This window comes from Zootoca vivipara, chromosome 17 (assembly GCF_963506605.1).
Source record: "Zootoca vivipara chromosome 17, rZooViv1.1, whole genome shotgun sequence".
Taxonomy (NCBI): domain Eukaryota; kingdom Metazoa; phylum Chordata; class Lepidosauria; order Squamata; family Lacertidae; genus Zootoca; species Zootoca vivipara.
In genome coordinates, this window is record NC_083292.1 from 24,686,386 (window position 1) to 24,740,759 (window position 54,374).

General features: G+C 47.6%; 3 protein-coding genes across 6 annotated transcripts; all 3 read right to left on the bottom strand.

The window, feature by feature from the left end:
- Nucleotides 1–2,875: 2,875 nt before the first annotated feature.
- Nucleotides 2,876–13,915, bottom strand: LOC118075887 (arylacetamide deacetylase-like 3). The gene is made up of 5 exons (XM_035098256.2): nt 13,620–13,915; nt 10,243–11,638; nt 8,118–8,334; nt 7,360–7,423; nt 2,876–4,401 (listed from the first exon to the last, which is right to left on the bottom strand). The coding sequence occupies exons 2-5, from the start codon at nt 10,417–10,419 to the stop codon at nt 3,627–3,629; spliced, it is 1,233 nt and encodes a 410-aa protein (XP_034954147.2). The 5' UTR covers nt 10,420–11,638; nt 13,620–13,915; the 3' UTR covers nt 2,876–3,626.
- An 814-nt stretch (nt 13,916–14,729) lies between these two features.
- On the bottom strand, nt 14,730–44,926 carry LOC132591396 (arylacetamide deacetylase-like 4). Of its 4 annotated transcripts, none has more exons than XM_060269970.1 (5): nt 44,905–44,926; nt 22,063–22,350; nt 20,867–21,083; nt 19,653–19,716; nt 14,730–15,854 (listed from the first exon to the last, which is right to left on the bottom strand). In XM_060269970.1, the coding sequence occupies exons 2-5, from the start codon at nt 22,237–22,239 to the stop codon at nt 15,074–15,076; spliced, it is 1,239 nt and encodes a 412-aa protein (XP_060125953.1). In that variant the 5' UTR covers nt 22,240–22,350; nt 44,905–44,926; the 3' UTR covers nt 14,730–15,073. The 4 variants fall into 4 exon arrangements, with proteins under 4 accessions (XP_060125953.1, XP_060125952.1, XP_060125951.1 ...); XM_060269969.1 differs by lacking the exon at nt 44,905–44,926 and adding an exon at nt 23,243–23,310; XM_060269968.1 differs by lacking the exon at nt 44,905–44,926 and adding an exon at nt 23,243–23,310 and having other exon boundaries at nt 22,063–22,771.
- On the bottom strand, nt 32,248–47,371 carry LOC118075886 (arylacetamide deacetylase-like 4). The gene is made up of 4 exons (XM_060269971.1): nt 47,125–47,371; nt 46,200–46,416; nt 44,905–44,968; nt 32,248–34,296 (listed from the first exon to the last, which is right to left on the bottom strand). Exons 1-4 carry the CDS (start codon nt 47,299–47,301, stop codon nt 33,516–33,518), a joined length of 1,239 nt encoding a protein of 412 aa, XP_060125954.1. The 5' UTR covers nt 47,302–47,371; the 3' UTR covers nt 32,248–33,515.
- Between the last annotated feature and the right edge of the window lie 7,003 nt (nt 47,372–54,374).

Here is a 54,374-nt window from a genome sequence, read left to right on the forward strand (position 1 = left end):
TTTTTAAATGTACATTAAGTTATGGACGTGATACTAGGGAGAGGGGCCTTACAGACAAGGGTTGATGATTCTCACGTGAGAAGCCAGATCAATAAATAACCATGTATAAAATACACTTCCGTGTTGAAGAGAAATATTTCAGGTAATGTCTGAATGTAAGATAAAGAAGGGTAGTGATTAATGGATATCCATGAGGTTATACATATATGCACAATATATAATAAACGTTCTAGAATCAAATAAATAGGATAAAGTACTTAAATAATGTACGCCCAGTTTTTCGGGGGGTGGGGGTGGCTCCCGCTACTTTTGTTGTCCTCCGCTGCTGTTTTTCAGTCGCCTGCTGCGTCCGGGAGGGAGCTTTGCCGTCCGGGGGGCTTGCGCCCGCCCCGGCACTTTCTGAGGGTCCCGCGGTTGGTGCTGAGCATTCGGTGGCCTCCCCGCGCCTTTCCTGGCCGTTCCGGCCCAGCGGAGGTCTCCCAGTTGCTTGCACTGTTTGGGCCTCAATTTTGGGCCTGTTAGTGAGGAGAAGCCGGGGCCTCGATTTTTTGGTCGTCCCGGCTTCCTCCTCAGGCCCTTGGGCACGTTGAGAGAGGGCCCGCCCTGCTTAGGAGCCTTGCTGCCTGCTCCTGCCTTCCACCTGGTGGCCTCTGTTTTAACTGCTTATTGAGCCAGTGCAGGGCAGAGGGGTGGGGTGTGGGGTGGGGAGTGTGTGTGTGTGTGTGTGTGTGTGTGTGTGTGTGTGCGTGTAGTCTCTGCGTCCAATCCCTGTGTCCCTGGGGCACATGCTCAGTAGCGCGGAAAAGGGACACACGGAATCTGGACGCAGAGACACAGGGACTTTATTATATAGGACTAGTGTATTTCAGCCCGTTCAATAACGGGCACTAGAATCCTGGGGTTCGGAGAAGCGCTTGCGCAGCGCTTCTCCGAACCCTGGGACCTGTCCTTGCTGTCGGCGGCAGGGGGACAGGAACGGAGGAGAAGAAAGCGCTGCTTTCTCCTTCCTTCCTCTCCTCCAGCCACCGACAGGAAGGACGCGGGACACAAATGCCTACCTCGCCGCCGCTGTTTCGCGGCCTCCCGCCGCTCCTCTTACGGGCCAGGGAGGGTTGTCAGGAGGAGGCCTCTGCCGGCCTCCACCCTCGCTTCCCTGACGTGCCCTGCAGTGAGGCGGTGTCCGGCCGGGAGCAGCGGTTGGAGGAGGCAGAGGTGGGGGAGAGTGCGCACGTGCAGTCTCTCCGTCCAATCCCTGTGTCCCTGGGGCACATGCGCAGTAACCCAGGGACACACAGAAAACTTGGACGCAGAGACACTTGCATATTATTATATAGGATTAGCCATGATGACAGCCAAAATAAGAAATACAAAGAGATAAACAGTATTAAGCGAGTGGGAACAACTAGAGGAGTATTTAAATAGAAGCGGTATAAATATACAAGTAGAGCTAAACATAGGTAAAGGGACCCCTGACCATTAGGTCCAGTCGTGACCAACTCTGGGGTTGCGGTGCTCATCTCATGTTATTGGTCGAGGGAACTTCCAGGTCATGTGGCCAGCATGACAAAGCTGCTTCTGGCGAACCAGAGCAGCACACGGAAACGCCATTTACCCGCTGTAGCGGTACCTATTTATCTACTTGCACTTTTGATGTGCTTTCGAACTGCTAGGTTGGCAGGAGCTGGGACCGAGCAACGGGAGCTCACCCCGTCACGGGGATTCGAACCACTGACCTTCTGATCGGCAAGCCCTAGGCTCTGGTTTAACCCACAGCGCCACCAGTAAACACCAGTAAACAAAGAGTGAAAGACTGGAAAGCTTTAGGAGTTGCAGCAAACCAAAGTGACTGAGTTAGGATGTCAAGGAAAGATAGGTTGGGAAGTCCAGGTAAGAAGGGTTGGGTGATGATGTATGTAACTGGAATAATGATAACTGATTGTAATTGAAGAATGCACAAACAAATTAAAATAGTAATAATTAATAAATCAGTTCATATCACACACAAGGGCTTAGCTCCATTTAGCTTGTTGTACAGGAGTGCCTCCCTTACTGCTAAATATATTCAAATATTATGGAGCCACAGTTAATCAATGGAATGAGCTAACTTGGTGACCCAGTTGGATGGCCTTAAAAGAGGATTAGGCCAATTCTTTTTCTTTTTTTAAAATTTTCTTTATTGCTCAGAATTATAACTTTACAGCATAACTTTACATCTTAACATTAAACATGTTCTTTGTTTTCAAAATGTATTTGTGATTATTATTGTCATCATTCTTAAGTCAACATTTTGACTTTACACTTTACACAAATAGAAAAAGAAAAGATGTAATTTAAAAATCATAATATTCTTCATAAACGACTTCCCGTCTCTTCCATTTTGTACTAATAATCTTATTGCCTATATTTGTCTATTGTCTTTTTATTAAAAGTATTGTCTTTTGTATCAATTTTCCCTTTATATTCAATGTCTACAGAAATTACTCAAAGGCTGTTACCGTTTTCAGATTGCAACAATTGCTTTTTAAATATCCCTTAAAATAATTCCAATGTGAGATAAACTCCTGTTTGGATTTATCTTTAATTCTTTCTGATAAATAGTCTAGCTCCGTATATTCTGTCAGTTTTAGTATCCAGTCCAATCGAGTGGGTATATACGGTATTCACTTTTCCAATGTATAGCTATTACTAGTGCCATTCAGGCCGTTTAATAAACGGGTGCTAGAACATTCGGCCTTTTTCGGTGGCAGCGGCGCGTGGGGGGCTTTTATTCCTTGTCTAATTGATTGTTCCTCCCCCCTCCCTTTGATCCTTAATTTATCCCTAATTCCCCCCCCCCCCCCGTTCCCAAACCCCAAGCCACAGTCCCCCCCCCTTTTTTTACCTTTACAGTCCGGGCTCGGCTGGGGGGTGCGGGGGGTATTTCTTCCTTTACCCCCTCTGAAGCTTGTGTTTGGAGTGTGGATCCCTCCCCACCCTGTTTTCGCGCCTGCCGTTTGGTTCCTAATTTTTCCCCGTCAATAGCGCTGCTGCTGCCAGGGCCCAGTGGCCGAATTCTGGCTCCTGGACGGCCCAGGCGGCTGCTTTATTGATTGTAAAGCTTTACTTTTTTAAAAAAAAGTAAGTTCGAGATAGATGTCATTCCCAAATGGTTTAATCCCTTTGCATGCCCACCGCCATATGTAACGTAGTCCTGCCAGGTTCTCCGCATCTCCAACAATTGTTAGAGCAGTTTTGTTTGTTTTTTTACCTCTTAGCAAGTTTACAGGGTGTCAAGTGGCAGTGATAGAAAACTTTTTGGAGGTTTTCCCTTATAGTGTAACAGGACGTAAACTTCCAATTAACCCTCCAAAGGTTTTCCCATTGGGACATCTCTATATTATGGCCAAGATCTTGAGCCCATCTAATCACAGATTGGGTCAATTCATGGAGGAGGCTATAGGTACGGCATGTTTGCACTATTGTGGGTTGTATGCCACTGAATACTGCTTGCTAGGAATCAGAAGTAGGAAGTAGGTACTGCTTGCAGGCATCTCAAGAAGCCTCTGCTTGGTCACTGTGAGAACAGGATGCTGGATAAAGTGAGCCAGTGATCTGATTCAGCAAATGACAAAGACGGTCATTCATTTCTATAAAACTTTTAAGAACTGTACTACATGCTGCATACATTCCTTTGAGCTTGGAAATTCAACTGGCCCCCAACCAAAAATGCTAAGTCCAGAATGGCCTGCATCTGGAAGATGACGATGTATCACAGGCACACCATTGTCCTCTAGCCGCTTCTTGTACAACAGCCCGTCATCCCGGAGAACATCATACTCACAGGTTAGAATGAAAGTCTCTGGGAGCTGGCGGATTATGTCGTCCTCTGCTAGAAGGGGGGAAAACATTGCCTCAAGAGCTCTTTTATTTTTTTCATAAAGTTCTTCTGAAAATGGGGCAGGAGCTTTAAGGGCATAACCCCTAGCCTTAAATTCTTCTGGAATGTAATCAGCACTGATCCATTTTTTGTATTTCTCCCGCAAATCAGGAGGGAGATGAGCTCCTTTTATCACCCTGTCCACGTTCACGTCCTTCCCAGTGATATATGTCATACCAAATTTAACAACTCGTTTCCTGAACAAGGGAGGAACTGATTGGTTTTGCTGATAAGATGGCAAATCGAAGTCCACTGCTTGCAGGAATGGGTAGATCAGGACCTGAGCTCGCAGTCTTGGGAGGTCCTCTCTGGTCACCAGTTCTTGGCAAACGGCTGCAGCAAATGTGCCTCCACTACTGTCCCCTACAATGGCAATGCGGCTGGGGTCCACTCCAAATTCCTTGGCATTCTTCAGAAAGTGTATTGCAGCAGTTAAACAGTCCAGCACAGGGACCGGATAGGGATGCTCAGGAGCTAAGCGAAATCTAAAGAGAAAACAACATATCGCCCACATTCAACATCATGCACTTCACAGAAAAGGACCATTTTCCTGCATCACATATTGCAAGTGCTAATAATCTTTTTCACCCCTAGGGCCACATTCCTTTCTGTGCAACCTTGTGGGGACCACATGCCAGCTGCGGGTGGTACCTGAGACAAAAATGGAAAGCAAATGCAACCTTTCCCTTTGGAAATTTACACTTGTTCCTATCACATAGCCACGCACCATTCTCTCCCCTCCAGCTGCTTCCTTCTTGTTTCCCCCCTGTCCATAGCTGGATCCACGCTTACTTTTTAAGTGTTCTTAGAATGATAATTTGTAATATCGTTCTAAAAGGCATTTTGTTTCTCCTTCGCTTCCTTTTCTACAACGTAGACCCAATTATTTGACAGGGATGACTCTGCACTGCCCTCTGGTGTCACGTTTCAATGGCACATTATTTAAGTTCTTTGACTGGTTATCCTAACCCTTTTAAAACTCATCTTGAGTGTTAAAAACCTCAACTGTAAATGAGTCCCATTAGCATCTTCCTGTAGCACCGCTCAGCATCCTGTGCATCAATGAAGTTATAATCTCACTACTTGTAATCTACCTGTCTTCCCTCCACAGCTCTCCTGATCAGGTTGGCAAGACTCCTAGCAATTGCCAATACCAATGGATACTATAGTCACAAGGATGATGTGCTACCGCCACTATGAGAGGCAGTAATGCTTCTGAATACCAGTTGCTGGAAACTGGACCTGGGGAGAGAGCTCTTCTGCTCAGGTCCTGCTTGTGCCTTTCCCATTCGGGCATCTGGTTTGCCACTGTGAGAACATGATGCTAGACTAGATGAGTCCCCTTTGGCCTGATCCAGCTGAGTTCTTACTATGTTCAATGTCAAAGGGGTTTGAACTAGAAATCTAAATACAAAAATGAACACCCATTCATTCTACATAAATGTTGGCAAAATCACTGTTTACAACTTTATAAGGCTGGATGGCATTTCACCGATTGAAGTTGAATCCCAACAAGATAGAAGTAGTGTTTCTGGGGGACAGGGGCTGGGTGTGTGTGGGGGACTCCCTGGTCCTGAATGGGGCAACTGCTGTGCCCCTAAAGGACCAGGTGCGCAGCCTGGGAGTCATTCTGGACTCACAGGTGTCCATGGGGGCACAGGTCAGGTCTGTGTCTACCAACTCCATCTGGTACGCTGGCAGAGACCCTGCCTGCACATTGTCTCACCAGGGTGGTACACGCTCTGGTCATCTCTGGCTTTGGCTACTGCAATGCGCTCAATGTGGGGCTACTTTTGAAGGTGACTCGGAAAGTACAACTAATCCAGAATGTACAGTAGCAGCTAGACTGGTAAATGGGAGAAGCAGCCAGGACCACATAACACTAGTCCTAAGAGAACTACATTGGCTCCAACGCCATAGTGAGCTCCATGGGGCATGCAGGTCGCCCTTTTTCGGGCAGTGCTGGGCCTGCAGGGTGCCCAAGGTGGCACATCCCTCCCGGGCACCCACCAGCTGAGGGAGACATGGTGGGAGTGTGCTGCCCCCGTGCTGCTTTTTTGGGCAGCACGGGGTCTGCAGGGCGCCTGAGACATTTGCCTTCCAGGGGCCCTCCTTGTGTGGCCAACACGTGCCCATTGTTTCTTTCTCAGCCACCAGAGGGTGACTGGGGGGCATGGGCATAGGCAGGGGGCAGGAGGGGGCAGTTGCCCCCCTAGAAGCAGGGCCGCTGGTGGCCAGCCTGCCCCGCTGCCCCCCGCCGCCCGGTGCCGCCTCCCTTCTCCCTGGCTGGCTGTGGGGTGGGTGGAGGGAAAGCCCCAGAGCTGTGCAAAGCGTTTGGCTGGCTTTCCCTCCGCAAGCCCCACAGCCAGCCAAGGAGAAGGGAGACGTGGAGGGAAAGCCAACCAAACGCTTTGCGCGGCTCTGGGGCTTTCCCTCCACCCGCCCCACAGCCAGCCGCCTAGATGGGACGTCTCCCTTCTCCCTTGCTGGCTGTGGGGCGGGTGGAAGGAAAGCCAGCTTTCCCTCCACCCGCCCCGGCGATCGCGGAGGGGGAGGAGGGGATCGGAACAGCCCGATTTCGGGCTGATCCTGGCACCCCCTCGCCCCTGCCAATTGCGGAGGGGGAGGGGGGGTCGGAGCAGCCCATTTTCGGGCTGATCCTGGTGCCCCCTTGCCCCTGCCGATCATGGCTTTCCTTGCCCCACTGTGGCCCCGCCCCCATGCCTTGGCCGTGCCCCTTTCCCCTCCCCCCCTCTAATTTTGATCCTGGCTACGTCCCTGGGGGGGTGCAGCAGCTCTGGTGTGCTGTGGGCCCAGCCCCTGGCCGCACTGACTTTTCTGGAGGTGCATTGGGCTCTTGGGGTGCTGGTGTACCACCCCCAAAGGTAAGTGCTTCCCATGGCAAGTCACCCTGTACGCTTCTGCCTTAGCTACCTCACTGATTGGCTCCCAATATGTTTCTGTGCACAATTCAAAATGTTGCTTCTGACCTTTAAATCCCTAAACGACTATGGCCCCAAATACCTGAAGGAGTGTCTCCACCCCCATTGTCCAACCCAGACACTGAGATTCAGCTCCATAGGACATCTGGTGGTTCCCTCATTGCCAGAGGTGAGGTTACAGGGAACCCGGCAGAGGACTTTTTCCGTAGTTGCACCCACCCTGTAGAATGTCCTCCCAGCAGATCTCAAGGAGATGAGCACCTATGTTTTTTTTTTAAATACATATGAAGAAACCCCAGATCAGGGAAGTTTTTAGTCTTTGATGATTTATTGTGTTTTTACTATTTCTTTTTGTCAGGAGCCGCCCTGAGTTGCTGGGGCTTGCTAGCCAGATGAGTACCATATACATTATATACTGTATATATAAAATTCCCTAGGAAAGGTTAGAAACTTTGGGGCATTCCACATTCTTTCTGATACGACGAGAGTGAAGCCACTTACCCAACACTCATAACCACTGAATCACTTTGGTGGGCAATGGAACAGCAAACCATTTCATAGACTCCTGGAAGAAAGCACAAGCCCCACAAAGCCCTACATTACAATTTTTCCTGGTCAAGAACACTGATATCATTGTGAGTTGAATCCAATGTTAGTCCTATTGAAAGTAAAACTGTTGAAATGAAGAGATAGATAGACAAACAGAGATAAATGGATATATCTGCTTATTTATTTATTTCTATGTATGTCATAAATTGGATGTGCCTCTTGGTTGTAGAAAACAACAACTATTCATAGATGTCCTCTGGGGAAAAGTTGGACTGGACTCCTTGTAAATGGGGCATCGCTACCTAAAAACCATTATCTGGATTTTACTCTCTTCTGATCAGTAACAGAGCAGTATCAATGGGCAAAAATCAGACCAGAAGCAAACTTCCAGCCACATTTCTGGGCTTCTTTCCAGTTATTTCTGATCACTTCTGGAAGCACTTACATAGAAGTCCTTTGGGGCATGAGGCAGAAACACCTTCTTTGACATTTTAAGGATTTTTCATTGACTGTGATACAGAGCTGGTCACCTTTGTAACAAGAGGCCTCCACCTGTTTTCTGACCACACAATCCAATCCTACACAAAACTTAAGCTGCCTACAGGAGCAGTACAAACCACTCCCATGCTTCACATAGCAAGCATTTCAAGACCTTTGCATTAAAGTACAACCTCAAATTCTCCTTTTCAAAAACATTTCAAAGAACTTACGGATGCTTCCAATGAGTCCAGCGCCTCCATGAAGATAGATGATTCCTCTCCTGTTCCCAGCAGGTGATGTCTTGGGCCAGTACACCCTCACGGGCACCCCATCAAAAACCAGGTCCTTTCTGATCAACTTTGAGTCCTTCCTTGTTGGTAAGGCATCGTATAGAGCCCTGAGGACGATATACTTATGGCAAATGCCCAGTTTATCCAAAAACGCTCCCTGTTGAAACCAAAACATTCAGCATTTATGATCAGTCTTAGATAATTTTGCACTTTTAAAAAGTGCATACATGCACTGTCTGTGGAACAAACCCCTCACTTCTGAGACACCTACACTGTATATCAATCAATACTTTATTGCGGTCCAAAGACCCATAAAACATAAACCATTAAACAATTTCAAAACTAGATAAAGTTAAAACGACCAGACAGACAGGTGGTAGAACCAAGGCAGTCATTTTGTTTTATCTAGGGCATAATGATCTTTGTTTCTTATAACCTCCAAAAGAAACTTTGCCACGGCCAGTGTAATATCATTTGACCTGTCTTCCAAAAAATATTTAATATAGGAGGCTTCGAATTTTCCCAGCAAATTTTCCAGTAAGGGTTTGATCAGTTGATCCCTTGCTTGCTCATATTTTCCACAATACAGTAGGATATGCTTCATACAATCGATGTCCTGGGAAACATAGACCAAGCCTATTCTGATACGGGATGCCTCTCAGTCTACCATTTAGAACTTCCGAGGGAAATACATTTAGTCTGGCTTTGGTAAATAAACGCCGATAGGTAGGTAAAGACAAATTCCTAAGGTATGAGGATATCCGAATGTCATACCCGTATTGGATTTACATTTATTTATTATTATGGCCGAGGACCAGCTCTTAGAAGTAAAATAAAATAAAACGGATCCCTTTGAAAAACAGTTTCCGGGAGCATAACGTATAAAAGTTGCTTCGAACAAGATTTAAAAGAAAATTATTAATTATATAACAGTGCTAAAAGTTTAACCCTTAAAATAGTGGTTGCAGAAAGCTGAGCCTAGCTCGCTCGGGGTGCCGTTGAGGAAAAAAATCAGACGGGCTGGGAAGAAAGTCTGTGTCTGCATATTTGGGCACAGAATCTGGCGACCGCCCTGGTTGTTTTCAGGTCTTTGCCTAGCAAGAGCAGGTTGTATCATTGCTTTTCTGGGAGGCTTGCTAAGCTCACCAGTATGGGGTCCAGGATCTCCCTTCGAGCTTCTTCATATAGGGGTCATCTGAAGAACAGATGCTCAGGGCTTCCTATTTCCCCTAATGGGCATACCCAGAGTTTGGGCGTATGGGATTTTTTTTTTGATTGGATTCCAGCTGCGGCCGGGCTACAAATTACATATGATCGGGATCACAGGTCACTATATCAGATATCTCAAAGCCTTTGCCTCGGGGATTCAAGGGCAGTGTCGTAACCCAGATGATATAAAAGGGATGATGGCACTGTATGTCCTTTCATTCACCACTCCCCACTTAGAGATTGGGATGCTGTGAAGCTATCTACAGTATCTATAGATATAGATATATATGTACGTGTATATAAGCATATATACACATAAGAACATAAAAAGAGCCTGTTGGACCTGGCCAATGGCCCATCTAGCCCAGCAGCCTGTTCTCACAGTGCCTGTGGGAAACCTTCAAGCAGGATCTGAGCCCAGGAGCCCTCTCCCCTTCCTGTTATCTGGTGTTCAGAAGCATTGCTGCTTCCAGCTCTAAAGGCAGAGCATAGGCAAGGAGGCTAGCAGCAATCCATAGCCTTCTCCTTTGTGAATTTACCTTTGGATAGGTATTCAATTTGGCAGCCGTCACTGCCCCTTGTGAGAGTGACTTCCATTATTTGAATATGTTCGGTGTGAAGAAGTACTTTCTTCCAACTGTCCTCAATCTTCCAACATTCAGCTTCATTCAATTGTCCACAAGTTCTAGTTTCATATGAGAGGGAGAAAAACTTTCTCCATGTTATGCTAAATTTTATAAACTTCTATCATGTCGCCTATTACTCGCCTTTTCTCTAAACTAAAATATTTGAAAGGTTACAGCCCTTCTTGTAGAGGGGCTACCTCATTGCTGTGACATACGTAAAATAAACTTACCAGCGCAAATCCATATCCCACTACGAAATCGACAAGTATTAATTTTGCACGACCGCTTATTCCTTGAGGCAGGTGGGGCCTGGTAAGACGATAACAAACTCCCCATGCAATCAGCAAGGAGTGAATGAAAATGGTCATATATAATATCAGCATCCACAGGGTTCCACAAAATGTCATTTCCCTTCAACTCAGAAGCACAGAGGTAGAGACTTCGTCTTAGCAATTGCTAAGTAGCTTTTGTACAAGAACAGTCTACCGCATGCAAGAGAACATCCTTGGCCAACCCACACAGCTTTCAGTTGAGAAGAAAATAAGGCTACCCGTAGCCTCTGAATTTTCAGATTAGCAAGCATCATTCTCTTACGTCAGGTGTTGCCTACGCAACACGTTTCAATTTTGTGGTGCTTGCCATCCCACACAAAACACTTTGGCCTCTTTCATCCCTCATGATTCAGAGAGCCCAGATTATCAGGGATGGAACATCAATGTCACTGATAACATCCTGCCAACAGCAGTATCACTGCCCCTGTCAGGACAGCGTGGTGAGCAAAGAGGTTGGCACTGTGCAGACACACAATGGGAGCCAATCCTGCCCAGGTAGTTGCGATTGCACAAATCTGATTGCTGCTCATGCAACTCCACTTTTCATTGATTTAGTTCATTTATTTATAAAAAGAAGCAGCACCCAAGTTTTCAGTTTCCTCTGTGGGCAGCTGGTCAAGCGTGGCACAGCTGAGGACTGTGTAACTCTCCTCACTCTTTTTCTTGATGATGAGCGGGGCATCGTTGAATGGGAAGGATTAGGTGTTCTCACACTGAAAGCCATTTCCAAAGAAATCTCCCTCTTCTGCCAGGGGCCCCAGCTGTGCAAGAGCAACTACCTGGGCAGGAAAGCCACCTGCATCAGAATGGGCACATTTATTTTGTCTTTTAAAAAGTGATGAAGTTTTGATACAAGCTCTTCTCTTTCCTAGCAAACAAGAGGCATTTATTGAAGTTCAAGGACACATTCTAGCCTGAAAACAAAGGAGCCAACTCCTAGGGGCCAAGGAGTATTCCCCCACTTGGAAAATATTTGAGGGGGCCTCCCTCCCCCAAAGTTGACTGGCATTGCCATTCAAATGGTGTATACCTTTCAACATTTCTCTGAGGAAAATTGGGATGTCGTACAGTATTCAACAACAACAACAATTTTATGACAGACACTGCTCCTGCAACACACCTTCGTTTTTGTGATGCTTGCCCTCCCACACAAAATACTTTGACGTCTTTAATCCCTCGTGATTCAGACAGCCCGAGTTATCAGCCCAAGCACATCAATGCCAGTGTTGACATCCTGCCAACAGCGGTGTCACGATCCTTGTCAGGACAGTCCTTTGAGCAAATTCAGGATGTCCTATTCAACAACAACAACAACAATAATTTCATTTATACACCAACCTCAGCCACTCTAGGTAGCTTTCAACATATATAAAAACATAACAAAACATAAAACATTATAAAACTTCCCAATACAGTGCTGCCTTCAGATGTCTTCTAAAGGCCATATAGTTACTTATCTCCTTGGCTCAGGGGTTGCATAACTCTATACCCTCTAACATTTCTCTGGTGAAAATAGGAACATCCTAAGGGGGACATTCCGGAATCAAACCGGGACGGCTTTTATAAATGCAGGGCTGTCCCTGGAAAATAAGTATGCTTGGGGGGTCTGATGGTGTCCATCCACTGCAGCATGTGCCCAATTATATGGGTTGGAGCTTACTTGCCCCCCCCAATATTTTATTCAAGCTGGTACCCCTGCCAGGAAGAAGTATTCAACAAGGATTTGAAGTATGGCCCTTGTGGCCTGGTGAAAGGGTGCGCGGACCGGAGGGAGATGCAAGGGGCAGATCTGATTTCACATTGATCTGAGTATTCTTCAGGATGAAAGAATAAACCCCTATAGAACTGCATCCAATGTTTGTTCTACTCAAAGTAGACCCATTTAAGTGACTAGAGATGACTAGTTGTCAAGAACTACTGGCCAGGCAGGACCTCCCGAGACTGAGCCTCATCTACCCATTCCTACAAGTACCTGTCAGCAAAACCGTTCAGTTCCTCCCTTGTTGAAGAAAGAAGCTGTCAAACCTGGCGTAAGATGCCTCACTGAACAGGTGGTCAATCTGGATGGAATTATGAAAAGCACCCTTTTCCCAGGCAAGGGAGATACCAGAAAATGGATCAACCAGTAACATTCCTGTCACAGGTGGCTACTTTAGAGTAACGACGCCTCACAGGTCTGCATTTTATCCTTTTATTGGTGCAATCTATTTACAGTGCTGAAACAGTGCTATATACAAGTTGTCAGTACATGTTCTCAGTCTAGCGCAGAACCTCCGAATGGCGATTCCCGCGTTTTCCTCCAGCAAAGTAATCTGGGCATACTAAATCTCCTCCCCCTGCGCTTTTTACGCAATTCCGGGGTGGCTGGGATCGGTCTTTTTCCCACGGTCTCTTTGCTTCCCCTTTCCGTTCCCTGCGCCACCCAGCCTTGCCGTAGGGCCGGCCCTGCTTAGGTTGCCTACCCCTGCTCCACACAGCCCTTCAAACTAAGCTCAGAGGCTCCTTTCTCTAGCTTTAGATTATTTCCCTCAGAGTGGATGTTTCTACGCAGAAAGGAATGAAAAAATATTTCCTTTCATGCTGAAATCATTCTCTCTAGTTAGTTATAAAGTAGATCTCCTTTCTCCCACACTATTGGGATAACTGGGCCAATAATTTGTTAAAATAGGGATTGCTCTCATTGACTCCATTTACCTTTTGAAGCTCTTGGGTCAGTAAACAGCATAGATCAGGCATCCCCAAACTGTGGCCCTCCAGATGTTTTGGCCTACAACTCCCATGATCCCTAGCTAACAGGACTAGTGGTCGGGGAAGATGGGAATTGTAGTCCAAAACATCTGGAGGGCCGAAGTTTGGGGATGCCTGGCATAGATCTTGTGAATAGACTATAGAGAGCAGACTTTACCTGTTGCAATCACACGGGACAGATCCTTGTAGGTAAGAAAACCGTAAAGCTGGTTGTAGGAAATACTTGGAAGGAAAGGGTATCAAGTTCTGATTTTACGAACTAGACTTGAGAAGAAAAAGGCAGCCATGCCTGCTCTTTTGTTGTCTCGGGATAGTTTGAAGGTGCTCCCTCATCTTGGTGCTCCAAGAGAGAAAAAGGAGGACGAAAAGGAAAACAGGATGCAACCTCAGATGTAGCAGACCAATCAATAAAGAGAAGAAGTCAGCTGAGAGGTTAAAGACACAGGGATAGTCTGGTGGGCCATCACCCTGCCTTAACCCAATGCCTCTTCTGCAAGCTAAGTTGCACTCCACCTCCTGGCACCCACCTCATCCTGGTGTCCTCCTTTTGCATATAGGCATAGTTCTCCTTCCCCCAAACACTGAAATTGGAGAGAGGATAAGATAATTCCCTCTGATTCAAGTGAGGTCTGTCAGTTATGATGGAGCTCTTATTCTGTGTCCTTTTCCTCTTTACCCCCATCATCCCCCCCCCATGCTGACCTGTTGCATTATCTTCCTGTCAAGATCAGCACTAGCAACCAGGGCAGTTTCGAGCTGGTCGGGCGCCCTGGCGCTGAGGCGCGGAGATCGCTCCGGCGCCCCCGCCCTCGCAGCGGCAGTATGGCTTCTGCGCGACTTTGCCGCGCAGCGCACTGGCGCCCCGCACCACCGGGACTATACCTAGAGCCGGCCCTGCTAGCAACCTCCCATTGGGATTATTTACTGCAATGCATTCTACATTAAGGTGACCTTCAAAATGTTCTGGAAACTTGGATAGTGCTGACAATAGCTGTGGGGACAATAGCTTGGGGCTGTGCAGTAGAACCGTATCTCATCGGTCCCTCACCCTCTTTCGTAGATCCCAGTCTGCTTTCAGGTGTACACATCTGGTCAGAATAGGTACATATGGAAAGATACTTCAGGTACCATGGCCCTAATTCTGAAGGGTAAATATATTCCCACCCTTCAGTTTTGCTATAATCCTGTCTAATGCTGGTGTAAGTAAATGAGTTCATATTAGATCAGTTTAGTTTATTGCACAGGAGCTCCTCTGTTATTGCTAAATGATTCAAATATTATGAAGCAACAGTTAGTCAATAGAATGAGCTAACTTTTAAAACCCGTTGGATGGTTTTAAAAGAGGATTAGGCCAATTCAAGGAGGAGGCTATAGGTATGTTTGCACAATGCAGGCTGTAGGCCGATGCGTGTGCTTGCTTGTAATGACAAGTAGGTAGAATTTTTTACACCCAGGTACTGCTTGCAGGTATCTCAAGAGGCCTCTTCTTGGTCACATTGAGAACAGGATGCTGGATGAAGTGGGCCAATCGAGCAGGGCTTTGCTTAGGTAATGTCAGGGAGTTGTTGCGGCTATTCCCAAGTAAAGACTCTCCAGTCCATACTGTCTTCAAAGGTTTTATTGTGCATACTATTTACAGTGCAGAAAGCATGACCTCCTAGTCACTCTCAGAACCCGGCAATGGCGCCCGTGGACTTCAGGGCCAGCATAATAACCTGGGCACCCTTCGCCCTGCGTTTGGGCGCGCACCTCAATTTGGGCGCCGGAAGGAGCGGTGCCCCTTCTTCCCCTGGCCGGCTGGGGCAGTGCCTGGGCTCCGACGTCTCCCTGAGCCATCCCTCCTCCACTTGTTGGCCAGAGCGTTGCCAGAGCTCTGATGCCTCGCTAAGCCTTCCCTCCTCCATTCCGCTTCCCCCTGACCCGCTGCTTGTGCTGTCGCTGGGTGAAGTGCTGGTCAGGATGATGGAGAGAGGCTGGTCATTCATTTATATAAACCTTTTAAGAACTGTACCACATCCTGCAAAGATTTCTTTGAGCTCGGAAATTCAAGTGGCCCCCAACCCAAATAGGCGATCGTTGCATGGCATGCATCTGAAAGATGATGATATGTCACTGGCACACCGTTGTCCTCTAACCGCTTCTTGTACAACAGTCCGTCATCCCGGAGAACATCATACTCACTGGTTTGAATGAAAGTCTCTGGGAGCTGGCGGATTATGTCGTCCTCTGCTACAAGGGGAGCAAACATTGTCTCACCACCTCTTTTAACTTGTTCATAGAGTTCTTCTGAAAATAGGGCAGGAGCGTGAGGGACATAGCCCCTAGCCTTAAATTCTTCTGCAATGTTATCAGCACTGATCCATTTTCGGTATTTCTCCCGCAAATCAGGAGGGACATGGGCACCTTTTATCACCGTGTCCACGTTCATGTCCTTCCCAGTGAGATGTCTCACACCAAATTTGATAGTTCGTTTTCTGAACAATGGAGGAACTGATTGGTTTTGCTGATAGGATGGCAAATCAAAGTCCCCTGTTTGTAGGAATGGGTTGATGAGGACCTGAGCTTGCAGCCTTGGGAGGTCCCTCCTGGTCACCAGTTCTTGGCAAACAGCTGCAGCAAAAGTGCCTCCGCTACTCTCCCCTACAATGGCAATGCAGTTGGGGTCCACTCCATATTCCTTGGCATTCTTCAGAAAGTGTATTGTAGCAGTTAAACAGTCCAGTACAGGGACTGGATAGGGATGTTCAGGTGCTAAACGAAATCTAAAGAGAAAACAAGATATCACCCACATTCAATATCAGACATTTCACAGAAAAGGACCATTTTCCTGCAATACATATTGCAAGTGCTGGGAATCTTTTTCACCCCTAGGCCCACATTCCTTTCTGTGCAACCTTGTGGGGGCCATATGGAGCTGTGGGTGGGACCTGAGACAAAAAAAGGAAAGCAAATGCAAACCTTCCCTTTGGACGAATAGGCTGTTTCATTACAACACACCTTTCTCTACCCTCCGGTAGCTTCCTTCTCGCTTTCTCTTGTCCATTAGCTGGTTCCTCTGCCTCTCTCGTGAACAGGTTGGCAAGACTCCTAGCAATCACTCGTACCAATGGATACTATAGTCACAAGCATGATGTGCTACCGCCCTCAGAGGCTGTAATGCTTCTGAATACCAGCTGCTGGAAATTGCAGCTGGGGAGAGCGCTCTTCTGCTTAGGTCCTGTTTATAACACCAGTCTTAAAATAACTACATTGGATCTGATATAAGAATTAGAGATCCAAGTTGTATATACAAGGTGTGACCGGAAAGTTTGGTGAATGGTCAAAAAATCGGACAGTGAGAAATAGTCAAGCAAACAATCAGCCTTGGAAACCTACAAAATGCTCATAATTGTGTACGGAGATGAAGCTGTAACTCGAAAGTCAGTGTATGAGTGATTTAAGTGTTTCCATGAAGGGCGGCAAACCATTGGAGATGATGAGCAGAATGGCGGCAAAATATTATTATTTAATGTTTAATAGATTATTGCATTTTAATGTTCTGTTCTGTTGGAAGCCGCCCAGAGTGGCTGGGGAAACTCAGCCAGATGAGCGGGGTATAAATACTATATTATTATTATTATTATTATTATTATTATTATTATTATTATTATTATTATTATTTATACATACCCCGCCCATCTGGCTGGGTTTCCCCAGCCACTCTGGGCAGCTTCCAACAGAAGAATAAAATAATCGATTAAAGATTAAAAGCCTCTCTAAACAGGGCTGCCTTCAGATGTCTTCTAAAAATCTCGTAGCTGTTTTTCTCTTTGACATCTGATGGGAGGGCGTTCCACAGGGCAGGCGCCACTACCGAGAAGGCCCTCTGCCTGGTTCCCTGCAACTTGGCTTCTCGCAATGAGCGAACCGCCAGAAGGCCTTCGGCACTGGACCTCAGTTTCCGGGGAGAACGATGGGGGTGGAGACGCTCCTTTAGGTATACTGGACCGAGGCCATTTAGGGCTTTAAAGGTCAGCGCCAACGCTTTGAATTGTGCTCGGAAATGTACTGGGAGCCAATGTAGATCTTTCAAGACCAGTGTTATGTGGTCTCGGCGGCCGCTCCCAGTCACCAGTCTACCTACCACACTCTGGCGAGACAGTCTGCAGGCAGGTAGGTCTCAGCCTGCGTCCCAGATGGAGCTGATAGACAACTGCCGTGGACACAGAATTGACCTGCACCTTCATGGACAGCTGTGAGTCCCAGGCTGCACACCTGGTCCTTCAGGGGCACAGTTACCCCATTCAGGACCAGGGAGTCCTCCACACCTGCCCGCCTCCTGTCCTCCACAAACAGTACTTCTGTCTTGTCAGGATTCAACCTCAATCTGTTAGCTGCCATCCATCCTCCAACTGCCTCCAGGCACTCACACAGGACCTTCACCGCCTTCACTGGTTCTGATTTGAAGGAGAGGTAGAGCTGGGTATCATCCACATACTGATGAACACCCAGCCCAAACCCCCTAAATGTTGACAGAGTTTGTGAATTATTGATGCGGGATCGGTGTTTGTCCACCTGAATGATGGCGGAAGAATTGCATATTCCGCATGAAATCGTTACTGAGGTTACTGGGTCGTCCCACCCTCCGTATTCTCCCATCTGGCCCCAGTTGATTTCTTTCTTTTTCCAAAACTGAAATCTGCTCTGAAAGGGCACAGATTTTCCAACATTTCACACGTCCAAGCTGCTGTGACAGGGGAAGCTGTTGTCAATGGTGCATTGTATCAGAGGGGCCTACTTTGAAGGCCGGTAAGATATGTATGTTCAAATATTTCTCGCTGTCCAATTTCTGTGACCATTCACCAAACTTTTTGGTCACACCTTGTATTTTTATTTGAATAATGTTTAGTGTTTCACTTTTAATTCCATTTAACCTTTCAAAGTGAGCAAGACTTTGTGTGTTCTGCGGTTATGAGTCTCTGCATCCTGCACTGCATTCCATCTTTCCTTATCTAACTCTGAAAGTGGCACAAATGGCAAGATGTTTTCCTACGTCTGTTATAAGTTAACACCCAGGTGTTGATCAGGAATCCTTGGAAGTTTCCGGAAAGATAGATGGAAGAATGTCAATAAAGAGGGATCATGGGCTATCTTACCAGGGCAACATGGGACATCCGATACCTAGAATGGTCAAACGACCCAGTCACTTGCAGGCATCCCAAGGTACTAGTGTGGGGGGGGGGAGAGATCGACAGAAGGAAGGCTGTGACCTTTCTTGACGCATGTGAAGGGGATCTTTTATGTCTCTTTGTGTGCTGTGTTACTATATAAGCCAGGGGTCAGCAAGGCTTACTACCCATGGGCCGGATCACTCCCACGGAACGGCCAGAATGGCGCAGTGCGACACCGGAAATTGTTTCTTCGCATGTCCGTGGTGCCGGGAATCGCTTCTGCGCATGCCCAGATGCTGAAAACAGGCGGCTCAGTTCGGGGGCAGCTCCTTGGCTGGTAAAACGGTCTTCGTGGGCAGCATCCGGCCCATGGGCTGCGCGTTGCCGACCCCTGGTATAAACGTTTGATCTGATGTGCCTCGGACAGACCTTCTTAAGTGGCACATTGAATTGAGCTCTGTCCTATTGCAATAGATAAATAAAAACACCAGGTCCCTAACCAGGACGCTGGACTTGAAAACAGTTTTCTGTGGTTTATTTAAAAGGTGGTTTCTCACCTGGGTAACGAACAAGGTAGTGTTGAAGTTAATTCTTACCACAGATCCCAGTAGGTTTCCGAGCACACTTCAAAATGTTGGTGCTAACCTTTAAAGCAGTCACCCCCAAACTGTGGCCCTACAGATGTTTTGGACTACAACTCCCATGATCCCTAGCTAACAGGACCATTGGTCGGGGAAGATGGGAATTGTAGTCCAAAACATCTGGAGGGCCGAAGTTTGGGGATGCCTGCAATAGACAAATAAAAACACCAGGTACCTAACCAGGATGCGGGACTTGAAAACAGTTTTATGTGGTTTATTTAAAAGGTGGTTTCTCACCTGTGTAACGAACAAGCTGGTGTTGAAGTGAATTCTTACCAAAGATCCCAGTAGGTTTCCGAGGACACTTCAAAATGTTGGTGCTAACTAAACAGCTGTGGCCCAGTATACCTGAAGAAGCATTTCCATCCCCATCGTCCAACCCAGCTCCGAGGGTCCTCTGGCGGTTCCCTCATTGTGAGAGGTGAGGTAACAAGGAACCAGGCAGAGGGCCTTCTTGGTAGTTGCACCCGCCCTGTGGAATGCCCCCCTCCCAGCAGATGTCAAGGAGTTAAACATCTCTGCGATTTTTAAAAGACATCTGAAGGCAGCCCTGTCCAGGGAAGTTTTTAGTATTTGATGTATTGTGGTTTTACTGTTTTTTCATAGGGTACCACGCAGAGTGGCTGGGGCAACCCAGTCAGCTGGGCATAATAAAAAGAATTATCATTATCATCATGATCATGATCTGTATTCCTTTGGGCTCAGGAAAGGTTGGAAGCTTAGGGGCATTACGGATTGTTTTCGATACCAAGAAAGTGAAACCACTTACCCGACACTCACAACCACTGAATCACTTTCGTGGACAAAGGAACAGCAGACCTTTTCAGAGGCTTCTGGAAGAAAGCACAAGCCCCACAACCCCTCCATTACAATTTTCCCTTGTCATTCACACTGAAATCAGTGTGAGTTGAATCCAATGTTAGTCCTATTGAAAGTAAATCTGCTGAAATCAAGAGATATACCGGGTAGCTAATTTAGATCAGCTTGCTTATCTATCATCCATCTATCTACCGGTATCTATGCTGATGACACAACCTTGATGGCAGAAAGTGAGGAGGAATTAAAGAAGCTTTTAATGAGGGTGAAAGAAAAGATCTATCTATCTATCCATCCATCTATCTATCATAAAATGTATATTCTACTTGATTGTAGAAAATAACAACTTTTAATGGATTTCCTCTGGGAATAACTCAGTTGGATTAAACTCATAGAAGTCCCTTGGTAAAAAAGGTGAAGGACCCCTGACAGTTAAGTCCCGTTGCAAACAACTCTGGGCTTGCAGTGCTCATCTCACTTTACTGGCCGAGGGAGCCGGTGTTTGTCCGCAGACAATTTTTCCAGGTCATGTGACCAGCATGACTAAGCCGCTTCTGGCGAAACAAGAGCAGAGCACAGAAACACTGTTTACCTTCCTGCCGGAGCGGTACCTGTTTATCTACTTGCACTTTTTGGCGTGCTTTCAAACTGCTAGGTTGGCAGGAGCTGGGACTGAGCAATGGGAGCTCACCCTGTTGCGGGGATTCGAATTGCCAACCTTCCGATTGGCAAGCCCCGGAGGCTCAGTGGTTTAGACCACAGCGCCACCTGCGTCCAGTCCCTTGATACATGAAGCAGAAACACCTTCTTTGACATTTTTAGGATTTTTCATTGACTGCAACACTAGGAATTTTAATTTCTATATTTCTACTCATTTATTGAATTTATATACCGCCCTATACCCGGAGATCTCAGGGCGGTTCACAGAATTTCAGAGCTGTTCACAGAATTACTACAGAACTGGATGCCTTTGTAACAGGGGGCCTCAGCCCCGTTTTCTTGCCTCATAATCCCATCTTGCATTATTCTTAAACTGCCTACAGGGGCAGTACAAGCCACCCAAAGCCCTCCATAGCAAACATTTCAGGACTTTTATACTAACATAGCTCCCCAAATTCTCCTCAAACAATATAGCGAACCATTTCAAGACTCTTTCAAATAACTTACGGATGCTTCCAATGAGTCCAGCGCCTCCATGAAGAAAGATGATTCCTCTCCTGTTCCCAGCAGGTGATGTCTTGGGCCAGTACACCCTCACGGGCACCCCATCAAAAACCAGGTCCTTTCTAATCAACTTTGAGTCCTTCCTTGTTGGTATGGCATCGTACACAGTCCTCAAGATGAAATATCTATGGCAAATGCCCAGTTTTTCCAGAAACACTCCCTGTTTAAACCAAAACATTCAGCATTTATGATCAGCCTTAGATGGTTTTGCATTTAAAAAACATATTTTGCATATATGCACTGCCTGTGGAACGAACCTCTCAGATGTGAGGCAACTATACTGTATAGCCTTTCATTCACCACTCACCTCTTGGAGTTTGGGCTGGCATGAAGCGCGCCCCCCCTCTCCATAAGAATGTAAAAAGAGCCTGTTGGTCCTGGCCAATGGCCCACCTGGTCCAGCAGATTCTTCTCACAGTGCCTGTGGGAAACCTTCAAGCAGGATCTGAGCACAGGAGCCCTCTCCCCTTCCCATAACTGGTGTTCAGAAGCATTGCTGCCTTGAGCTGTAGATCTAGTTACAGGTAGGTAGCCATGTTGGTCTGCCATAGTCAAAACAAAATAAAAAAATTCCTTCCAGTAGCACCTTAGAGACAAGTTTGTTTCCTTCATTTACCTCTGGATAGCTATTCTCAGTGCTTTTTTCTGGGGGGACCCAGGGGTATACACACCCCTAAACATTTTGTGAATCTTTGTACTTTTGTCCATTTATGGATTCATTTTTCCTAATTTGAACTATTAAATGGTGATTTTCTTGAGTCAAAATGAGAGGGGTTTTTTAAAAGAAAAAAGCACTGGCTATTCAACTTGGCAGCCATCACTGTCCCCTGTGAAAGAGACTTCCATAGTTTGAATAGGTCTGTTGTGAATTTCTTATATCTGTCCTGAACGGAATATGTTCGTTGTGATTTCTCATATCTGTCCTGAATCTTCCAACATTTAATTATTGTGTCATGAGACAGGGAGAAACATTTTTCTCTATCCACTTTCTCCATGACGTGCACAAATGTTATAGATTGCTATCATGTCACCTGCAGCTTGCCTTTTCTCTAAACTAAAAAATTCCAACATTGCAGCTTTTTTCATGGAAGGAGTATCACCTCAACCCCTTGATTGTGATATATATAAAACAAACTTACCAGTTCAAGGAAATATCCCATTGCAAAACTGTAAAATAGTAATTTTCGGCCATGGGTGATTCCTGGAGGAATGTGGGTCCTTGTAAAATGATAATAAACTCCCCGTGCAAACAGCAAGAAGTGAATGAAAATGATCATATATAATATCAGCATCCACAGAGTTCCACCAAATGCCATTTCCCTCCAACCCAGAAGTACAGAGGTAGGGACCTCACCTTAGCCGATGCCAAGTGGCTTTAGTGCAGTCTACAGCATGTGCAAGAGAACATCCTCAGCCAACCCACATTGCTTTCAATTGAGAAGAAAAAAAGTAATTTAGTAATCTGTTCAGAGATTGCAGGCTTTCTTGCATTACTGATTGCTGCGGTTGTTTGTTCACACAGGGTGGAGTGTATGTGGAGGTGTGTGGATTTCCCCAACCCCTCCTCCAGAGGGAAGAGGTGCATGTGATTTCCATAGCCTCTGAAGGCCAAGCGCCCTTCCTTACGACAGACACTGACTGCTCTTGCAACACATCTTCATTTTTGTGAAGCTTGTCCTCCCACACAAAATACTTTGGTGTGTTTAATCCCTCGTGATTCAGAGAGCCCAAGTTATCAGGGATGGCAAATCAATGCCAGCGTTGATCTCCTGCCAACAGCAGTGTCACTGTCCTTACCGGAACAGTCCTTTGAGCAAAGAGGACAGTCTTGATTTTTCTGAAATCCACCTGCATCAGAAATGGGCACATTTATTCTGTCTTTCAAATAGTTTGGGGTTTTTGATACAAGTCCTTCTCTTTCCTGGCAGGCAAGAGGCGTTATGAAGTTCAAGGAAACATTCTAGCCAGAAAACAAAGGAGCCAACTCCTAGGGGCCAAGGGGTGTTCCCTCACCGGAAAAATATTTGAGGGGGGCTCCCTCCCCCCAAAGTCGACAGACATTGCCATTCAAATGGTGTATAGTACCTTCAAACATTTCTCTGATGAAAACTGGGGTGTCCTAAAGAAGGACTGCGATAGAATCATCAATAAGACAAGGAAGATTTTAAAAGGGAATGACCGCGTTAGATTGAACGCTAAGGAACAGCATTTAAAAAGGCAAAAGAGAGACACTGAACAGTCGCGACTGCCGATTCTGAAAGGCAGAGAGAGGGGAGTTAAAAGCCAGCAAAAAAGACAGTGAATAAAGCTGGTAAATACCTTATCATGGTGGCAATGAATAACATCAGGAAAATGGAGTAGCGTGCACAAAAGAAGGGCTGGGCCAAATAAGGAACAGGAAGGAAGAAAAGGCGACAAAGCAAGAGGGGAGGAGCTAGAGACAAAGAGCTAAGAGTAAAAAGAGACTCGACGCCAGGAGAAGAAACAGCGGCACCAGGTGGTGAAGGACAGAATAGCACATAAAGAATACCAGCTCAAGGGAGAGCGACAGGAATAAAAGAGAGGAGCAAAAAGACTGAAGCCTGGAACTGGAAATACAAACAAGGACAATTATAAATAAAGGGGGATTTGGGGCTGGGAGGGGGAGAGAATTCTGAAGGGGCTTTTTCCTCTCTCTTTGTTTTTCTATTTCTTCTTCTTCTTTTTTATGGAACGCCTGGTGGGAGGTTCTATGATTGATTCTCTTGTATTATATGTATACTAGGGGCTATACTACACTATCCCTTAAAAGGAACTGGTAATCTGTTTGATAACCACTGCTGGAAATTGTTAAAGGGTAATATTTAGAGTGATATTTAGAGTGATATTTTGCTTTGTGCCTCATAGTAAAGGAGAAGGAGCGTTATATGGGGGGTGGGATTGTTGGACAATTTGAAAAAAAATGGAAAGGTCGGCAACCTTTTTCTTTTTTCTTTCTCTTGGGTTATATTATTCTTTTTTTGATAATTTGAAGAAATTGATATATCTATAAAGGGGAGTAAAAATACTGAATTAAATTCATATAAGGTGGTTGTGGTGCAATGACACACAATAAAAAGCAGACCTTAGCCCATTATAATAATCAGGGAAGAAGAGCTTCGGGACAAGGGCAGGAACCATACCTGCCAAGTTTCGGCCTGAGAAATAAGGGACTGGACCGGAAGTAGCAGACCGGAAGTAGCGCTGCCGCCATTTTGGAACTGGGCGGAGCATGCTCAGAAGCGACTTTTGATGCTGCTCTGCCCTGTTCCAAAATGGCTGCCGCACCAGAAGTTGCGCTGCAGCCATTTTGGAACTGGGCAAAGCAGCATCAAAAGTCGCTTCTGAGCATGCTCCGCCCAGTTCCAAAATGGCCGCCGCGCCAGAATAAACTGGGGAAAAACAAAAAAAATCCGTTTTTCGGCTGGGGACAGCTGGAAAAATGGGGGTTTCCGGGGAATACGGGAGACTTGGCAGCTATGGCAGGAACCAGAAATGGAGCTAAAGGAGCTCATATTAAGCTTGAAGGGCGACATAGGAGAAATGAGGAAAGAATTTACAGAGATGAAAAGTGAGTTGAATGATAAAGTTAAAAGCTTAGAGGAAAAATTTGACAAAATGGGAACCAAGACAGAAGATAATGCAAAAGCAATATCACAATTAGAATCCCAGATGAAATAAGTCTTAGAAGAGAATAGAGAGATAAAGAATGAGGTAAAGGACCTAAAACAAAAAGTACAGCAGTTGGAGGAAGCTTAAAAAAAAATCAGTAAAAGACCATAGAGATTACAAAAAAGAAAATGAAAAGATTAAGAAGGATAGTGAGGAGTTTAAAATAAGACAAGAAGCGACATGGGATGCCTTATCTATCCTGCAGATGCAGGCAAGGAAAAAAATTCTAAGATTAAGAGGCATACCAGAAAACCAAGATGAGGACTTACAGAAAAGAATCATAATAGAACTAGCAAACTGGCTAGGATTAGCTGAAAAGGAAATAGAGGAAAATGTAGAAAGTATATTCAGGGTGAACTCTAGAAAAGCAAAAGCCAGTAAATGGCCGGGGGATTGCTTAATCACAGTGACATCAAACAAATTAAGAAATATTATCTTGCAAAACAGAAGGAAGAACCCCCTTAAGATTGGAAATGAGGAAATTATAATATTAAAATAAATCCCACAACTAACGCCACAAGAGGAAAGCGAGGAGAGCGACTAAAGACAACATTGCTTAAAAATAAAAACAAAACTGCGCCCTAACGGGGGAAATAACCCCCAAGGTTTTAATAATCTGAAATAAATAAAGATGATTTTAAAAATTTTGACGTGGAATGTGAATGGGTTAAACGATAAAAGAAAAAGAAACAAAGTAGAACATATACTGTACTACATAAACAAAGAAATGACATTGTATGTTTACAGGAGACGCACGTAAGCAAAGAGCATAAGCGAGTGCTAATTAATCCCAAGCTAGGAAGTGAGTTTATCGCTGCAGACCAAGTAAAAAAAAGAGGGGTGGTGGTGTATGCAAGATCAAGATTAGAGCCAAAACTGATTTACTCAGACCCAACAGGGATAATAGTAATAATTATTTAAAAAAAAAAAAACAATTTATTAAATTTTCCAAATAAACACATTAAACACATTGAACAAAACAAAACATTCAAAAACAAATACAACACACACAAATTTTCTCTTTTTAACAATTGTTCCCATATCTCTAATTCCCAATGCTCTGCCGAGCTTTGACTTCCCTCCCTCCCCTCATTTGGTTTTCTTTCCAACTCTTATCTTGCAGTTCCTTGCTCCTTATTTAAAGTCATTTCTTAGGATTTATTTCAGTCCTGTAAGTGTCTTTAAACTTCTACAGTTCTTTTCCATATAGTCCACAAATTTACTCCATTCTTTTTGGAACTTTGTCTCTCCCTGGTTTCGGATCCTGCTAGTCAGTCTTGCTAATTCCGCATAGTCTATTTTTGTCTGCCACTCTTCAATCGTCGGTAAATCCTGAGTTTTCCATTTTTGGGCTAACAAATTCCTGGCCGCGGTTGTCGCATACAAAAATAGTATTTGATCCTCCTTTACAATCTCCTGTCCAATAAGTCCTAATAGAAAAGCTTCAGGCTTTTTAGGGAAAGTGTATTTAAAAATCTTTTTTCAGTTCATTATATATCATTTCCCAAAATCTTTTAACTTTTTCGCACTTCCACCACATATGATAAAATTCTCCCAAATTGATGTTTTTGTTTCAGACAATTCCAATATTAGGTGGGTCCAAGTGCTTTAAAGAGTGGAGGAGGGAAATTGCCAGGTTTCGGGGGGGGGGGCAAGAAACCCAGAATAAAACATCTATCATTAATTGATAAAAGGTCAAGAGGAGGGTTTGCGCTGCCCGATCTCGAAATATATCACGCAGCAGTGGGACTAGTATGGCTGGGAGAGTGGCTAAAATTAGAAAGAACCGATATATTAGATCTAGAAGGCCACGACACGAGATTCGGGTGGCATGCATGCCTGATATATGGAAAGATAAAAGCGCACAAAGGGTTCCTAAACCATGTAATAAGGAAATCTCTATTCAAACTGTGGACCAAATATAAAGGGATTGTTGTTGTTGTTTAGTTGTTTAGTCGTGTCCGACTCTTCGTGACCCCATGGACCATAGCACGCCAGGCACTCCTGTATTGCACTGCCTCCCGCAGTTTGGTCAAACTCATGTTCGTAGCTTCGAGAACACTGTCCAACCATCTCATCCTCTGTCGTCCCCTTCTCCTAGTGCCCTCAATCTTTCCCAACATCAGGGTCTTTTCCAAGGATTCTTCTCATGAGGTGGCCAAAGTATTGGAGCCTCAGCTTCACGATCTGTCCTTCCAGGGAGCACTCAGGGCTGATTTCCTTAAGAATGGATAGGTTTGATCTTCTAGCAGTCCATGGGACTCTCAAGAGTCTCCTCCAGCACCATAATTCAAAAGCATCAATTCTTCGGCGATCAGCCTTCTTTATGGTCCAGCTCTCACTTCCATACATCACTACTGGGAAAACCATAGCTTTAACTATACGGACCTTTGTCGGCAAGGTGATGTCTCTGCTTTTTAAGATGCTGCCTAGGTTTGTCATTGCTTTTCTCCCAAGAAGCAGGCGTCTTTTAATTTCGTGACTGCTGTCACCATCTGCAGTGATCAAGGAGCCCAAGAAAGTCAAATCTCTCACTGCCTCCATTTCTTCCCCTTCTATTTGCCAGGAGGTGATGGGACCAGTGGCCATGATCTTGGTTTTTTTGATGTTGAGCTTCAGACCATATTTTGCGCTCTCCTCTTTCACCCTCATTAATAGGTTCTTTAATTCCTCCTCACTTTCTGCCATCAAGGTTGTGTCATCTGCATATCTGAGGTTGTTGATATTTCTTCCGGCAATCTTAATTCCTGCTTGGGATTCATCTAGTCCAGCCTTTCGCATGATGAATTCTGCATATAAGTTAAATAAGCAGGGAGACAATATACAACCTTGTCGTACTCCTTTCCCAATTTTGAACCACTCAGTTGTTCCATATCCAGTTCTAACTGTAGCTTCTTGTCCCACATAGAGATTTCTCAGGAGACAGATGAGGTGATCAGGCACTCCCATTTCTTTAAGAACTTGCCATAGTTTGCTGTGGTCGACACAGTCAAAGGCTTTTGCATAGTCAATGAAGCAGAAGTAGACGTTTTTCTGGAACTCTCTAGCTTTCTCCATAATCCAGCGCATGTTTGCTATTTGGTCTCTGGTTCCTCTGCCCTTTCGAAATCCAGCTTGCACTTCTGGGAGTTCTCGGTCCACATACTGCCTAAGCCTGCCTTGTAGAATTTTAAGCATAACCTTGCTAGCGTGTGAAATGAGTGCAATTGTGCGGTAGTTGGAGCATTCTTTGGCACTGCCCTTCTTTGGAATTGGGATGTAGACTGATCTTCTCCAATCCTCTGGCCATTGCTGAGTTTTCCAAACTTGCTGGCATATTGGGTGTAGCACCTTAACAGCATCATCTTTTAAAATTTTAAATAGTTCAGCTGGAATATCATCACTTCCACTGGCTTTGTTATTAGCAGTGCTTTCTAAGGCCCATTTGACTTCACTCTCCAAGATGTCTGGCTCAAGGTCAGCACCCACACTACCTGGGGTGTACGAGACCTCCATATCTTTCTGGTATAAAGGGATACTGGAGCCCAAAATACCACTCTGGACATCTCCAACATAAGCCATAGCGAAATAAAAAAATTCCTTCAGTAGCACCTTAAAGACCAACTAAGTTTATATTTTGGTATGAGCTTTCGTGTGCATGCACACTTCTTCAGATACACTAGAAACAGAAGTGTCAGACCCTATATATATACAGAGGGTGGTGGGGGTGGGTGGGAATGGGAGATGGGCTGATGGGAGTGGTAAACCTGTAGATGGGTGTTAATGGCTGCTGATGGCTGCAATTAGTCCTGGGCTGAGGTGCTAAAGAAAGCTTGATCATGCATAATGAGATAAGAATCCGATATCTCTATTCATCCCAGGTCTATTCATCCATAGCGGTCAAGAGAAGAAATATGAGAGACAGGTGGCCCACATATAGAATGGTACTAGAAGCAACAGAGGGAAAACCAGTATTGAAAAAATATGATGAAATCAAAGAACACCTGACCAACTGGCTGCAATACTTTCAATTGAATCAAAAACTAAGCATAGATAGAGAGGTGGAGCTTGCAACAGAAACATCGAGATTTGAAAAAAACAATAATTTCAGTAAGAAAGAAAAAAAAATTTAATGTATGATTATTTACTAGAGTGGGAGAGATTGTGGATGCCACGGCGACCATCCCCAGCTGACCCACATCATGAAAATTGGACAGATGGGCATTGTTATCGAAGGTTTGTCCGACCAGTCGTTAGACAGGGCATAATTCTGCGAGCGGGAGGATTAAGGTGTGGCCATTATAGGTTCATCTTAGCACAACACCCCAGCCTTCCACTGTGGCTAATCTATAGGGCTACCGAGGCACAGGCAGGAGCGGTGCTAGGGCTTTTTGCGCCCTAGACAAAAACTCTTTCTGGCGCCCCCCCCCCGGGCGCATGCGTCATGACGCACGCACGCCGCTGATGCCCCTGCGTCCCCTCCATTGGCGGGAGGAGCGCGGGCCAAGGGGGGAGCTCGGCACCCTCCCGCCTGTGGAGGGGACGCTTTGAGCTCCTTGGCGGCGGCTGCAGCGCCCATAGCTGAAGGCTTCAGCTGCGGGCACTGCCGCCGCTTGCTCGCTGCAGCCGCTGGGCAGCTCACAGCATCCCCTCCGTGGGCGGGAGGGTGCTGAGCTCTCCTTTTGGTTCGTGCTCCTCCCGCCTGTGGAGGGGATGCTGGGGGCTCCTTGGCGAGCGAGCGAGCGGGTGGCGGCGGCAGTGCCCATAGCTGAAGGCTTCGGCTGCGGGCGCTTGCCACCACTACCGTCGCCGCTCGCTCACTGCGACCGCCGCCGCTGGGGAGCTCTCAGCGTCCCCTCCATAGGCGGGAGGGCGCTGAGCTCTCCTTTTGGCTCGCGCTCCTCCCGCCTGTGGAGGGGACGCTGTGAGCTCCTCGGGGAGCGGGCGGGCGGGCGGGCGACGGCGGCGCGGGGGTATTGCGGGGCAGGCTCGGCAGTGCAACCCTCCATTTTGGCGCCCTAGGCAATGGCCTAGTCCGCCTAAATGGACGCACCGGCCCTGGGCACAGGAACGGGCTCATAGGCCATTCCTCCTCATCAGGAGGGTGGGTGCTATTTTTGAAGTCTACAAGGTTTATAATAGTCCCTATAGTTGCCAAGGCCTAGCTGTGTACCAAGCCCAACAGAGCAAAGGAGCAGAACAATGGTGCCCCAAAGTAGTCACTTATCCCTATATAGAGTGGGAGCGCTACACTTTCAGATGTTGTCTGGCCCGGCATCCCGTGGGGAAGAGGTTTATTTTGTGACTCAGGTATAATGTACACTGCCTTTCCGATATTGACTCTCTTCACAGACAGAGATACAAACTATATCTCAGTGGCAGAACAGCTGTTTTGAGTGCAGAAGGTTCAATCCCTAGCGTCTCTAGGAAGGGCTAAAAGACTTTCCATCTGAAACCTTAAGGGAGCCACTGCCAGTCAGTGTTGCCATATTGGACTAGACCTAGTACAGACATTGCTAGGCTCCTCCAGGGAGATTCAAAGCACAAATTCTCTAACAGAGAGGTGCAAGGCCGATTATGTACCTGTTTGTTGGGGAGAAATCCCAGAAAGTCTTCAAGATATCAATTTTTGCAGCGTTTAGTAAAGCTTTTGTGGATAATCCCACCAATCTAAAGGACAATATCCATCTTGAGAGAGAGTTGACTACCGTGTTTCTCATATTATAAGACACGTCTTATATTTATTTTTTCCTCAAAAAAACACACTATGGCTTATTTTCAAGGGATGTCTTATTTTTTTCCTCCTCCTCCTGCCGCGGCCGGCATTGCTGCTGCGCCTATCACTATGTCTTATTTTCGGGGTATGGCTTATATTCCTTGAATGCTTAAAAATCCTGCTATGGCTTATTTTATGGGTATGTCTTAAAATATGAGAAACAGGGTATGTAAAGAGTTCAATCAGAAAGCAATATTCCTTTATGTCTTTCACTGTTTTGCTGAGAACAGTTTCTTGAAACCAAAGAGTCTGCTGTGTTTGAACTGGACACCTGCTAATGTTCTGACCAGATGCCCAGAAAATCTGATAAAAGGTGAACTGACAGTCAACAAACATTTGCAGAAAATGTCCTTTAATATTTGAACCTAGTATATTGGTTTGCTTATTGATAATGTTGAAACCTGTTTAAAAGCCTTAATGATTATTTTGTCTAATAACAATCAGTATAATGGTTAGAGGTGCTTCTTGGAATTATACTGTCAATGCAAATGACAAGGGAGGGTGGAAAACACCCAGGTTTTGAACAACCCAGTGTTGGTCACAGACTACAATCCTGGTCTGCCATAACCAGAGCCCCAGATTGTAGGATATAAGTCAGACATGTGTGCAAAATGGGACCTGAGAAGTCCTGGCCCCCAAAGCCTATGGGTCTGGTTCACAAAGAAGTTTTGCTGATAGAAACGCTAACATGTTTATTTGACTTGTCTTCTCCAAATGGTCCGACAAATGTTAATTTGCTCAACAGATACAGCAATGCAGACCCATGTCCTACCCCTGCACGATGCCTCTGTTCATGGCAGTGACAGAGAGAGGTCAAACTGATGAGGATGCAGGACAGCTGCTCTCTTGTTTGAAAGGGGGAAATGAGGCATCTGGCCAACTCTGACCAAATCTGACCACCCCTGGTCAGAAACTGGCCATTCTAGTGCAAACCTCCATTTCACCTATACAGCTTAGATGTCAGAGAAATGACAGTCTACATCTCTCAGCTTAGTTAAAAATAGTATGTCCCTCGTGCAAATTTCTCGTTGCACACAAGCCGAAACTCCTGTTGTTATGATGGCCGATGGAAGTCCCCTAAGAACAATCGAAACTGGCTAAACCGCAAAGATGCCTAAGTTTAGGAGATATGCAAAGCGATGTGCAGCTGCACTCGAGTAGCTATTTAGATGCAATAATAGTTATTCAGCACCCCCTGGGGGGAGCAAAATAGCAATGCAGCTTGAAACTAAGAAATGCTGCAAAGGGTTAAAGAAATACTGCAAAGGGGTGGGAAGGGGCTGAGTTTTGCTGTTTGGAAAATGTATTTAACCCACTGCACAACCACATGGGGGTGTGAAGTCTGCCATCTGCTGCACCTATTGATTTTGTCTGACAGAACCAATAAACCTGTTTTCATAACTTTGAAACTGTGCTGCCTGAACTTTTGTTTCATCTGGTATATGTCTGGAGTCCTAAAACAGAGTATAACATTACTTTACAGACTAGGCCTCGGCTCCACTTTACAGCCTACAGACTAGGCCTTGGCTCTACTTTACAGACTAGGCCTCGACTCTACTTTACAGACTATCCTGAGTGGAGCCCTGGGTGGGGGGTGGGGGGAGGAGGGGCCCGAATAGGTTATGGGCTGACCCAGCATGGGGGAAGTCACAGGGATGACCCAGGGTGGGGGGAGGGGGATACCTCATGGGTCACTACAGGATGGGAGTAATCACAGGGGTGAGACACAACAACGGGGGGGGGGAGGTGTTATAAAATCAACATATCCTCCCCCTTTCCTGGGAAAAAAGGACCCTGAGTCAGGCACAGCAACGCGTGCCCGGGCCAGCTAGTAATAATAATACGGTAATAACAACAAATTTATTATTTATACCTCAGCCATCTGATTGGGAGGCCTCAGCCACTCTAGGTGGCTTCCAACTTATATAAAAACATAACAAAACAAAAACATTACAAAACTTCCCAATACATTGCTGGCTTTAGATGTCTTCTAAAGGCTTGGCTTGGGGTTTGCATAACTCTATACCCTCCAACATTTCCCTGGTGAAAATTCTGGTGGAATTCCCTGGTGGAACTCTGAGTAACTGCATCACCAGATTGGGGTCTGGCTCTGATGTCCGTCAGATAGGGCTTTTCAGCTTGGAACCTTTAAAGTCGTCCTTTTTGAGGGGGAAGGGAATGAAAAAGTATTTGCTTTCTTGCTGAAATCATTCACTCTCGTGATAAGGTAGATCTCCTTTCTCCCATGCTGTTGGGATAACTGGGCCAATAATTTGTTGAAATAGGGGTTGCTCTTATTGACTCCATTTACCTTTTGAAGCTCTTGGGTCAGTAAACCGTATAGATCAGCTGAGAGGTTAAAGGCACAGGGATAGTCTGGGGGGCCCTCACCCTGCCTTAACCCCATGCCTCTTCTGCAAGCTGAGTTGCACTCCACCTTCTAGCACCCATCTCTTCCTGGTGTCCCCCCTCTGCATATAGGCATAGTTCTCCTTCCCCCAAACTCTGAAATTGGAGAGAGAGGGTAAGATAATTCCCTCTGATTCAAGTGCGGTCTGTCAGTTATGATGGAGCTCTTATTCTGTGTCCTTTTCCTCCTTACCCCCATTATCCCCCCCCATGCTGGCCTGTGGCATTATATTCTTGTCAAGATCAGCACTAGCAACCTCCCATTTAGATTATTTACTGCAATGCATTCAACATGAAGGTGACCTTCAAAATGTTCTGGAAACTTTGGTTAGTGCTGACAATAGCTGGGGGACAATAGCTTGGGGCTGTGCAGTAGAACCGTATCTCATCGGTCCCTCACCCTCTTTCGTAGATCCCGGTCTGCTTTCAGGTGTATACATCTGGTCAGAATAGGTACATATGGAAAGATACTTCTGGTACCATGGCCCTAATTCTGAAGGGTAAATATATTCCCAAACTTCAGTTTCGCTATAATCCTGTCTAATGCTGGTGTAAGTAAATGAGTTCATATCATTCACTAGGGGTTAGATCGGTTTAGTTTATTGCACAGGAGCTCCTTTCTTATTGCTAAATATCTTCCAAATACCTTTTCTTCTTACTTTAGGATTGGTCAATAGGAAAGGGGGATTGTCCCCCTACAGAAAGGGAAGGCTGCCATTGGAAGACAAAGAAGGTCATTCATTTATATAAACCTTTTAAGAACTGGGCCACATGCTGCAAAGATTTCTTTGAGCTCGGAAATTCAAGTGGCCCCCAACCCAAATAGGAGATTGTTGCATGACATGCATCTGGAAGATGATGATATGTCACTGGCACACCGTTGTCCTCTAACCGCTTCTTGTACAATAGCCCATCATCCCGGATAATATCATACTCGCAAGTTAGAATGAAAGTCTCTGGGAGCTGGCGGATTATGTCGTCCTCTGCTAGAAGGGGGGCAAACATTGTCTCAGCAGATCTTTTAACTTGCTCATAGAGTTCTTCTGAAAATGGGGCAGGAGCGTGAGGGACATAGCCCCTGGCCTTAAATTCTTCTGGTATGTAATCAGCACTGATCCATTTTTGGTATTTCTCTCTCAAATCATAAGGGACATGGGCACCTTTTATCACCCCATCCACGTTTATGTCCTTCCCAGTGAGATGTCTCCCACCAAATTTGATAGCTCGTTCCCTGAACAATGGAGGAACTAATTGGTTTTGCTGATAGGATGGCAAATCAAAGTCCACTGTTTGGAGCATTGGGTAAATGAGGACCTGAGCTCGCAGTCTTGGGAGGTCCTCTCTGGTCACCAGTTCTTGACAAATGGCAGTAGCAAAAGTGCCTCCGCTACTCTCCCCAACAATGGCAATGCAGTTGGGGTCCACTCCATATTCCTTGGCATTCTTCAGAAAGTGTATTGCAGCAGTTAAACAGTCCAGTACAGGGACTGGATAGGGATGCTCAGGAGCTAAACGATATCTAAAGAGAAAACAAGATATCACCCACATTCAACACCATACACTTCATGGAAAAAGACCATTTTCCTGCATTACATATTGCAAGTGCTGGGAATCTTTTTCACCCCTAGGGCCACCTTCCTTTCTGTGCAACCTTGTGGGGGCCACATAGCACCTGTGGGTGGGACCTGAGACAAAAATGGAAAGCAAATGCAAATATTCCCTTTGGACAAGTAGGCTGCTTCATTACAAACACACCTTTCTCTACCTTCCAGCGGCTTCCTTCTTGCTGTCCCTTGTCCATTAGCGGGTTCCACTGCAGCTCTCCTGATCTGGTTGGCAAGACTCCTAGCAATCACTCGTACCAATACGTACTAGTCACAAGCATGATGTGCTACCGCCACTGAGAACACAATGGGCTGATCCAGTTCTTACTATGTTCAAAGTCAAAGGGATTTACGCCCCAAACTTAAAAATCTAAATTTAAAAAATGAACACCTATTCTAATTGCTGGCAAAATCATCTATATACAGTAATACCTCGGGTTACGAACGCGATCCGTTCAGGATCGCAGTTCGTAACCCGAATAGTTCGTAACCCGAATGCGATGGGCGCCGCCATTTTGCGCATGGTGAAAGTGTGGGCTCCACTTTTCTCCGTAACCACTTGACCAATCGTCCTGAAATTCGGACACAACGATCCATGCCACTCCCCGAGTGTTTGCAGAAAACAAATCCCTCAAATCTCACACCTGTGCAGGTAGAAACCTGCTTTTCCACCAAGTAAAACAGTGCCCTCAAGTGGAATTCCTCCCACAGTACACCCCCTCCCTTCCTGTCAAATCTACACCACACCCACAAACCAAATAATGACATCATCAAATAAGCAACTGAAACCACCAAGGCGGCCGGGGGGGAGGGCGAGCGCCCGGATCGCAGGTCGGAGCACGGCCTTTGTTTTATGTAGGCCCCTGTCAGGCTGCCAGGCCCCCACTAGGCATGGGGGGAGAGGAGGAGTGCCTGGATCGCAGGCCGCAGCACAGCCTTTGTTTTATGTAGCCCCCTGCCAGGCTGCCAGGCCCCTGTGGGCCCAGGGGGGGGAAGGGTGAGCACGGCCTTTGTTTTATGTAGGCCCCTGCCAGGCCGCCAGGCCCCCACTAGGTCCAGGAGGGGGGAGAGGGCAAGCGCATGGATCGCAGATCGCAGCACGGCGTTTGTTTTATGTAGGCCCCACTAGGCCCGGGGGGGATAACCCACAGCAACGCACTTGGGGGCACGGCAAGGGGGTTTTACTTTAAAATTTAGCGGGTGTTGTGTCACATGCGAGGCTCCGATGGCCATTTTAAGGAAGGGCACTCATGCCCCTTTTAACCTACGCTTTATACTATGACTGATTGCTAGCCTCTGTGTCTTTAAAAAAACCAACCATGCACTTTCTCTCCCCAGTTTAAGTCCTCGGATATTTGCAGTGGCCAAACCCCCCCCCCCAATTTACAATCTCCTACCTTCCCCTTGCCACTTCCTGGGTTTTTTATGGAACCAAACAGCTCGGGTGCTTTGGAACTCGGCTTCTGTTGCTACGGGGCTGTGGGTCTTCGCTATTTAATTGCCCCCCACCCCGGGAGGAGGCGGTTGGAGGATGGATGGCGACTAACAGATTGAGGTTGAATCCTGACAAGACAGAAGTACTGTTTGTGGGGGACAGGAGGCGGGCAGGTGTGGAGGATTCCCTGGTTCTGAATGGGGTAACTGTGCCCCTGAAGGACCAGGTGCGCAGCCTGGGAGTCATTTTGGACTCACAGCTGTCTATGGAGGTGCAGGTCAATTCTGTGTCCAGGGCAGCTGTCTATCAGCTCCATCTGGTAGGCAGGCTGAGACCCTACCTGCCTGCAGACTGTCTAGCCAGAGTGGTGCATGCTCTAGTTATCTCACGCTTGGACTACTGCAATGCGCTCTACGTGGGGCTACCTTTGAAGGTGACTCGGAAACTACAACTAATCCAGAATGCAGCAGCTAGCCTGGTGACTGGGAGCGGCTGCCGAGACCACATAACACCGGTCTTGAAAGATCTACATTGGCTCTCAGTACGTTTCCGAGCACAATTGGTGCTGACCTTTAAAGCCCTAAATGGCCTCGGTCCAGTATACCTGAAGGAGCGTCTCCACCTCCATCATTCTACCCGGACACTGAGGTCCAGCACCGAGGGCCTTCTGGCAGTTCCCTCGTTGCGAGAAGCCAAGTTGCAGGGAACTAGGCAGAGGGCCTTCTCAGTGGTGGTGCCTGCCCTGTGGAACGCTCTCCCAACAGATGTCAAAGAGGAAAACAACTACCAGACTTTTAGAAGACATCTGAAGGCAGCCCTGTTCAGGAAGGCTTTAAATGTTTAATAGATTATTGTGTTTTATTTTTCTGTTGGAATCCGCCCAGAGTGGCTGGGGAAACCCAGCCAGATGGGCGGGGTATAAATAATAAATTATATTATTATTATTATTGTTATTGTTATTATTGTTATTAAAGTACTTCTCTAGGTTCTCTGGGTCACCTACTCCAAAATTAGAAAATCCAAATAACAAAAACACACACACACACACAACAGCAAAACACACAACAATGCCCAAATCATACAATACCCACCAAAATAAATGACAACCCCAAAAATAAAATTAAACAATAATAACGTCTGCTTCTCATGTTCTTATTTCAAATTTTTTAAATCTGAATATATAAAAATGTTCACAATGTGTGCGCAGGGGCAAATGTATGGTGATACAGGGGGGAGGGGACAACAGAGGGAAGGGTGTCCTACTGAAACACAGGGATGAGCCAGGGTGTTGGAGGGAGGAGGGGTGGGATACGTCATGGATCGGGACAGGGTGGGGGGAATCACAGGGATTACCCACAGCAATGCGTGGCCGGGCCAGCTAGTTATATTTAAAACTTTATCTGGCTGTATGGCAGTTAATGGATTGAAGCTGAATCCCAACAAGACTGAAGTACTGTTTCTGGTGAATGGGATGCTGGTGCTGAATGGTCCCTGGTGCTGAATGGGTAAACTGTGCCCCTAAAGTACACAGGTCCCAAGGAATGGGGGTGGGGGTGGGTTTGATAGCAGGAAGACGCCATACTTGTTTTCTATCCAATGACCTGTGTGACCTTTCTTGACACAGGTTAAGGGGAAGTTTTATGACTCCCTGTGTGCTGTGTTAGCTTTTGATCTGATGTGCCTCGGACAGACCTTCTTAACTGGCACATTGAATTGAGCTCTGTCCTATTGCAATAGACCAGGCATCCCCAAACTTTGGCCCTCCAGATGTTTTGGACTACAATTCCCATCATCCCTGACCCACTGGTCCTCTTAGCTAGGGATCATGGGAGTTGTAGGCCAAAACATCTGGAGGGCCTCAGTTTGGGGATGGCTGCAATAGACAAATAAAAACACCAGGTCCCTAACCAGGATGCGGGACTTGAAAACAGTTTTCTGTGGTTTATTTAAAAGGTGGTTTCTCACATGTGTAACGAACAAGCTGGTGTTGAAGTGAATTCTTATCACAGATCCTAGTAGGTTTCCGAGGACACTTCAAAATGTTGGTGCTAACTAAACAGCTGTTGCCCAGTATACCTGAAGGAGCGTTTCCATCCCCATCGTCCATCCCAGCTCCGAGGGTCCTCTGGCGGTTCCCTCATTGTGAGAGGTGAGGTAACAGGGAACCAGGCAGAGGGCCTTCTTGGTAGTTGCACCCGCCCTGTGGAATGCCCCCCCCAGCAGATGTCAAGGAGTTAAACATCTATGTGATTTTTAAAAGACACCTGAAGGCAGCCCTGTCCAGGGAAGTTTTTAGTGTTTGATGTATTGTGGTTTTACTATTTTTTCATTGGGTGCAACCCAGTCAGATGGGTGTATAGTCGTTAACAGTAATCAACAGGTTTACCACTCCTTTCAGCCAATCACCCATTCCCACCACCCTTCTGAGTAATACCCCTCCCCACCCTCTGACTATACATAAGGGTCTGGTGACTTCTGTTTCAGTGTATCTGAAGAAGTGAGCATGCACATGAAAGCTCATACCTATGACAATCTTAGTTGGTCTCTAAGGTGCTACTGGAAGGATTTTTTTATTTTGTTTTGACTGTGTCAAACCAACACGGCTACCTACCTATAAAAATAATTATTATCATTATTATCATCATTATTGTGAGGGACAGGGGATATCGCGAAGTCCCTCCCCTCCTGAGTTCAAGCCCATCCCCGAGCACAGGGGAAAGCAGAGAGAGTTCCGATGCCAGTGGGGAAGCAGGAAGTCGGGGCCGAGGCTCAGGCAAGGTAGAGGAGCCAGGGTCCCAGGTGGGACAGGAAGGGGCGAATAAAGGGGGGAGACCCATCCCCCCAACTCCGGAATTACGCAGAAAGAGGAGGGGAAAGAGGATGGGTCTGCCAAAGCTTTTGTGTTGGAGAAAGACGCGCCAAAAGCCATTCGGAGGTTCTGAAACCGACTGACCACATCACTCCGTGTAAATAGCAATGACTTCAGCACTGTAAATACGCAGCACCAATAAAAGAATAAAATGCAGAGCTGCGTAGCGTCGTTACTCTGAAGTACCCCACTCCGGCCACTGTGACAGCAACCTCCGAATCCTTTTTTGGGCTACTTTGGAGTTGCCGGGATGAGCGTGTCAGAGGCGGAGAGATGGCGGCAGATCGCGGAGCAAGCCCAGCAAGAACTGCAGCAGCTGTCGCTGCAGGCGCAGGGGGAATTGAAGGCAGCTAAAGAAGAGACTAAGAAGGTCCAGGACGACCGGCTACAACTTGCGGAACAGGTGAGAGCGCTACAGGAAAGAGAGCAGGAATTAAGGGCGGTGGCGGTAGACCTCCAAAACAAGCTGGATGCAGAGAAAAACAAGGCGGGAGGGGCACCCCAAGTCCAAGTGATGCCAAGAAGGAGAGCCGGGACCCTAGTAAGCAAGTTCAATGGAGACCCGAGGGAATATCAGGGCTTTGAGACTGAGATTGTGTATGCTCTTGAGCTGCACCACGATGAGTTCCCTGATGATGAGCACCGGGTAGCGTTTATTGTGGAGCACCTTACCGGGGCAGCCAGGGAGTGGCTAAGACCGTTAATCGCAACAAAGAATCCTTGCATGAAGAATGTCAAACTTTTTCTAGAAGGTTTGAAAACGATGTATTCGTCCGATAGTCATATGGACCAGACTAAGGAGGAACTTCATAATTTACGCCAAGGAAATATGACAGTTCGCGCGTATTGGGCGAAATTCACCATGCTGGTGCACAGATTGGGGTGGGAACTAGAGTCACCCCCAATGCAAGCGGCGTTCTACTTGGGGTTGCATGAGGAGGTGAAGGATGAGCTCTCGAGAGGTCCAAAGCCCAGTAATATGGATCAGCTGAGCAAAGCGGCTCTGGCGGTGGGGGTGAGACAGGAATCCCGGTGGAGCGACAAGCAAGCAACGCGCGCAAAGCGGGCTTGGTTCCCACGGTCGCAGGAGAAGCCACTCCCCCAACAACCCTTTCAAGCCACGCCTGGGGCCAGCCAGGACCAGGAACCCATGCAGATTGATAGCGCGCGCGGGGGGGCTTTTCAAACCCCAGCGGCGCCAAGACGCAAGGAGGGAAGGGGCGGGAATTGCTTTCTCTGCAACTCCCCCCAGCATCTCGTCAGAGACTGCCCACATCGCAGGGAGTGGCAAGGAAAGGCGGGAACGGTTGTGCCCTCCCCCACTGACGCAGCACCACAGCAGGGAAACGGGAAAGCCTGGCTGCAGGAGACAAGGGGCAGCAGCCAGGCACAGTCAGCAGACAACAGCCCCAGCCCACCCACCCGCACAGAGAGGAGCAGAGCCAGCCCACCCCTCCCAGAGCAGGAGTGGTTCTAGAAGTGACGCTCACGCTCCCAAATGGCTATCCCCTGACGGTCCTCGCCCTAATTGACAGTGGGGCGTCAGCGAACTTCTTCTCGAGAAACTTTGCAGAAGAGCACCAGATCCAGCTTCTGCAGCTGGATTTTCCTCTGCACGTGGCAACCATTGACGGCAGAGAGCTGCTGGGAGGGGCCATCACTCATCAAACCCCCCCCCATGAGAATGACGGTGGGAAGGCACTCAGAGACACTGGCATTCAACGTCACCACCATCTCAGACCCGCCCATCGTCTTGGGCATGAGCTGGCTGGCGCGCCACGACCCCTCCATCAGTTGGCACCAGAGATGCATCACGTTTGGGTCGGACTTTTGTCTGGAACATTGCATGCAGCACCAACCAGGGGAGGGGCCTCCAATAGCCACGGTGGCCACCATGCACGTCAAAGGGGGTGAGGCGATACCCAAGCCGTACTGGGACCTGCAGGAGGTCTTCAGCGAAGCGGAGTCCGACCACCTACCCCCGCACAGGCCTTTTGACTGCCAGATCAACCTGGTGCCAGGGGCAACTATACCCCCAGCCAAGCTGTACGCCATGTCAGACCAGGAACTGGAGGATCTGCGCGCTTTCATCGACAAGAACCTCAAGCGGGGGTTCATCAGAGAAAGCAAGGCAGCAGGGGGCAGCCCGGTCTTCTGGGTGGACAAGAAAGACACGCAACAGCGCCGCCTTGTGGTGGATTTTAGACGGCTGAATTCAGTGACAGAGCCAGTGGCGTTCCCCATGCCCAGGGTGGATGATCTCCTGACAGCGGCACGCAGGGGCAAGATTTTCACCAAGCTAGACCTGAGGGGGGCGTACAATTTGATCAGGATCCGGGAAGGCGATGAATGGAAAACCACGATGTTCACGCCTCTGGGCTCTTTTGAATATCTGGTGATGCCCTTCGGGTTGCAAGGGGGCTCAGCATGCTTCCAGGCCTTCATGCACCACGTCCTGGGGTCCCTCCTCTTCAGGAAATGCTTGGTCTTCCTGGATGACATCCTTATCTATTCCGATGACCCAGTGCAGCATGTGAAAGATGTCAGGGAGGTGTTGCAGCGCCTGAAGGAGAACCACCTGTATGTGAAGCTGGAAAAGTGCAAGTTTCACACCAAGGAGGTGGACTTCCTGGGCTACAAGCTGTCAGACAAGGGGCTGGCAATGGACAAGGACAAGGTGCAGGCCATCCTGGACTGGCACAGCCCCAGGACGCGCAAAGATGCCCAACGCCTACTAGGCTTCGCCAACTTCTACCGGAAGTTCATCAAGAACTTCTCTCGCGTTACGGCTCCCATCACTGACTGCCTGAGAGGCAAGCAGAAGTTCAGGTGGACACCAGAGGCGCAAGCAGCGTTCGAAAGCCTCAAGAGGGTGTTCGCCTCAGACCAGAACCTGTTCCACGTGGTTCAGGACGCGCCCCTACGCGTGGAGACAGATGATTCTGATAAAGCTGTGGGCGCCATTTTGTTGCAACTGGACGCCAACAGAGAGTGGAGACCCTGTGCCTTCTTCTCCAGGAAGTTGACCCAGCCAGAGCGAAACTACACGGTGTTTGATCGGGAACTTCTTGCGATCCACGCTGCGTTCCAGCACTGGAGACACTTCCTGGTGGGCGCCAAGCACCCCATCCAGGTGTGCACGGACCACAAAAACCTGGAGTTCTGGAGAACTGCCAGGGTGCTCAACCAGCGGCAGATACGGTGGGCAGAGTTCTTCGCGAACTTCAACTTCTCCATACACTACATCCCGGGAGAGCAGAATGTCAGGGCGGATGCCCTCTCCCGCAAGCCAGAGTACATGGAGGAGGAGGCGCCACCGGCACCCAGGCACATTTTCCCCCCGTCAGCATGGTCCTGCGGAGCAGCAGTGGTGAGCGAGGCAGAACTCACAGCACTGACGGCAGCGGATGAATTTGCCACCCGCATCTTCAGAGAACTGAGAGGGGGGGGGAGCAGGCAAAAGACTTTGCAGCACGCAGGGGGCTGCTTTTCTACAAGGGTGCACTGTACCTGCCCACCACCCAGCTTAGACGTACGGTCCTCAAGCAGATGCACGACAACCCAACGGCGGGTCATTTTGGGAGGGACAAAACCGCTCACCTAGTCATGAGACACTTCTGGTGGCCAGGGGTGCGGGAAGATGTTCGAGACTATGTACGGGGCTGTGACACCTGCCAGCGGGCAAAGGTGGTCAGAGCAGCGCCAGCAGGATTGCTGGAGCCCTTAGCCACACCACACAGGCCGTGGGAAGTGGTGTCCATGGACTTCATCACAGATCTGCCTTCTTCCAGGGGCAAGACCGCAGTGTTGGTGGTGGTGGACCTCATGTCCAAAATGTGCCACTTTATACCGTGTGCCAGGGCGGTCTCTGCAGAAGAGACAGCCAAACTGTTTGTTGACCACGTATTCCGACTGCATGGATTACCTTTAAGGGTTATTTCGGATCGTGGCCGCCAATTTGTTTCCAGGTTCTGGCGGCGGCTCATGAACCTCCTGCAGGTGGAGGTCAGCTTGTCGACGGCCAGACACCCGCAGACCAATGGACAGGCGGAGAGGGTCAACGCCATTCTGCAGCAGTACCTGAGATGCTACGTCAGCCAGCGGCAAACGGACTGGGTGGATCGCCTGCCACTGGCAGAATTTGCCTACAACAATGCGGTGCACGTCTCCACAGGGGTGTCGCCCTTTAAGGCCAATTACGGGCGCGACCTCAGATCTTTCCCAGAGAGGGAGGGGGAGGAGGAGGAGGAGGGCCCACAGGCTGAGGATTGGGCAGAGGAACTGGAGACGGTGCACCAGCAGCTCAGAGAACACTTGGAGAGAGCCAAGGAAGCGTACAAGAAGGGGGCAGATCGCCACAGGCGACCGGGGGAGGTCATTAGGGTGGGGGACAAAGTTTGGTTGTCCTCGGAGGGCCTTCCCATCAGAGGGAGGTGCAAAAAGCTGGCGCCCAGAAGGTTGGGCCCCTTCACGGTCACGCAACAGGTCAACCCGGTGGCATACAGGCTGGCACTGCCAGAGGACATGAGGGTGCACCCAGTGTTTCATAGATCGCTGCTGTCGCCGTACAGGGAAAGCAGCAGGCTCCGAGGCAGCGAACAAACCCCCGAGGGAGGGGGGGAGAGGGAAGGCAGGGAGCAACTCAATGAGGCCACGGCCATCCTGGACTCAAGGTGGGGGGTGGGGGGCCTGGAGTACCTCATGGCATGGGAGGATGCTCCACCGTCGCAGAATGAATGGGTCCCAGCCACTCAGATACAGGAGGAATTCCTGGTAGAAGAATTTCACGCCCTCTTTCCCCATAGACCCAAGCCCTGGCACATGGAAAGGGAGGGGGAGGGGGAGGAAGCACGGGAGAGCAGTTCACCATGGCGCTGGGAAGCGGAGTTTGAGGAACCAGAGGAGGAGGTATGGGTGTCACCGAGATCCACCCAGTCAGAGGAAGGAGCAGATTGGCAGAACATTTTTACCCCTACCAGCTCTGACGCCACGGACTTTTTGGGATTCCCGTCCTCCCAGGCGGAAGGGGGGGGCTCGCAGGACTGGGGGGAGGTGTTCACACCAACGGGCTCGGACGGTACTGAGTTCTTAGGCTTCCAGTCGTCACCGACACCTGGGGGGGACCTGGGGAGGGGTGAAGGAGAGCTTGGGAGGGGAGTGGATGTGAGGGACAGGGGATATCGCGAAGTCCCTCCCCTCCTGAGTTCAAGCCCATCCCCGAGCACAGGGGAAAGCAGAGAGAGTTCCGATGCCAGTGGGGAAGCAGGAAGTCGGGGCCGAGGCTCAGGCAAGGTAGAGGAGCCAGGGTCCCAGGTGGGACAGGAAGGGGCGAATAAAGGGGGGAGACCCATCCCCCCAACTCCGGAATTACGCAGAAAGAGGAGGGGAAAGAGGATGGGTCTGCCAAAGCTTTTGTGTTGGAGAAAGACGCGCCAAAAGCCATTCGGAGGTTCTGAAACCGACTGACCACATCACTCCGTGTAAATAGCAATGACTTCAGCACTGTAAATACGCAGCACCAATAAAAGAATAAAATGCAGAGCTGCGTAGCGTCGTTACTCTGAAGTAGCCCACTCCGGCCACTGTGACAATTATCATCACAATCATGATCATAATCATAATATTTTTTTCATTGGCTGCCACGCAGAGTGGCTGGGGCAACCCAGTTAGATGGGCATCATAAAAAGAATATAAAAGTAAAGGTAAAGGGGCCCCAGACCATCAGGTCCAGTCGTGTCCAACTCTGGGGTTGCGGCGCTCATCTCGCTCTATAGGCCAAGGGAGCCGGCGTTTGTCCACAGACAGCTTCCGGGTCATGTGGCCAGCATGACAAAGCTGCTTCTGGCGAACCAGAGCAGCACACGGAAACATGTTTACCTTCCCGCCGGAGCGGTCCCTATTTATCTACTTGCACTTTGATGTGCTTTCGAACTGCTAGGTGGGCAGGAGCTGGGACCAAGCAATGGGAGCTCACCCCATTGCAGGGATTCGAACCGCCGACCTTCTGATCAGCAAGCCCTAAACTCTGCGTTTTAACCCACAGCACCACCTGGGTCCTATTCTTCTTCTTCTTCTTCTTCTTCTTATTATTATTATTGTCGTCGTCGTCGTCGTCGTCGTCATCATCATCATCATCATTATTCCTCTGGGCTCAGGAAAGGTTGGAAACTGAGAGGCATTACGCATTGTTTCGGATACCAAGAGAGTGAAACCACTTACCCGACACTCACAACCACTGAATCACTTTCGTGGACAATGGAACAGCAGACATTTTCAGAGGTTCCTGGAAGAAAACACAAGCCCCACAACACCTCCATTACAATTTTCCCTGGTCATGAACACTGAAATAATTGTGAGATGAGACCAGTCTTAGTTTTCCTAAAAGTAAATCTGTTGAAATCAAGAGATACAGTACAGTATAGCTAATTTAGATGAGCTTATTTATTTAATTTTATGTCATAAAATGTACTGTATACTGTATTCCACTTGATTGTAGAAAACAACAACTTTTAATGAATTTCCTCTGGGGAAAACTCAGTTGCAGTCAACTCTTTGTAAATGGGGCATCACTAGCTAAAAACCATCCTGTAGGTTTTACCCTCTCCTGATCTGTAACAGAGGTCAAGCAGTGTCAGTGGGTAAAAAAACAAACCAAAATTCCACCCGGATTTATTGGCTTTCCAGTTACTTCTGATCACCTCTTAGTGCCCTTTCATAGAAGTCCTTTGGTACATGAAGCAGAAACACCTTCTTTGACATTTTTAGGATTTTTCATTGACTGGGAGAGTAGGAATTTTAATTTATATATTTCTACTTATTTATTGGAGACACGGGTGGCACTGTGGGTTAAACCACTGAGACTAGAGCTTGCTGATGAGAAGGTCAGCGTTTCAAATCCCTGTGACGGGGTGAGCTCCCGTTGCTCGGTCCCAGCTCCTGCCAACCTAGCAGTTCGAAAGCACATCAAAAGTGCAAGTAGATAAATAGGTACCGCTACAGCGGGAAGGTAAATGGCGTTTCCGTGTGCTGCTCTGGTTCGCCAGAAGCAGCTTAGTCATGCTGGCCACATGACCTGGAAAAACTGTCTGTGGACAAACAGTAAAGCGAGATGAGCGCCGCAACCCCAGAGTCGGTCATGACTGGACCTACTGCTCAGGGGTCCCTTTACCTTTACTTAATAAATAAGTAAAGGTAAAGGGACCCCTGACCATTAGGTCCAGTCATGACCGACTCCGAATTTATATACCGCCCTATACCCGGAGGTCACAGAATTTCAGAGCTGTTCACAGAATTACTACAGAACTAGATGCCTTTGTAACAGGGGGCCTCAGCCCCGTTTTCTTACCTCATAATCCCATCTTGCATTATTCTTAAGTTGCCTACAGGGGCAGTACAAGCCACCCAAAGCCCTCCATAGCAAACATTTCAGGACTCTTATACTGTACTAACATAGCTCCCCAAATTCTCCTCAAACAATATAGCGAACCATTTCAAGACTCTTTCAAATAACTTACGGATGCTTCCAATGAGTCCAGCGCCTCCATGAAGAAAGATGATTCCTCTCCTGTTCCCAGCAGGTGATGTCTTGGGCCAGTACACCCTCACGGGCACCCCATCAAAAACCAGGTCCTTTCTAATCAACTTTGAGTCCTTCCTTGTTGGCATGGCATCGTACACAGCCCTCAAGATGACAAATCTATGGCAAATACCCAGTTTTTCCAGAAACACTCCCTGTTTAAACCAAAACATTCAGCATTTATGATCAGCCTTAGATGGTTTTGCATTTAAAAAACATATTTTGCATATATGCACTGCCTGTGGAACGAACATCTCAGATGTGAGGCAACTATACTGTATAGCCTTTCATTCACCACTCAGTTTGGGCTGGCATGAAGCTCTCTTCTCTCTCTCTCTCTCTCTCTCTCTCTCTCTCTCTCTCTCTCTCTCTCTCTCTCCATAAGAATGTAAAAAGAGCCTGTTGGTCCTGGCCAATGGCCCATCTGGTCCAGCAGATTCTTCTCACAGTGCCCGTGGGAAACCTTCAAGCAGGATCTGAGCACAGGAGCCCTCTCCCCTTCCCATATCTGGTGTTCAGAAGCATCTCTGCCTTGAACTGCACAGGCCTCTCCTTTGTTAATTTGAATAGCTATCCAACTTGGCAGCCATCACTGCCCCCTGTGAAAGAGACCTCCATAGTTTGAATATGTCCAGTGTGAACATGTCCTGAGTCTTCCAACATTTAGTTCTAGTGTCATGAGACAGGGAGAAACATTTTTCTCTATCCACTTTCTCCATGACATCCACAAATGTTATAGATTGCTATCATGTCACCTGCAGCTTGCCTTTTCTCTAAACTAAAAATTCCAAACATTGCAGCCTTTTTCATGGGGGGAGTATCACCCCAACCCCTTGATTGTGATATATGTAAAACAAACTTACCAGATCAAGGAAATATCCCATTGCAAAACTGAAAATGTGTAATTTTATGCTGTGGGTGATTCCTGGAGGAATGTGGGTCCTCGTAAAATGATAATAAACTCCCCGTGCAAACAGCAAGAAGTGAATGAAAATGATCATATATAATATCAGCATCCACAGAGTTCCACCAAATGCCATTTCCCTTCAGCTCAGAAGCACAGAGGTAGGGACCTCACCTCGGCCGACGGCAAGTGGCTTTTGTGCAAGAACAGTCTACAGCATGTGCAAGGGAACATCCTCAGCCAAGAAGAGGTGCATGGAATATCTATACTCTGAAGCCCAATCAGATCAGGGAACACATCCTTCTTTTATTAAGGACATTATCCATGCAACACATCTTCACAAAATGTTCTCACACAAAATACTTTGGCCTCTTTCATGCCTCATGATTCAGAGAACTCCATGTTCTCAGGGATGACACATCCATGCCAGCGTTGATATCCTGCCAACAGGAGCGGTGCTAGGGCTTTTTGCGCCCTAGACAAAAACACCTTCTGGCGCCCCCCGGGCACATGCGTCATGACGCACGCACGCACACTGCTGATGCCCCTGTGCCCCATCCATTGGCGGGAGGAGTGCGGGCCAAGGGGGGAGCTCGGCGCCCTTCCGCCTGTGGAGGGGACGCTTTGAGCTTCTTAGCGGTGGCAGCGGCAGCGAGCAAGCGGCGGCGGCGACAGCAGCGCCCATAGCTGAAGGCTTCAGCTGCGGGCGCTGCCGCCACTTGCTCGCTGCAGCCACTGGGGAGCTCTCGGCGTCCCCTCCATAGGAGGGAGGGCGCTAAGCTCTCCTTTTGCCTCGTGCTCCTCCCGCCTGTGGAGGGGACGCTGTGAGTTCCTCGGCGAGCGAGCGGGCGGGCGGCAGCAGCGCCCATAGCTGAAGGCTTCGGCTGCGGGCGCTTGCCACCACTACCGCCGCCGCTGGGGAGCTCTCGGCATGCCCTCCATAGGCGGGAGGAGCGCAAGCGCACGCTTTGGGAGGGCGGCGGTGGCACGGGGGTTTTGCAGGGCAGGCTCGGCAGTGCCGCCTCCATTTTCACGCCCTAGGCAATGGCCTAGTCCGCCTAAATGGACGCACCGGCCCTGCCTGCCAACAACAGTATCACTGCCCCTGCCAGGACATTGTGGTGACAAAAGGGATTGTCATTGTGCAAGCACACAATGGGAGCCAATCCTGCCCAGGTAGTTGTTCTTGCACATATTTGATTACTGCTCACACAACTCTACCTTTCATTTATTTAGTTCATTTATTTATAAAAAGATATTTAGATGCTACTGCTTATTAATAATCATAAATGTTTACTGCAATAGTGCACAAAACCACACCATGAAATCCTATGAAATTCAAACTCAATATTTCGTATTTAGAGTTGCCAGTTGGCAACACCAAGATTGAAGTTCACACACCCAAGAAAAACTGAAAACGTGCGTCCACAGTACATCCAATGCTTCTTTTCCCCAGGGGGTACTCAAGGGTACGCAGTACTGGCACCTCTCTTTTTTGTTGTTAAAAGGTGTGGCACTTACTACAAGAACTTCATGATGAGTATTGGCACCTATTTTTCTAGGGGAAAAGCACTGACCCAGGTGGCGCTGTGGGTTAAACCACTGAGCCTAGGGCTTGCTGATCAGAAGGTCAGCGGTTCGAATCCCTGTGACGGGGTAAGCTCCTGTTGCTTGGTCCCAGCTCCTGCCAACCTAGCAGTTCGAAAGCAGGTCAAAATGCAAGTAGATAAATAGGAACCGCTACAGCGGGAAGGTAAACGGCGTTTCCGTGTGCTGCTCTGGTTCACCAGAAGTGGCTTTGTCATGCTGGCCACATGACCTGGAAGCTGTACGCCGGCTCCCTCGGCCAATAATGCGAGATGGGCGCGCAACCCCAGAGTCGGTCACGACTGGACCTAATGGTCAGGGGTCCCTTTACCTTTACCTTTACAGCACAGTTGAAAGGCTTTGGACAGTGGCTATCTATTGAGCCAGATCCTATGTCAGCAGCATCAGTAATCCATCAGCGTGGTCACTCAAGGAGTGTGTGTCCAACGCCACTGAAACCCCATCCCAGAATTGCCTTTACTATCCTTGACTGTGATAAGTTGGGCAAGCAGCCCCTGCAAGAATGTGTGCCACTTCAATCTGTAATAGGAATTTATACTCCCAAAAGAGGGGTCTCAGCCTCTTAAGGAGGAGTGCACCCCGTGCAGAAGCACTTTGGTTTTAGGCTCCTTCGGTTGGGAGGAAAAAAATAACAAAGACCACACCAGGATTGGAAAAAGCAAAGGTCTCATCATTTATTTAAAATAAATGACAGTAGACTGCTGCAGCAGGGTCCCCCTTGCGTCACAAAGGAACGGAGAGAGGCCCCGAACAATAGAAATCCCTTACTTTTATACGGTTTAGGGAAGCTTTTAATCTTTAAGAAATTAGTGTATCTTAATATTTCTGTTGGAAGCCCCCCAGAGTGGCTGGGGAGAACCAGCCAGATGGGCGGGGTATAAATAATAAATTATTATTATTATTATTACACTTCATTTCAATGGTACAGATATGGTGGGAAGAGAGGATTTACATAAGGAGATGGGTATCACAGAGTCAATGCCTCTTTTGTTGTAAGGTGTTGCGTGTTCCCAGGAAAGAACCTTCAAAGTTCCTGGCTTATCAGTATGCAGATAACGTATAATTAGTTTGCTTGGGAGATTGGCTTGAGTGTGAAATCCTGTTTTCTGTATTTATTTATTTATTTATTTATTTATTTATTTATTTAATAAAGTTCTTAGTTTGCCTTTCCTTGGCAGCCTGGCTATTCCTTTGAGATGGAAATCACTTTAATTCTTGAGACAGTGAGAAAGTTCCTTCACTCCCCCCCCCCCCGCCTCCTTGCAGAGAAACATTTGGTCGGTTTGGGAGAATCAAAATGGCTTTGGGACTGCCTTCATGGACCGTTTTTTAAGACATGTGATTTATATATACACTTATGAACGTTTATTTTATATGTGTGACCTCAAAATTCTTACAACAAATCTGGCCAGGTTTTCAGTGTCCTCTGTGGGCAGCTGGTCAAGCTGTAACACTCCTCACTCTTTTTCTTGATGATGAGTGGGGCACCGTTGAATGGGAAGAATTAGGTGTTCTCACACTGAAAGACATTTACAAAAATTCTCCCTCTTCCAGAGCCATAGATTGGGGGTGGGGTGGGTGGGGTGGGAAGTGGAGCTAGCCAGGTTTGCTGCCCTGGGTGAAGCCTTCAGAGGGGTGCCATTTAGGCTCCCAGCCTGTGTATTGTTGTAAACAAAATATGCCCTTATTCCCTTATGGGGTATACAAGAGCCCTTATAGAGTAATACCACCCTTCTGAGTAATACCCTTCCCCACCTCATAAGGGTCTGGTGACTTATGTTTCAGTGTATCTGAAGAAGTATGCATGCACACGAAAGCTCATACCTATGACAAGCTTAGTTGGTCTCTAAGGTGCTACTGGAAGGATTTTTTTATTTTTTGTTTCGACTATGTCAGACCAACACGGCTACCTACCTGTAACAAAAAATAAAATAAAAATCACAGAGGGAGGCGCTTCCGGATTCTGAATCGGATTAGCACAGTCATGCTTTGTGATGCTCTGTCTTGTACAAATGTATATAATAAAACCCTGTAAAAACCAAGCACGGGGTTTGGAGTCACTTACTCGTGAGGAAGCTACACACACCATTACAATAGATCCAGCCACGTTTGGCTCCTGGGCCTGAGACTCCCAACCCCTTATATAAAAAAATACCAGAAGAAAATGACAGGAAAACCTCTGTACAGTACTACCTTCTGTAAGCTGGTTGGTACTTTGGCTGAAGCGGTTTAGTCATGCTGGCCACATGACCCAGAAAGCTGTCTGCGGACAAACGCCGGCTCCCTCAGCCTGAAGCGAGATGAGTGCTGCACACCATGGTCAAGTTTAACTGGAGTTATCCACCCAGGGGTCCTTTACCTTTAATTTTGGCCAAGTCATACCTTTCATAAACCAGAGCATAAAGTCCCAAACTTGATTTAACCCCCCCCTCCCCGAAGGTTCCACTTTTCCTGAAGACACCCCTATTTTCAGTGGAGAAATGTTGGAGGATATGGAGTTATGTGACACCCCCCCCCCCGAGCCAAGGCCAAGGTGTGCAGAGGAGGGCAGCCAATATGATCAAGGGTCTGGAAACCAAGCCTTACCAGGAGTGCTTGAAGTAGCTGGGCAGGAGCAGCGGGTTCTGCCCCACTTTGCGGGTGCTTAACACACTGCATGTGATGTCACGCGTGTCGTATGTGTGATGTCATGTGGCAGGAGAAGGCCCAATAGGGCCTGTTGCGGCATCCAGAAGGCCCGCCGTGGCCTCTGGTGGACCCGTCGGGACCCACCGCAGCCTCCATAAAGTCCGCTAAGGCAGGCATCCCCAAACCTCAGCCCTCCAGATGTTTTGGACTACAATCCCCATCATCCCTGACCACTGGTCCTGTTAGCTAGGGATCATGGGAGTTGTAGGCCAAAACATCTGGAGGGCCGCAGTTTGGGGATGCCTGCACTAAGGCCTCCAGAGGGCCCGATGGGCCCATTGTAGCCTCCAGAAGGCCTAACGGGGCCCGGCATGGCCTCTGGCGGGCCCAACGGGGCCATTGAAGCGCAGGGGGCCCCAACATTGAGGGCCTCAGGAAGGCCCCAACAGAGGCCCTGCAGTAGAGGCAGAGGCCTCGGCCCAGTCGCCGTTGTAGTATAGGAAAAAGGTAGCCTAAGGCAGCCACTTGCAGTGGGCGGCAGGGGCTGGGCACCCACAGTCAAAATTTTGTGGGTGCCCAGGCACCAAGGGCTCCCCAGTGGAGCTGGGTATGTTTAGTCTGGAAAACCTGAGACCGAGAGGAGATATGATAGCCATCTTCAAATATAATAGAATCATAGAGTTGGAAGGGATCTCGAGGGTCATCCAGTCCAACCCCCTGCAATGTAGGAATCACAGCTAAAGTATCAATGACAGATGGAGATCTATCTCCCTGATACAGTACTTTCATTTTAAGCTGCAGGTATTACGTTCTCCGGGACGATGGGCTGTTGTTCAAGAAGTGACTAGAGGTCAATGGAGTGACATGGTATGTTCAAGATGGATTCCATGGAATAATGGCCATGGCTGGTTGGCGGGCAGTTGAATTTCCGAGCACAAATAAATGTTCGCAGCATGTAGCACAGTTCTTATAAGATTTATAGAAATGAATGACAATCTTTGTCTTCCAACAACAGTCTTCCCCTTCTGTCCCCGCTCTTCAGCCATACAGCAAAAATAAAAACACGGATCCAAAATTTGACCTAGTATAATTTACTAAAAACATCTGTTAGTACATAAGTAAAGCCCTCCTGGAACAGGCCATCGGCCCACCTCATCCAACATCCTATTTGCACAGTGGCCAAGGAGAGGCCTCTTGAAATGCCTGTAGCAGGACCTGGATGCAAGAAAACTCTTCTCACTTGTTATTGCTAGCAACCAGCTTGCAATAGTTGAGGGAGAACAGCCTCCTCCAGGAATTTGCCTAATCCTCTTCTAAAGTCATCCAGCTGGGTCATCAAGTTAGCTCCTTCCAACTGTCACTCCACAAGGTATTATTAATATTAATTATTTTGCAATAAGGCAGGAGCTCCTAAGCAGTAAGATAAACGGAGTGATAAGAACTCCTTTAATTACACCAACATTAGACAGGATTATAGTGAAACCCAAGGGTGGGGATATAAAATACTCCCCACCTTCAGTAATACTCCCTAACAGCTCCTTCGTTTTACAAAGAGGGATTGAGAAATGCAAGAAAATAGCAAAATAGCTGGACAGTGTGTATGCCTGGAAGCATGTGTCCTCCTGTGTTGCTGTTTTTGCTCTCTTTTTTTTTTGTAAACACCCCCCCCCCCCAAAAAATCCCCATCAGCACCAATAACCTCCCTCTTTTTTGAGTCTCCTAGTTCTATAAGGGACCCAGGTGGTGCTGTGGTTAAACCACTGAGCCTAGGGCTTGCTGATCAGCAGGTCGGCGGTTCGAATCCCTGTGACGGGGTGAGCTCCCGTTGCTCGGTCCCAGCTCCTGCCAACCTAGCAGTTCGAAAGCACGTCAAAATGCAAGTAGATAAATAGGAACCGCTACAGCGGGAAGGTAAACGGCGTTTCCATGTGCTGCTCTGGTTTGCCAGAAGCGACTTTGTCATGCTGGCCACATGACCTGGAAGCTATACGCCGGCTCCCTCGGCCAATAATGCGAGATGAGCGTGCAACCCCAGAGTCGTTCATGACTGGACCTAATGGTCAGGGGTCCCTTTACCTTTACCTTTTAGTTCTATAAGGAGGAATATAAAAAAAACTGAAATTGGGAAGTGTCTTCTGTGTTTTTCTCTCTTTCCACCCTAACATCCCTCCCTTCTCTTCTTTGCTACCTCCCCCAACCTCCTGGCAATCCCCCTTCTCCTTAACAGTCACCCATCTTTATTGGGGCAGGGAGAATGTTGCAGGAAAGGACCATGTCTGCAGGTGTGTCCTCCTGTGCTGTGTGCTTCATGCTTTCTTTCCCGCCCCCCAATAACAAAATATTTCTGCTTCTGTTCTTAATCTTGTTTTGCCCTCTTCACCCCAATGTGAACACTAATTTTGGGAAAGGCAGGCTGGGGCTGTCTTGTTGAGTGTGTCAGCTTTGCCCCACAGGGCAGTGGTGTGGCTTGAGTCCCCATTGAATTGAAAGGGGCTTCTGCAGGACAACTTCCTGTTTTGTTGTGCCTTGTGTGTTTAGTGCAGAGCTTTCCAAACTTTTCATGTTGGCGACACACTTTTTAGAGATGCATCATTTCCACTAGCAAACCAGAGGTTGAACTCATCCCTTTCCGGCCCTGGGAGAAGCGTGGGGAGCATTCACACAACACACCTACGCACTGCAGCCGACACACTAACATGTCATGATGACACACGGTTTGGAAAGCTCTGATCGAGTGCTATTGTGTGTATGTTATCACAATGATATCCCATCTTTTCTACAGGGAGCTCAAGGTGGTATACATAGTTTTTCCCCCTCTACCTCCCAATCATAGCTGCCAAGTTATCCCTTTTTTACAGGGATTTTCCCTTATGCTGAATAGGCTTCCTCGCAAGAAAAGTGAAAACTTGGCAGCTATGCTCCCAATTCTATTTGCACAACCGCCCTGCGAGGTAGGCCAGGCTGAGAGGCAGT

Coding starts and splice junctions, on each gene's coding strand:
- LOC118075887 (XM_035098256.2), bottom strand. CDS start 10,419: ATGACATTTTGTGGAACCCTGTGGATGCTGATATTATATATGACCATT. Junction 7,424..8,117: donor TGGACTCATTGGAAGCATCC/GTAAGTTCTTTG, acceptor GCTTTCTTCCAG/GAGTCTATGAAATGGTTTGC. Junction 4,402..7,359: donor TCAGTGGTTATGAGTGTTGG/GTAAGTGGCTTC, acceptor TTTTCTCTTTAG/ATTTCGCTTAGCTCCTGAGC.
- LOC132591396 (XM_060269970.1), bottom strand. CDS start 22,239: ATGGCATTTGGTGGAACTCTGTGGATGCTGATATTATATATGATCATT. Junction 21,084..22,062: donor TGGGATATTTCCTTGAACTG/GTAAGTTTGTTT, acceptor TGGTTTAAACAG/GGAGTGTTTCTGGAAAAACT. Junction 19,717..20,866: donor TGGACTCATTGGAAGCATCC/GTAAGTTATTTG, acceptor GCTTTCTTCCAG/AAGCCTCTGAAAAGGTCTGC.
- LOC118075886 (XM_060269971.1), bottom strand. CDS start 47,301: ATGGCATTTGGTGGAACTCTGTGGATGCTGATATTATATATGATCATT. Junction 46,417..47,124: donor TGGGATATTTCCTTGATCTG/GTAAGTTTGTTT, acceptor TGGTTTAAACAG/GGAGTGTTTCTGGAAAAACT. Junction 44,969..46,199: donor TGGACTCATTGGAAGCATCC/GTAAGTTATTTG, acceptor GTTTTCTTCCAG/GAACCTCTGAAAATGTCTGC.